Here is a 72,089-nt window from a genome sequence, read left to right on the forward strand (position 1 = left end):
ACTCAAGTGATAACAACACAGTCGGTTTTCTCTCCACAAGAACACTGCCCCCCCCCCCCCCAACTATTTTGATTGGAGTAGCTATTGGTTGATTATGAATTGGATTATTTTTCCACCTGAAAAGAAGTCATGGATTTTGCACGGAATATTTGTCTCTACTTACATCTAAATGTCGAAGAACAAAACTCTGGAAGCTGTGCTTTAAATCTCGGAGTTTCACATGTAAGTCCTATCCTTTAATAAACGTTACCATAATTTGGCCTATGATGAAAAATAATAAAATATGTTTATTGTCACACATATGTATACATGAACTGAATAAAAACATAAATAACAGTGCAAACCCCATGTAAAATGTTATTTAAAAGGTTTAAAACAAAGTAACAACAAAGTAATTTCAGTATTTCAATACAAGTAGGATTCAGTCAGGAATGTATAAATGACTACTGTGTGTTTGTTACCTTAGCAGCAGCAGATGGAGTGTGCGTGTCTGGAACAGATTGTAACTGTGTCCTCCTCAGTGTCTCTGTTGGTTTGTTCTTCTCTGTAACAGTAATGTAGACCTCATCAAACCCTGTAACTCAAGACACGCTCCATATATGGCCAGTGCACGCGACCTCGCCCAGGTATCTTCTCGCACTGGTATATCATAACGCGTGGAACAACCTGTGCACCGCTTGACCACAGGTCTGGCTCCAACTGTACATTAAGGTGAAATGGGAGAGGGGTCATTGCAACAACCAATTACATGATGTCACTCGATTCAACAAATAACACAAATGGCACCAGATAAAGCTACAAACGCATTAATCTACCCGTGGTGGGGAGTTGACTGGTTAATCTACCCGTGGTGGGGAGTTGACTGGTTAATCTACCCGTGGTGGGGAGTTGACTGGTTAATCTACCCGTGGTGGGGAGTTGACTGGTTAATCTACCCGTGGTGGGGAGTTGACGTGGTTGAGGAGCCCCTTGGCCTCCTACCGCCAGTGTTGATTTTGTCGACTAATACTATGATGAAAAATGTTGCCGACTACCTTTTTTCACTGACAAAAACTACATCAAAACTAAGCCATGATGACTAAAACTATGACTAAATATGCGACGCGTTGTGAGCTTGTAGATCGGCTATTTTCAGCAAGCGTAAAATCAGTCATTAGGACGGCATCAAGGCCCACCCAAATACATTTCAGTCGACTAGATCAACTGTAGATTTAGTCGACTACAATCTTATGATATATAGTCGACTAAAGCTAGACTAACACTAAATCATTCCAGGTGACTAAAATGTAACTAAAACTAAATGAAAACTATTCAAGAGACTGTGACTAAAACTAAAATCAGAATTTGCTGTCAAAACCAACACTGCTGGGGAGGGGAGGACAGTTAAAGGACCACTTCACCACTTTTCAACCTATCTTCATATAATAGGTCCTCACTAATAATCATGAAAAAAAGGGTGCAATTTTTTACTACTCGGTCTGTGTCTCATAGGAGGGCTGTGGGCAGTTCAGAAACTGTCTTCCAGTGACATCATCGATGGGGAATACAAGCTAATAGAAACTGCAGGCTTTCTATTCCTGAAAAGTTGCAATGCGAAAATGGAAGCCATCGTTCTCACGATAATGAAAATCGAAATATTTTTGTAAAAAAAATAGTGTTTAAAAAAAAAATCTGCCTAATGATGATGTCACTGGAAGACGGTTTCTAAACTGCCCGCAGCCGTCCTATGAGACACAGACTGAGTAGAAAAAAATCGTGCCATTTTTTCATGATTTTCAGTGAGGACCTATTATATGAGGATAGGTTGAATAGTGGTGAAGTGGTCCTTTAAGAGTTTAAAGTGCCTTGCTCAGGGACACTTCAACACACAGATCTGGGCCAGGAGACAAACCCTCTGATTACCAGGCGGCCTCTCTTTACCCACTAAAAGTCTAATGTGATGGTGATGCTAAAGAGCTAAATTTGTCACCGAGCGCATATAGGCGGGATGTCTTATCAATGTTATCATGGCTCTAGTCTCTGTCACTCAAGCAAAGCGCCAAGTGCAACGATGCACTCGACCTGGATATCCACCAGCCTGTATTCATGCCGCGACTTCTTTGGCCAAAGTCCCAGTATACTGTATGTATATGCACATGTATTCACTCTCCCATTACGGTCAGAGAGGATGTGTCATGGTGGCCATTGGGCAGGATTCACCTCACGGACCGCCCGGGGAGAGCAAAAGCGGTGTTGTTTTTGGCAGCACATTTTTATTTTAGTTTTAGTCACAATCTCTTGAATAGTTTTCATGTAGTTTTAGTCACATTTTAGCCACCTGGAATGTTTTAGTTTTAGTCGACTAAATATCGTGAGATTTTAGTCGACTAAATCTACAGTTGATTTAGTCGAACAAAATGTATTTGGGTGGGCCTTGATGCCGTCGTAATGACTGTTTTTTCACTTGCTGAAAATAGCCGATCTACAAGCCCACAACGTGTCGCAGCGCAACACGTTGGGGGTGTTATTTTCAGCTTGCAACTAATTGTAAAATGAACATTTTAGTCTAGTTTTTATTTGTTGATGAAATTGTCAGTATATTTAGTGTTAGTTTTAATCATCATATCTTAGTTTTCATTTAGTTTACATTTTTGTTTTCGTCAGTGGAAAAAGGTAGTTGATGAAAAGTTTTTATCTTAGTTTTTAGTCGACGAAATCGAGGAAAGCTCCCGTGCGATACGGGCCCGGAACCTGGTGTTGTTCAACATGCAGTCCAGCTACAACCTTTAACCTTTGGGTTTGACCTGCTTTATGCGGTGTTCAGTCCAGCTATAACCTTTAACCTTTGGGTTTGGCCTGCTTTATGCGGTGTTCAGTCCAGCTATAACCTTTAACCTTTGGGTTTGGCCTGCTTATGCGGTGTTCAATCCAGCTATAACCTTTAACCTTTGGGTTTGGCCTGCTTTATGCGGTGTTCAGTCCAGCTATAACCTTTAACCTTTGGGTTTGACCTGCTTTATGCGGTGTTCAGTCCAGCTATAACCTTTAACCTTTGGGTTTGACCTGCTTTATGCGGTGTTCAGTCCAGCTATAACCTTTAACCTTTGGGTTTGGCCTGCTTTATGCGGTGTTCAGTCCAGCTATAACCTTTAACCTTTGGGTTTGGCCTGCTTTATGCGGTGTTCAGTCCAGCTATAACCTTTAACCTTTGGGTTTGGCCTGCTTTATGTGTCTTGAGTCGGTGTTCAGGGGGAAACGGCTACCATGTCTTTGCTGTCGGGAAGAAACCTAACTCCTGAACTCCAAAATGTTCATTTTTCAGGAAATGAAAAGTATACATTTAATACCGCCTCATCAAAGGTGGTATTGTGACTTTATATATTGTCAATATGTGTTTGTGTGTGTGTGTGTGTGTGTGTGTGTGTGTGTGTGTGTGTGTGTGTGTGTGTGTGTGTGTGTGTGTGTGTGTGTGTGTGTGTGTGTGTGTGTGTGTGTGTGTGTGTGTGTGTGTACTTTAAGCGCATATTTAGACCATGGCTCATAGACTAGATCAGTGGCCTGGAGCCAGTTGCACCACCTCACCCTATAAATTCAAACTTAGCCTAGTTATAGATTAAATGGCTATGCATTGTATAGGCATACAGTAATGCATAAGTGTTGCACCACCTTAGTGTGAAGTGGTGCAACTGGCTCATGTGTTTTAGGGTGTCCGCTGTACCCTGAGACTGGGAGGTTTAGCGGGGTTCAATCCTTGGCCGAGTCACAGCAAAGACAATAATAATACTAGCCAGTGCCTCCCTTCGTGGCTTTCAGCATCAACAATTAGATTGGGGCTAAATCCCTGCAACATACCAGCTTCATCTCCAGGGGGATTTACTTGTATCAAGTTGCCTTCCACACTGTGGACACAGGAGATGTGTGGGTCACATGACTTGAATCAGGAAACGCTGGTTTCCAAATTTGCTACGTTTTACTTACTAGCAAAATGTCAGATATCACATATCAACCAACACATTAGATGATAGTTTCACTACTCAACCTCTCTTTTTCTTTCCCTGCAATTCCACACTGCATCGCACCCACAGCTGTAGCTAAACACTTGGACAGGAGCATCAGGATGAAAAGATGGCAGCCATGTTGTTACCAACGGGTCCTGATGGCTTGCGGCGGTTCACTCGCGAATCCCTGGCTGCCCTTGAGCAGCGGATTGCGGAGGAGCAGGCCAAGAAGGCCAAGGATCACCAGGAGGATCTGGGTGACGTGGAGCACTCTAAACCCAGGGCGGACCTGGAGGCTGGCAAGCAGCTCCCAAGAATCTATGGTGATATCCCCCAGGGACTGGTTGGGGTCCCACTGGAAGACATTGATGCTTTTTACTTCAAGAACAAGAGGGTGAGTGTGTATGTGTACAGAGAGAGAGAGAGAGAGGTGATGTTGCAGTGGTGAAGATATTGGTGTATATGTCCATATCATGCATGCATGTGTACTGCATACGTCTACCTAGATTCAAGATTCAAGATTCAATAATTTATTTGCCATGTCAACAAGTTGATAGGAATTTGTCTTGGTTCATACTCAACATATACAGACAACCATAGATACACAAACAAGAAGGACAAGTACAATACAAAAACAAAAACCAGCAGCATAGGAAATTACATCCAGTTTTTTTAAAGTGCTATATGCATGTACTATGAGTTCAGATGTCTAATGGCTACAGGGTAAGTGCTATCCCTGAAGCGACATGTAGAGCTCTGGATACTTCTATATCTCCTGCCTGATGGGAGGAGATTGAAGAGGTGATGTGCAGGATGGGAGTTGTCTGCAATGATTTTATTTGCCTTCCTAATTATTCTGGTGGAATAGAGTGAGGAAAGTGTAGGGAGGCTGCATCTTATGTTTTTTGATGCGCGACGTACTACTTTTTCCAGCTTTAATTTGTCTTGAGAGGTTGTGTGACCAAACCAGACAAGCATGGAGAAGGTAAGAACACTTTCAATAGTGGCCCTATAGAAGTGAGTCATGGCTGCTTGGCTGACTTTGAACTTCTTAAGCTGCCGCAGGAAATAGAGACGCTGGTGTGATTTGCTTATTATGAGACTGGTGTTAAGATCCCATGATAAGGATTCATGGATGGTGGTCCCTAGGAACCGGAAGGAGGAAACTCTTTCTACCTCTTCCCCATTGATGAAGAGGGGGGGGAGGGGACACGATTTATTTTTCCTAAAATCTATGAACATCTCTTTGGTTTTAGAGATGTTTAGAATCAAGTTGTAACTCTCACACCATCTCACCAGCTCCTCTACTGCTCTGCGGTAGTCGGTTTCAACCTCGTTGGTAATCAGACCCACTAAAGATGTGTCATCAGCAAACCTATACATCATAACTGTACTAAAGTGAGATTGTACCTACAGTATGTTATGGCACAACCATGGTTATGAATATGCAGTATGTGCAAGGACATGCTCATGTCTATCTGTGCACATTGGTGATGGTGCAGGTGAGGTGATGGTGAGGTGATGGTGCAGGTAATCTTTATAATCTTCTTTAACCAATTTTAAATCAGATTGTGCTGGCAGAGATAACCAATGATATTACAGGGTAAGCCTTATGATAGGTGAGTTATTTCAACTGGGAAATCCTTTTTCAGTGAACAAGTGTCATGGGAGACGATGAGTTGTGCGATGTACTGTACATGTTGCACAACACATATTGTGCGCAGAAGCAGAAATTAGGCATTAGTGGGTACTGAAATGAGATCAGCAAAGTTTTGATTCGCAGAGATCAGGTTTCCACGCATTAATGCGGTGCTTATGAAGAGAGAGACAAATGGATGTGGCAGTAATTCTCAGAGCCTCTTTGTTGTGGCATGTGATGCACTGCTGGTTGGGAGGATTATCCAAAGACAAATAAATATTTAAATACCGGTACATGCCACATCTGTTCGGCAAAAGGTTCAGCCTGCTTTGGAGTTGCCCCCATTATCTCGGCTGGCCCTGCGCTATGGTGTCATCCCACTGTCGTCACTATGTTGACATCGGTGCACTGCTTTCTTGGAGACAACATTGATTACATTTAAAGTCAACACAGATGGTAGACGGTGTGTAGAGACTCAAGACTGAAGCTTTTTTAATCCTGGTCTCTAAACTGCCTCCCCCTGGCCAGCCGGGACGCCTGATGGAGGGGAAAGGAACTGGTTGGAGTGTTTTGTTCCTTCCACGCGCTATACGTCCAACCAGGGAAACTCTCCCCTGTCAGGTGTAAAGGAGCAACTTGGACACTCATGCATGAAGGAAGCATGAGTTCAAGTCCGTTGCTCTCCCCAGGTTGGCGGAGGGTGTGTAGAGCCCAGGATCACATTAGATAATTGACACAGGGGTGAAAAATGGGTTACAAAATCGTGGGATAAAAATTATAATATATATATATATATATATATACTGTATATATGACTGAAGCTTTGATATCACTGCTTCCGTCATAAATGAAAGAGGTGAGTTCAGAGGTGCTTTCATGTGTGGACCCTGCCTTTCATTCAATTATAAACTTTTCACTCAAAGTGTATTATGAAAGAACACTGTGTGACCTTCCTTTGTGGCCTTCATTTAAACACAGTCCCCCAGGGCTCTATCTATACTTGATCTGCAAGCTAGCGAGATAATCTTTTCTTTGCCAAATGTTTGGCCCCTGGATATGGATGAGATGGTTCTAGTGATTTAAAAAAGGTGCCATAAACAAAGTAGTACTTACTTGCTCATCCCAGCATGGTACAGTAGTATGCATCTCAGTTGCTATACAGTACACAATATTATGATTATTATTGTGTGAGAGGGAGGATGACTGATTTAACCTGTTGTGCCTTGATCAAGTCCATGCACAACAGGTGCGCAGCCACACCCAGCTCTGAGTCCAGTTCTAGGTGGGACTGCTTAAATCAGTCATCCTCCCTCTCACATATTGTTATAAGAGGTAATGTCTTTATTGTCTTATACTAATGACTTCTCTTTCTGTGTGCCCTGCAGACGTTCATAGTACTTAACAAAGGGAAGGCCATCTTCCGATTCAGTGCCACGTCCGCACTTTATATATTTGCTCCGTTTCACGTCATCAGATTGATCGCCATAAAGGTTCTAGTCCATTCATATCCTTTTCTGGTTGGTTATCGCTGCACACATGTTGTGACTTTTCCCACCACTGCCTGTGCGTTGATGAAATGACTGGTCCTACTGCTATAGCATAAAATAGTGATGTAATCAGTTGTACAGGGAAGTGAGCCAGCTTGATTTTTAGGATGAGATAACACATTACTTGTTACTACATTAATTATTTGTTGATGGATATATTTACAAAATCAGGTGTAAGGGTGCAGTCACACCGAAGTCTAAAGGCCTATTCATAGTCTGGATTTTCGGTGGTGAGGTGACCACCGCTCCGGTGGTGAGGTGACCACCGCTACGGTGGTGAGGTGACCACCGCTACGGTGGTGAGCTGACCACCGCTCCGGTGGTGAGCTGACCACCGCTCCGGTGGTGAGGTGACCACCGCTCCGGTGGTGAGGTGACCACCGCTCCGGTGGTGAGTTGACCACCGCTCCGGTGGTGAGGTGACCACCGCTCCGGAGGTGAGCTGACCACCGGAGCTGAAATAACGTTGAGCGGTGGTGAGTAAAAACGGAGAGAAGGGCTGGAGCGGTGGCGGTGGTTTGCTCTTCACCGCGGCTCAGTGACATCATGTTGTAGTTCGGTGGTCACCACCGAAAATCACCACCGAAAATCCAGACTATGTATGAGCCTTTCTTCTACCTATGAGGGCGGATTCTGCCAATGCTTTTCAATGGGAAAGAAGCATTTCTTTTGCAGAAATCCTTCTAATGGGAACATTGAAAAGCATTGGCAGAATCCGCCCTCATAGGCAAACTCAAAGCTCTGTGTGAACGGCACCGCACCCTAATGCAATAGTTTCTCCATGCTGTTCTGTGAAACAGGCTGAAAAGAATAATGCTGACACAATGAGCTTTTGGTATTTTTTATTTTGTTTTCAAATTATAATAGTATTTCAAATATGCACTGCAGAATATGTGATGTGATTCTGAGAATAGTACGTTGGTGGGTTTTCACAACAGTTCACCTTCTTTTCATTTACTTAGAAGTTGACATTTTTGTGTATGCTCAGTATAGTGTAGTAAAGCATAGATTTAATTTAAATTTAAGCAATACACAAAATGTATTAAACTACACAAGCAACAAAAGTAACGCACTCTCATAATACACTACTTGCTTACTTTAGTCACATAAGCCAATTTCTGTTATTTACCTTTTCCATTGGATTTTTCTGTAGTCCTATTTTTTTTAAAACAGCTTTGTTATGTTCCGCTGTAGCATCAGAAACCAAATCCCCTGATAGTCATCTTTTAATCTCCAAATTGTCATAAGAGCAAAAGGAGATTTCACTGCACGTGACGTCTGTGCTGCAGCACTTCTAGTTTCATCAGACAAAAAATATCAGACCCGTCTGAAGTGAGTGGCACTGTACTGTACTGTACTATATTTATCTAAGCTTATGTAGTTTGATCAATTTCTATTATCCATTTAGTTGTGTAATTACTTTGGCAAATAAGGATATACTTTAGCCAGGGCTTGACATTAAGGCTTGCATGTGCTGTTGTCCGGGAAAACTAATATTTCCGCATTAAAATGTTACTTGTCCATTGGGACAAGTGACTCTTGGTTTCATGTTTTCTGAGCCAACAATATTGTCTGACATTATTATGGATAGGACTGATCTATTGTATGGCTGTGTATTTGGAATACATGAAATGTATATATAAGATCACAGCCATTCTAGGGCTATTAACTTGTAAACTGAGAATAATTATCTAATATTTAAACATGTATTCACCAAAACCAACTTACAGTTAGTTGATTTAAAATGTATTTGTGTGCTCGTGTTCCGGACAAGTGAGGCTTTGTGTCCGGACAAGTGAATGGGAAATGTACTTGTCCGAAGAACAAGTGCCTCAAAAAGTTAATGTCAAGCCCTGCTTTAGCCATTTGTGCATCTTGATTGAATGCAATTGGCTGTTTTTTTTGTACACTCTGCTTTGTTTCAAAGACAAATCCATAACACAAAGCATACAGAGACTGCTGTGGTGCAACGGTAGATAAATGACATTGATTGATTATGGTTATTGAATTGTTTTCATGATGCACTTTTCCTTAACACCTTTTCACATTGTTCAGCCTGTTCATAATGTTCACAATTCTGACCAACTGTTGCTTCATGGCGATGTCTGATCCACCACTATGGACCAAGTACCTGGAGTAAGTGTTAACCTTCCCTTAGTTTCCTACTCATAAACAAGCCTCTAAGGGCCGATTCATACTCCTATTTTACCGCTGTGTCGGCGCTGTAGTGCCGAAATGATTTCGGCTCGTCAGAAATTTTCAGTAGCACCGAAGAGCCGACTTTAGGACGGTACCTGCCCCCCGAACCTCAAATGACGACACATTGTAGGCTCTACAGCGCCAAACCGACTTTTATTCGGCTCTAAAATAGGAGTATGAATCGGCCCTAAGGCTTCATCTATCATTTGTTGCACAACAGAGTTGCTCACTTAACATATTTTAGCAATACATTTGTCAATAAACTGAGTTAGATTAATTTTAATGTTGAGTTTTACCAGGGTTTGTTGCCTTGTCAGTCATGACTCATGATTGGGGACTCATTTGACATGTAAGTATATATTTGAAGCACGTAAATATTGGCTGCACTTGGAATGCTAACGAGGAAGGCATGTGTTATAATGTTTACTGTTTTTCCTCAATCGCTTGGATGCGTTTCCTGAATCTCATTCCCAAAATCGCCCAAACATTCTCATGTGTGAAATTCTCATAGGCTATTCTTTCAACAATACAATGATGGAAGACTACTTAATGAAATACAATAATTGGCCAATTCTATCAATTTCTCTCTCTCTCTCTCCTCACCCCTCGTCTTGCAAAACTGCGGCATTGTTTTGTTTAAATTCCCATTTATAGCATTAATTAAGAGCCAAGTTAGTGAAAAGTTTGTATCTGTCCATTTGAGCACAAAACAGATTTTCAGTTTTTTGTAGTAGGCTACCATATCACTTGTCACTTAAACGTGAGGCACTGTTAAGAGAATGATGATGAAATGCATCCAAGAGATTAAGAAAAGCTGTTAAAAAAACAACAAAAAACGTCATGAATGCCCTCTGAAAGACTGCAATGGAAATGTATGTCAACCTTAAATGCTTTGAGCTTTGAGCATGCAGCATGCCATTTGTACTGAAACAGAATCCGTTTTGCACCTGACTAGTACAAAAAATAGGGTTGTCCCGATCGGATCGGGTGATCGGAAATCGGGGCCGATATTATGTATTTGTTGTTTTATGTTTTATATGTATTTCTTGTTTAATTGTATGCTTTGATGTAATTGTTATCTTAACTATTAAGATCGAGACCTCGTATAACACGAAGGGATTCTAAAGCCCAGCTACATAACACATATACATATAAAGGTAGACGTCCTTTCAGCCTCTGGAGCATAATGTGCTCAAGGAAGGAGATTCCTTGCAAGGCACGGCGGAAGCGTGAGCGTGCGTCACAAGAGCACATGTTCGGGTCTGATAAGTCCCGGAAAAGATGTGCTATGATTGGCCAGTAATCACTTGAGTGGCCAATCACAGTGTGATGTAGCGTGCCATCCACACTTCCGGCGTACTTCCTCCCCCAGTGTAAATTGTTCCACCCCTCCTTCGACATACATGGCTCCAACGAACTGCAGCGGCCAATGAGGCATCTATTTTTATTAATATCTATGCATAAACAGAGGAATCCCCCCTTGGCCAGGGGACATACTAGGCTTTTTGGTTCTCAGTCGGAGCCACTCTGCTTACACTCACTTCCCTGGCTTTGTTCCCACTAAACCTGATCCGTGTCACGGAAGTTGACAGAACCAATGATGATTAATCCAAGCATTTTAAAGGGGAATCTGCCTGAAGACCCCTTGGCCTTCAGGCAGAGGTCACTCTGCTACATACTGTATAGAGATTGTGAGTGACTTATAATGACGAACTGTTTCTGTTCTCTTATGCAATCTGATTAACATTGTTCTTCTCCATGAATATGTTTTCTTCAGAAATACATTCACTGGAATTTACACTTTTGAATCATTGATAAAAATGTTAGCAAGAGGATTCTGTCTAGAACCATTCACCTTCTTGAGAGACCCATGGAACTGGCTGGACTTCAGTGTCATTGTTATGGCGTGAGTATAATTTTTTCAAATGCATTGTCTATAGTTATTATTCCATTATTTATAACAGCTCAGTCGGTAGAGCTCTCGCCTTTGGACCACAAGTTCATGGGTTCGATCCCGGGCACCGCCAACTCAGCGAATGAGTAGCACGGCATGGTGCAGCAAGTCGTGCGGGAAGTACTGGGAGCTGATGGTAGGTGTGGCGCTCCACCTCAGCAATCCATCTCCCAGAGGTCTATAGAGCCCCCTTTCATGACGACGCCAGGCCCAGGAAATGAATCCCAATGCATTTTTCCCATAGACATTTCAAAACGTATTTATTTAAAGACCTTTTAAGCGTCGTACGAAGCCAACTCTTGACGACAGAGTACAGCATCTTGCAATGGGTCTGGTCAACAAGATTCGATACACCACCAAGATACCCATGTACCTGTCTAAATACTTCCTTAATGTAAACGAAGTCCACACCCACAACACCAGAGGGAGTGCAACAAACCATGTACAACCCAGATTCGGCACAAACAAGGGACTAAATTATTTTCGTTCCTATGCCACCAAAATGTGGAACGCCCTACCAACAGTCATTAAGACATGTGAATCCCTTGACTCCTTCAAAACCGCTCTCAAAGGGCACCTACGGATGGCTGCAATTCGAAACTGGCCTCTGTAAAATCTGAATCCCCCTCACCCCCCCCCCCCTCCATTTCCCATCACTGTATAGAGCACCGAAGTCTGACGTCACTTTCAGTAGAGGGCGTCAGTCCCCAGGTTCATGTATTTGTTTAGTTGCATTGAAATCCCCATTGAGGCGATTTGAGATCGCCTCATATAACAACTGTGTTTGAAAAATAAACATGTCACCCCGGCCGCTTCACTCATATGGATATGAAGAATCAACTGACTGAGAGAAAACGCTAATGTTACTGCTGCTGAATTAGTTAGATTTTCGCTAGAAGCAGACTGTATCATATATGAGTGACTGTTGCAAACGATACAGAGACACCTTCCCGACAATAACGCAGAGACAGCTTGTTTATTTTTGGACCATATTAAGATCACCCCATGTTATTCTCCATAGAGAAATTACTTCCGCGAACCAGGGGAATCGTCGGGATGAGCGAGTTACGTCAGGACTTCGGTGCTCTATGTGTATCTTTTCCCTTTTTGTTTCCTATATGATTCCTGTTCTGTTCTTTAGCTACATAGAAATGTCTATTCGTATGTCTCTAAATGTTTTGATGAATTGAACAATGTGGACCCTGTTGTAAACAAGTGTAATGCTTAATTGGGTCGTCCACTCACAGTTAACAGTCTTTGTATTGAGTTTGTGCTTGAAATGTACTGTAATTCTGCAAACTGTTAATAAATATTTCAATCAATCAATCAATGACAAATCATGACAACAAACACAATATTTTGGACCAAACAAATAATTACAAAAAAAGTGTTGTAACCTGCCGTTTTTTTCTACTTTCTAATTCTTTGTTTGGCCCGAAAAATTTTGTTTGTTGTCATGATTTGTCACGACAAGAGTTGGCTTTGTCTGCGGCGTAACCGTCTTTAAATAAATACTTTCTGAAAAGTATTTTCCGGGTCTATCGAGGGGGCGGGACAGCGACGCTCTATAGTATTGTAACGGGGATAAGGGTGTTAACGGCTGATACCGACGATAAGCCACTCCCGACCTTCTTTTTCTTCCGTCTTTCTTCTTCAATTCTATATATGCTTGTAAAAAGTTTAAACCTTACTTGAATGGATAAAGTCTCTCCAGGCCAGAAGATTTCTAGTAGCAACATGGACAGGTCAAGCCTATAGTGAAACCTCCCATCCCTGCTTCCAATATTCTAGTAACATCCATCATGTGATCATGGACACTGTTGATTGGAAGCACCATGACCTAGAAGCCCGTTCTGTAGGTCATAGATCTCTGTGCCGTGATTCAGTGTTCCGCATGCAGGTGGCGGATTAGACAGGTGACCTAGTTGTTCTGCGTTATATGGTCCGAGACCAATCACGCTGATAGAGGGCATCTGCTTTGTTTGTTTGTGAGGGAATTTATAGAGGGTATTCGAGTGACATCATCGTACCTGGAAGTTATGCGGGAATGCCCACTGAGTGGCAAAAAACTACTTTCTGGCCTTGACAGCCCATTCATCCAAACAGAAAAGTCCTGTCTGATTGCATTAAACAATGTTAATCTCACCAACATTGCAGCTGTACGAAAAGCTTGAATTATCCTCTTTCTATATGCAGTTATAGAAAGTTTTTGTTTCATAATAATCCACCATAGAAACGTTATGAGCTACTTTCTGTCAAGAAATGCCCTGCATTTGATTAAGTGTCAGAGTTTGGAAGTGCTTGTTTTCAATAACAACATTTTGCTGCCTCCTGCATTATGACATTTAGAAACAGGTGCAGGACGGTTGAGTGATTTCCAACGAGCGCTTCCAAACTCCAACACTCCATCCATGCTGCTCAATGTTTTGCCACTCAGTCTAGATGAGGGGGGCGTGTCCTGATGGGAAAATCATGCATGTGCATACCCTACTCTCTATTGGGCAGCAGCTTCATCACATTCTGCTGTTAGCCTCAGGGAAGTTTCACCCCCTAGTGGCTCAGCCAGTTCATGGGATGTTCAGTGTTCAGATAATGCTGCATTGCTGACGACGTATTCAAACAAATGCTGTTTGATGAAATGGCAATGGTGGACTGCATTTAAATATAGAGGACCACTTTACCTCTGGAGCCACTGCTGCCTGTGTGCTTGGCCCTTTTTTTGCAGCGTATCTTTGTTGTGTGTGTGTGTGTGTTTTTTTAAATAATAAGTCAGTGGGCGAAAGAAAAGCCTTCTAAATAAGCAGATTGGGTGAAAGCATATTTAAGTAGTTTTAATTCCAGCATATTGTTTTTATGATTTTATGATATGCAATTCCACATTTGTGTAAAGTGCCAGTCAGACTCATGTCAGCGTTTGGAGTGAGTGAGTGAGTCTGTCTGTCTGTCTGTCTGACTGACAGACTGAGCTAGCAAACGATCGAGCGAGTGAACACAGTCATTCTTATGACTGTGTTCATGTCTCACGCACGCACGCATGCACGCACGCGCACACACACACACACACACACACACACACACACACACACACACACACACACACACACACACACACACACACACACACACCACACACACACCCACACCCACACCCACACACACACACACACACACACACACACACACACACACACACTAATCGTTCTCTGTTTTTCCTCCCCAGCTATGTCACAGAATTTGTGGATCTTGGAAATGTCTCTGCATTAAGAACTTTCAGAGTCCTACGAGCACTGAAAACTATCTCAGTTATCCCAGGTAAGAAGAGAATGACACAACAAATGCATCCCATGTAACCGTAAAGGAGGGTCATCATAAGTGCTTATTGTCACGTAGAAAGAATAACTCCTCTTGCGTGTTTATGCTGTGTGTTACTGGTGGCGAGTACAGTAGTCGATACATTAGTCAATGTTTGGGGGAGAACTCTAGTGAGTTACGATTGGCTTATGTGTAGCCAGAGCATTATTGATTGAACAACTTTTGACTAGGCCCTAGCTTGTTTCCAACCGAACCTACATTTTCACTTTGTCTTCCCTCATATCTGAAATGTTGTTTATCGCTTTGTTGGGGAAATGCATTCAGTATCTTATATTTATACTTTACGGTATCTCTATTTGTGAAAAAAACAGGGATGTTTAATATTCAAAATAAATCTCTCAAATGATCATCCGATCAAAAACCAATTAGAATCAGGAATCAAGAAAGTACAAGCAGTGCAATTTTATTGGGACTTGTTCCGCAAAATGCTAACGTCATAATATTTTAAAGCAAACAAAGAAGTAATAATATACAATGATGATAAAATACTGAATGTAATGTAAAGGAGAGTCTTGTCCTAGACACTAGACAGGTATAAAAGCTTAACGTTTAGCAGCATTTTCGAGGTATAATGTGCAGGTATAATTTGCAGATACAATATTTAATCAATAGCAGCAGCGGTCAATCAAATGTACAGAGGAGTCGGGCATATGAGTCATTTGTCAGATCAATTATCTATTTTTTGTCCCCATGTTTTTTTTTGCCCATGTCCTCATTTAGTTATTTGACAGCTGCCGGTAAAAAGAAAAAAAATATCACACCCGTGTGAACTGAGTGGTGCAACTCCCCTCTCTCTCTCTCTCTCTCTCTCTCATTAGCAGGCAGCACTATCTCTCTCTCTGTTTCTGGCACAACAGTGCCCCTACTGGTACTAATAGTCATACTCGTGCAACAGTTCCGTCACATAGGCGGACACGGACATTGCTGTTCCTTGGAGTGGTTGCACCACTCAAAAACGTTTTACTAAGACTTGAGGCTGTAAGGCATCTCAGGCGCGTCACATTTCACATCACAAATACTTTGTTTCTAGCCTGATGTTTGTACTTCATAATGCCTTTTCCCCTGCTCAAGCACCTCTCATAAATCTTGTATCTCATAATAACACTCAGAAATCAATTTAATTGCTGTCTGCTGTATCATCTTTATCCAACTGAAGTGATGTACTGTAGATGTTAACACACTCCATTCATGTGAAGTGTAGTGGTTTTGCAGAGTACTGTAGCCTACTGTAGATGTTAACACACTCCATTCATGTGAAGTGTAGTGGTTTTGCAGAGTACTGTACTGTAGATGTTAACACACTCCATTCATGTGAAGTGTAGTGAATTAGTGATGTGCAGAGTTCTGGATAAATAATGCTAATGAGAAGAGACAAATAAAGGCACACTAAAGTGCCAGACACCCGCAAAATGTAATTCCTTCTTCTCTGACTCATTGATGTATGATGTGTCTTGTTGTCTTGTATCTTTGTCACCTTCCTCCAGGCCTGAAGACCATTGTGGGCGCACTGATCCAGTCTGTGAAGAAGCTGGCAGACGTGATGATCCTGACGGTCTTCTGTCTCAGCGTCTTCGCCCTCATCGGCCTGCAGCTCTTCATGGGCAACCTGAAGCAGAAGTGCATCCGCAACATCTCTCACTGTGTCAACTCCTCCTTCAACCCAAACGACACGTTCATCTGCAACAACAGAACCTGGGCCTCAACTGCAGACTTCCGCAACAATGAAGGTCAGCCATGTTCTTGTTTTGAAGTTTTTTTTGTGGCTATTACCGGGCGTGCAGGTGGTGTTCTAGAGAGGTAGAACAACTCAATTCCCTACCGCAGTACCTCTGACAGACATACTGGCTTCCTCATATGTCTGTCAGAAGCCGTTGAGGGTTGATTTCACCCAACACCGTTTTAGCTTTTTGTTTGTGAGTCTTTTCTTGTGTTTGTAGCTTACTTTAGTTTGTTTGTAGTGTTAAGCTTACTTTTCTGTCATTAGATGTTTTGTATTGTTGTGTTGTGTCTTGTATTTGACAGAAAAGTCTAAATACCGGTAAAGAAAAGAAAATCCATGCATACAGTACAGTGCATAGGCTGTGGATCTATATGGATGTGTGTTCATAGTTAATCTATCCAGCATCCATGTTGTTTATGCATTATTATTACATGATCAAATGTTGTAAAAACCTGTGGAGGGAGTGTTAACATTAGACCCTAATTGATTGTTATTTGTTTCTCTCCTTCTCAGACAATTTTTACAAAGTAGAAGGAGCAAAGGATGCCGTAATATGTGGTTTTGCGAGTGATGCAGGGTGAGTGATGGGCTTTCATTTGCTGCATGTGTTGAATCATGTTCTTTAAGTATAAGTATGTCTGTGTATATCATGTCACTGTATTATGACTTTTAAAGTTGTCAGGGAGTCGTCAGATCGTTAGGTATTTCACACTACAGGAGTCTTTTTTTTATTTAATCGGCTGTCATTATATCGGCTGTCATCAGCTCCTGTCACACACACAGCGAGTAAAACCTCTGCGATCAAAGCCTGATCGGGGGTTTTGTCGGCAAGCGCCAAAAATGCTTCCCGGTCGCATAATCGGAGTAAATAGGCATATCGTGCAGTGTGTACGAGCCCTTACACAATACAGCGTATAGAATCATTAGTGACTATATATAGAGTGACTAGACCCTGTGTGCACCATCTGTATAACGTGGATACAATAGCATGAACATGTGGTTGAGCAAAGAACTCTTAGCACAAACAAAGCCTAGCACAAATAGGTTTCATAGAACATTGCTTCAATAAATAGCAACAGATTAACAGGTTAACTTGCAGGTTAATATATTTCAGTAGATGTCTTGCATAGCGCTGGGGGAACGCAGTGCAGTCAGAGTGCGTGGGATAGCGTGAGAGAGAGAGAGAGATGACATGTGGTGTACTGTAGTTAATCACCCAGCCTCTGCCACAACCCTTTCCATGTGGAACATGGCGTGAGTGGCCGGCCAGCTGGACAGAGGGGGTTGATGGGGTCTGTTGCTGATTTTTCATTATTTCAAAAGCCCCACCACAATACCACGAGGTTAACTGGAGCAGAGATCACTTTGCATGGCTGTTCTGTTATTGTTAAGATGTGATTCTGTGCCACTGTGTTAACACTCTTCTGAACTTAAAAAACAAAAGAGCTTATATCCTCCTCACATATCCAGACCATTGACCTGATCTACTAACTAGTCTATTCACAAACTTTTCAGGGCGAGACCCTGACCCTGAAAATAGCAGATCCACAAGTTTTTTCCAACCCTCTCCCCTCTAACAGGCGAGAACATGCAGACTCCCAATTCCTTATTTTGGCTATCTAGTGCAGGATGTCATAGATTCAGCAGAGAGTTATATTTGCTTCTTGTGCTGTCCTGTCAGAGAGCTCAATCGCGATTAGGATGTAATCTTCGTAGAAACTTCCTCTTTCATCTCGCAAGAAATGCATCGGAATGCGTTACTATCGTATTAAATTTGGATGAATACGATAGTACGAATGCGTTGCATTTAGAGCTATGTTACTCTCAACTTCCGCCGCTCGCATGAATGCAGACCAGCCTCTCCTCTTTAGTGTAAATAAAAAGAACGTTTTTGCTACTCACCAAAACAAAGGCGGTTCGTGTAGTGGACGCACTCTGAGCCCCCCACCACACCTATAAACTGTACTTTTTGGCCAAAAGGGGATTTAGTTTCCACCAGAAAAAAAATACTTTTAGTTACTCCACTGCGCCTTCTACCGATATTGCCCAGAGAATTGCCCCATAGAGAATACTTTTCCTCTGGTGAAAAAAAATCCCTTTCTGGCCAAAAAGTACAGTTTATACGTGTGGTGGGGGGCTCAGAGTGCGTCCACTAAGGAAAGTAGGCTTTCTAATGACACGATCGGCCTTTGTTTTGGTGAGTAGCAAAAACGTTCTTTTTATTTACGCTAAAGAGGAGAGGCTGGTCTGCATTCATACGAGCGGCGGAAGTTGAGAGTAACATAGCTCTAAATGAAACACATTAGACCTATGGACCAGAGCTAGGATGACACCTAAAAAAAGTACAGCAGCATTCATTGTGCATCACAGAAGAACGACTATCAGATCCACAAGTGTTCCAGGACTGCTGTGCATGGTTTTTATGTTAGCTGTCTATTGTTTTCCCACATGGCACAGGACAGGAGGGTGTACTACTGTACACAGCCTCCAGGGCCTGGTTACTATAGAAACTCAAACTTCTAACATTGGCGTAACAGGCAGCTTGTTTTTAATGGTGCTGTATCTCATTGCATGACACAAACGTAATCAAGTACTGTACTTGTTTCTCAAACTGCTAATACAGTAGTCAGTCAGTCAGTCAGTCAGTCAGCCAGCCAGCCAATCAATCTCCTACATAGCTTTTCTGATCACATGTACACACTGCTTTAATTGAAAGTATTTAAAAACAAGTATGAAATGTCCACTACTTTGACAACATTGTAGTGGACATTGTTGAAAGACACAGTTCTTACAACTTGGACAGATTGTTGTCTGACTAACAAATGAAGTTGTGCTTGCGTGCGTGCGTGCGTGCGTGTGTCAGTGTGAACACATACATTACTCCTGGGTCATGACTCATGATTGGTAATGCAAACAAAGGTGGGTGGGGACCACCTTTTCAACCTACTGTATCTTCATATAATTGGTCATTATAAGATGGCGCCGTTTCAGGTAGGCAGGTTTGGTCATTTAAAAAACAATTTTCAATTCAAGAACAATAATTGCTTCTATTTCAGCATGCTAAAGTTCCAGGAAGAGAAAGGGTATAGTTTGGAATCCCCATCGATGGTGTCATACAAGCAGGCACCCAGGCTGGGTGGCTGGGTGGCAGGCAGACAGGCAGACAGGCAGACAGGCAGGCAGGCCAGCTTGATCTATAGCTGTTCCCACAGCAACATACCGTACTTTACAGTACTGTCTGTGCTCCCTGCCCAGCTGTTTCACTGCCATTACTAAATTATTCTGATCTCAGATTGATATGGCAGACCAGCTTGTCCCCATGTTGCCGGGACTGAAATATTTACTGTAATGCAAGTGCCTTGACATTAAAGATCAAATAGGCATAAAGCTGACATTTTTTGTACTGAAACTTGATATCCATCTGGCCTGGCATAATCCCTTTTGCTTCAATGCGTTTTAGAGCTGCAGCCTGGGATGAATTTTGTCAACTCTTCAGTCTATATAACGGTGATGATACAGAAGTGTATTGACTCCCTCTGCACTCCCCCCTGTGAGTGTGAACCCAGTCGCCAGGGGATGTTTTAACTAGTGTGGCGTGAGCGACACACGTGCATGTGCTCACGAGCCATCACCAATTTGAAATAACCTCTTACTGTAGACCTATTTATTAACCGACAATATGCTGTATATCAAAATGTATTCTATTTACTTGCATAATGTGCAGACTTTAGTCTTTAGTCATAATTACATAAGGGGTTACATTCATTTAGCTCCTATGCCAATAAAATGTGAATCCTTCAAAAGTGTGTGTGTGTGTGTGTGTGTGTGTGTGTGTGTGTGTGTGTGTGTGTGTGTGTGTGTGTGTGTGTGTGTGTGTGTGTGTGTGTGTGTGTGTGTGTGTGTGTGTGTGTGTGTGTGTGTGTGCGCGTGTGCACGTGTGCGTGTGCGCAAGATAACTTGAGAACAGATGGGCAGATTTACAGGAAACCTGTTGGTAATTTATTATCAATATACAGTATGCTGCCCTGACGACATGATTAACTTTTGAGTTGAAAGGTTCAAAAGTCAATGTCAGGTCAAGGTCCGACTGTTAGCAAAAATAATGTGTTAACATTGAACAAGTATCCAGATTTGTACGAAACTTGGTGATGATCAGTATAGGCTGCCTACAAGAGATGATTATAAACTTGTTGGTGATGATCAGTATAGGCTGCCTCGAAACGATGATTATAGAGAAAAATATGTTGCAGGAGCATTTTGTTGAACATCTCTTTGGTTTTCTCTTGTTGTTGTGGTTTACAGGAAGTGTCCAGATGGATTCGATTGCCTAAAAGAGGGGAGAAACCCAAACTACGGCTATACCAGTTTCGACAGCTTTGGCTGGGCATTCCTGGGACTCTTTCGCCTCATGACACAAGACTACTGGGAGAAACTGTTTCACCAGGTGTTGTTTTTAATTGACCTTTAATTCACGCTAGACATTTTGCTCTTACTTCAGAATCAGGGGAAGTGAAGTAATAGTAAAATGGCCGCCATGTGAATGAATATGTTCAATGGCGTGATTTCTTTCTACGTCCGAGCATATACATGGTAAGCCCCGCCTGCCTCTGATTGGCCTACCGACACTGCCCGTCTTGCCTGTCCTCCGAGATGCTGTAAAAATGTTTCAAGTTTACACATGTATACAAATAAACAGGCCAACGGCATAAACAATATTTGTTTGCCTATTCTACAAAAATAAAAGTTACTGTCGCACGTGCCAAGCTGTCATTCTCTTGTATTATATCGTACTTGTATTATTTATTTATTTCCCACCACGGAGTAACCTCGTAGCATCGGCCCCATCCCATGCTTACTTATCTGCAAAAAGAAAACCTTGCGGCAGACTATCCAGCATCTAACCTCGCCTCACCAGGCTTTCCACCACCTCGGAGGAAAGCCTGGTCTCTGTTTCAAAAGTCTGTATGATCCGGTCGGGAGCTCTTCTACAAAAATTTAAGTTACAAGTTACTGTCGCGTGTTGCCATTCTCTTGTACTTATTATTTCCCACCACGGAGTACCCTGGCATCTCGGAGGACAGGCAAGACGGGCAGTGTCTGTAGGCCACCATGTCTATGCTCAGACGTAGAAAGAAATCACGCATCTAGCATGCATCAATGTTGTATGCTAGATCGAAAGGTGTGAGTGAAGCCTTTGGCCTGACTCACACCTTCACAACAGATTGATGTATAGCTGATGCATGATACTTATTGACTGATGCAAGCTCGCAATGCATTTCCAATGGGAGTCACATGGTTTGACACAACATTGGTAAAAGCAAGTTAGATTTCTTTGATGAATTGAATTGAATTGAATTGAAACGTCACCCCCGTCAGACTCTGCGCGCCGTAGGGAAGACCTACATGGTGTTCTTCGTGCTGGTGATCTTCATGGGGTCGTTCTACCTGGTCAACCTGATCCTGGCCGTGGTGGCGATGGCCTACGAGGAGCAGAACCAGGCCACCATAGCCGAGGCCTGGCAGAAGGAGAGAGAGTTCCAGATGGCCATGGAGCATCTCCGACGAGAGCAAAGAGTAAGTCTGTACACATCCGCCATTCCAGCAATGTTAAAACCCATTCCGTGCTTTTCTCGAGATATATCTCGTGGAAAGTTATTATATTCCGTTTTGGCCTCCGTTGGCTTCCGCCGCTAGCAGAAACAGCCTAGAGGATAATTAAGCAATATTACACGAGAGGGTGTGGGTTAACGTGATTATTACCACGACAGGGATGTGGTCAGGAATGAGACGGAGTAGAGTTCTGCAAGCATCACTGAAGTGGCAATAATCACCACACGCTCAAGTGTAATATTGCAATTCTACCACAGTTACCCTTAAAACTAAGAAAATCGCTGAAAGATTTTTTTTTTTAATGACGGATGTAGTCACTACGACCACAAATGTCCCAAGAAACTAGCTAGCCTAGCCACCGAGTTTGCTAGCGCTCTGGGAGAACACAGCAGCTGAATTCTTTGTTTTGATTAGGTGTTGAACGGTGCTGGTTTAACCCACGGCTAGAAGGCTGTTTCAACCAATCAGATTGCTTCCTCGAAACGACCTGTGGTAGAATCTGCGGTACACGTTCACACTCACAGGGTTATTAGAGGTATACTCGAGCTGCCTATGCCATAGAAAGGATGTGGGTTCCAGTCTACTTTTTGTCCGTAAATCAGCAAATACAACATTCTAACATGATCTCGTGTTCCCGTGTGGAGCTTGCAGCAAAAAGACAGACACAGGACACAGACTCCATAATGTCTCCGGAGATGTCTCCGTTCTGCCTGAGAAGAGTCAGCATGCGACGGAGCAGCAGGAGGAGGCGTTCCCACCGGACGCTGTCGGAGGAGGCGGAGGAGGAGGAGGCGTTTGACCCGTTGGACGACCCAATGGTACGGACCGTACGGCATGGGCATTGAGCGTAGCCCACCCACCCCTCCCTCCCAGGACCAACGATGTCTCATGAAGCATTATGTTGTACACTTTAGCTATTGAAAAATAGATCTACAAGCTCATATCGCGGCACAGAGTGCCGTGCTATGATCTTGTAGGTCTGCTTTTTTTTTTTCTTCTTTCAGAGCAAAAGTTTTTAACTCAAATCTTTGCTTCTGGGGCTTGGGGGGGTCCCAGGAACAACATATTTTCAGATGGGCGTCCGCGGCCTAATACAGATAATTCTGGGGGTCCTTGACATGAAACATAGGTTTTCAGACAACATAGGTTTTCAGACATAGAAACATAGGTTTTTCAGACATAGAAACATAGGTTTTTCAGACATAGAAACATAGGTTTTTCAGACATAGAAACATAGGTTTTTCAGACATAGAAACATAGGTTTTTCAGAAAACTGTCAGGATTTAGAATACTTTTTCTTTTTTAATCGGCCTCAGGTCTAAATGGGTTAGATTCTGATTGTTTTCCTGATAAAGTGACCCACAGTGTGTTTCCTCTTGTGTCCCTCCTCCATCCAGCCTCCACTGTCTCCCATGCCGGTCCACCCTCTGCTGGCCACCCTCTCCTCCCACCCCCTCAGCAGCAGGAGAGGCAGCCAGGTCAGCATCTTCAGCTCCTTCTGGCCGCGCAACAACTCGGACGACGAGAACAGCGTCTGCGGGGGGGATGCCACTGGCGCCGCGAGGAGTCGCGCCGGCTCCATCGTCACCCCCTGGAATAGGAGGAGGTCGGGCAGCGTGAGGAGCCACTGCTCCCAGGTGTACGTCCCAGTGAGCCTCAACGTCAACGGCAGGCGCCACAGCCTGCTCCCGGACCTCAACGGGCTGAGCGCCGTGCGTCTGCATAGCTCCTCCGCACTTCCTGCGTGGAGCATGGAGAGGGTCAAGGAGGTCTCGGTGAGTGAAGGGTTGCCCTGATGTTGTCCAATAAGATGTGGATGTGCAGATTGGAACAGGAAGCGTGCACACACACGCAGAGAGTTTACAGATTGATTAGGATCCCCGTTAGCTGGTGCATAACAACAGCTAAATATATAAAAGAGAGACGAATATGCAGGACAAAAAAAAATATATATACATACTGTCACATAGTGTCCTTTCTGTAACGAAAAGTTGTTACTTCTGAGCGAATTAGTCTGTTGAACGAGGAGGAGCGTGCTTCATTATGCTTGTGCATCTTCATAGCTAACGCCACTCCAGTGGCGTGCACAGATAGATGCACGCAGGTGGTGCTAGAGCACCACCTGCCCTTGCCGTCTGTACTGTGTACAGTATGTGGGCCTTGGTGACATTTATCAATTCTTGATAAAAAAAGAAGCTTCTAATATATTATTTATGCCCCAAAATCTATAAATCTCACACTATGAAGGCAACCGGCTGGTCCCACGCGCTGCACAAGGTGCCCTTTTTTCACTTGAGCACCTGCCCCTCTAAATGTCTGTGCACGCCACTGTGCCACTCTAAAGACAGTCTAAGGCTTACACTGTCTTTAGAGTGCCGTTAGCTACAGAGATACAGCCTACTGTGTGTCCCGTGGGGAAGATGTCTCATGTCTCAAGCCCTGTTTGTATCCTCCTGTGTGTCCCCTTGGGGAAGATGCAGCCTACTGTGAGTCCCCTTGGGGAAGATGAATCCATCATGTCTCCAGCCCTGTTTGTACCTGTGTGTCCCAGGAGCTCGCCTGTCTGGAGAAGACTACATATCCCAAGCCTCAGCCGGGGCTGTCCTCCCCAGCGGTGGTGGCTGAGCCTCCAGCGCTGCGCAGGAAGCGAGGACTGAGCTCCGTCAGCTTCATGGATGAAGAGCATCAGCTGAGAGGTCAGAGCTTCCTTTACGGAGGGCCAGTTTGTTCCCTCCATACACTACAGTATATATAGTGGACAGAGCGCTCAACCCCAGTGTCAAAGTGTACTGTAGATGCTCCTGCTGGTCAAAATATATTTTGTTGTGGTGATTTTCTTTCTAATTAGTGGGACGCTATTTTAATGACGTCACGCACACGCCATGCACGCATTTCTATATTCAGCTATTTGTGTAGATTTTCGTCTTACACTAACATTAACCCCCAAGATTATATGTAATTGTCTGCTGACAGCCATCTGAAAATATGTTGTTCCAGACAGGGACCCCCCAGAAGCAAAGATTTGAGTTAAAAACGTTGAAAGAATATACAGTATATATTCAAATATTTGCACTACATTTTCACGATTTTTCAAAAGACCTACAAGCTATCTGCTATTTTTCAATAGCTGAAGTATAACATAATGCTTAAAGATGGAGTGCCACGATTCTTTTCCATCCTAAAACATGATCATCAGGTATTATTATAATATTAGGGGGAAGAACTTTTTCCAAAAAGTGTACAGTATTTGTTAAAATCATGCTTTTATGTGGACACGCCCACCAGTTCATTAAGTATGCCTGGTTTGCCTGGTGGGTGGTGATGGGCGGTGATCCACCTGAACTGAAGCCGCACCCACAGCTGTAGTTGTATGATAAAGAGGGAGGGGAGTAGCTGATAGTGTGATGTCACTATATTACTGTTTATTTCATTGGCCCGTTTGACTGTCAAGGGTTCAGCCTCCAGGAAGAAACCCTAAATACAAAGTTAATACACCATTGCAAATAAAAATGACTCCAGGGTGTCTAATGAAGTACTGTCACCTCATAGACAAAAAATTGACAGAAAAATGTGGCACTCCATCTTTAAAACACTAAAAGGGGTTCCCGCCCAAAATGGCTTAACCAAACCCACTCCCCCCCCCCCCCCCCCCCAACTGCGGTCTCCCTCTCCCTGCTGTTGCAGAGCTGGAGGAGTCCAGGCAGAAGTGCCATCCCGGGTGGTACCCGCTGGCCCGGAGGTACCTGGTGTGGGACTGCTGCCCCTGCTGGCTGGCGCTGAAGCAGTGGGTGAAGTGCCTGGTGATGGACCCGTTCCTGGACCTGGGCATCACCATCTGCATCGTGCTCAACACCCTGTTCATGGCCCTGGAACACTACCCCATGACCCCCGAGTTCAACGGGATGCTCTCCGTGGGAAATCTGGTAAACACACCTTTGACTTTTACTTCAAAAAATCGTTTTTTTGTGGCTTTCGCCTTTATTTTATATATTTTATGGAGCGACAGACAGTAGGCCGACAGGAAATGGGGGGAGAGATGGACATGCAGAAGACATGCAGTAAAGGCCGTCTGGATCGGGACTCGAACCCGCATATATTTCATGTCAAGGGACCCCAAAAATGATAATGTAATTGTTGGCCGCCAACCCCCATTTGAAAATATGTTGTTCGCGTTCGTGCTGAAAGAATATATATTCAAAGATTTGCGCCACATTTTCACGATTAAAAACCCCCCCAGATCTACAAGCTCGTAGCGCGGCACTATATGCTTCTGGGGTGGTCCCTGGAACAACATACTGTATTTTCAGATGGGGGTCGGTGGCCAAATACAGATACTTTTTGAGGGTACGCTTGAGAACGACTGACATAGAAACATGGGTTTTTCCGAAAACTGTAGAATCGTTCTCAGGTCTAAATGGGTTAATTACGTTCCACCAGTGGCGGGTTGCCAGGATACAGTGCTAACACGGCATGGCTCTCTCTGTGATACTGTCAAGTGTGATACTGTAAAGTGCTATTGGGCGATACGTAAATGGCCTGTGGAGTGGTACTGAAAGCCTGATTCGGTGGGCAGTAAAAGCACACTAACAGGAGAGCAGAACAACATGCTGTACAACATGCCACTCAGATAATGGATTTGTTTGTTTGTTTTACTCTGAGCACTAGACTGGAGGAGATAAACGCCTGAAATGTATAAAGACAACACAGAATGCCATGTATAGAAGAAGGGGGGGGGGACGTCTAGTTCATTTTCAATGAGAGCCAGGCGAGAGAAAAGGAAGAACATAGTTAATTGTTTTTCTTTGATGTGTCAATCCGTGTGCCGTGCTATAGGTGTTCACTACCATCTTTACCGCAGAGATGGTGCTGAAGCTCATCTCAATGGACCCATACCGCTACTTCCAACAGGGCTGGAACATCTTTGACGGCATCATCGTGTGTCTCAGTCTGATGGAGCTGGGTCTGTCCAACGTAGAGGGCCTGTCTGTCCTGCGTTCCTTCAGACTGGTAATGGGAACTGTTGTTCTGACTCGTTTGGATGTTTTTCTGCCCCGTACTTTGGAATAGGAACTTACCTTCAGGACCTATATATATATATATATATATATATATATATATTTCCACCTCGGAGGAAAGATGTGGGACAGTTTTATTGTGATTGTCAACAGCTCTGGTGAGAATGTCGGTCGGTGCGCAAAAATGCACTATAGCCTATGCAAGTTTGCAACCCTCCTCCTCCGCTGCGCTGTCGGGCGGCGGGGTGCACGTTGCTCATAGAGAGCAGTCTCATGTCATGTTAAAGCATATTATAATATTCAGCGCCGTTTTGGTCAAAACTTATCGGCTCTGTTTCGGACCGGATCCAAAACTTTCGGGTCCGGTTCCGGGCCGGGTGTGGCCAATTAGAATGTTCTCGGATCCGGATCGGGTCGGTTCTGATATCACCGGGTCCGTTTCGGACCGGGTCCAATTTTATGGACCCGTGCTGCCCTCTAGTTCCTACTCTCACCTATGGTCATGAAGTGTTCCTACTCTCACCTATGGTCATGAAGTGTTCCTACTCTCACCAATGGTCATGAAGTGTTCCTACTCTCACCTATGGTCATGAAGTGTTCCTACTCTCACCAATGGTCATGAAGTGTTCCTACTCTCACCAATGGTCATGAAGTGTTCCTACTCTCACCTATGGTCATGAAGTGTTCCTACTCTCACCAATGGTCATGAAGTGTTCCTACTCTCACCTATGGTCATGAAGTGTTCCTACTCTCACCAATGGTCATGAAGTGTTCCTACTCTCACCTATGGTCATGAAGTGTGGGTCATGACCGAAAGAATAAGGTTGCGAATACAAGTGGCCGAAATGAGTTTTCTTCTACAGGTGGCTGGCATCTCCCTTAGAGATAGAGCCGCTGCTTATTCGCCTGGAAAGGAGCCAGCTTAGGTGGTTCGGGCATCTGGTTAGGATGCCTCTCGAGTGTCTCTCTAGGAAGGTCCTCGATGCACGTTCCACTGGGAGAAGACCCCGGGGCAGACCAAAGCGCAGTTGGAGGGATTTCATCATCTCACTGGCCTTGGAACGCCTCGGGATCCCCTAGGAGGAAGTCACTAACAGCACGTTTTAGCAGCAGGCGACAGCCAGACGAATTTTCCGGAAGTGCATTATTTGTCTATGGGACCCGGCAACTATCGGCGATAGCAGGCGCACGGGCGATGATCGAAAAGTGAGCGGGGCAACGTTGTCCGAAAAGATAAACATTATTCATCTTTTTGGGCGATGGCGGGCGATTGGGCGATGTGTCGGCCGATGTTCGCCCGCTGTTAAAACGTACTGTGATGATGCACTGGAGAGGGACGTCTGGAGCTCTCTGGTGGAGCTGTTGCCCCCGCGACCCGACTACGGATAATCGGTTGAAGATGGAAGGATGGATGGAGACACGCATAGATTCCTGTTATCATTGCCTTGATTATATATTTTTTTCATAGCATTAGATGTTTTGTTGTCGTAACTATGTTTATTGTTTCCTGACACTCTTCTTGCCCTGCATGCATGGTCTTTTCATCTTCCCACATAGTTGAGAGTCTTCAAACTGGCCAAGTCGTGGCCCACGCTGAACACGCTCATCAAGATCATCGGTAACTCGGTGGGCGCCCTGGGAAACCTGACCCTGGTCCTGGCCATCATCGTCTTCATCTTCGCCGTGGTGGGCATGCAGCTGTTCGGGAAGAGCTACCAGGACTGCGTGTGCAAGATCTCCATGGACTGCCAGCTGCCCCGCTGGCACATGAAGGACTTCTTCCACTCGTTCCTCATCGTGTTCCGCGTGCTGTGTGGCGAGTGGATCGAGACCATGTGGGACTGCATGGAGGTGGCCGGACAGCCGCTCTGCATCACCGTCTTCATGCTGGTCATGGTGATCGGCAACCTGGTGGTGAGTGTTCACGTGTTCAATCACCTTTTTCTTTTCTGCTATCGGATTTAAAAAAAACAGACCAGGTATATAATAATATTGTGACGTGAGACTAGATATCATTTGGGACTTTGGATATTGTAATATCGAAAAAATGTCTTCTACATCCTGAAAAATCTCAGAAAATGCTATGTTTCTATGTCAGTCGTTCTTCGATTTTTCAAAAATAGCAGACCTAAAAGCATGCTCCCAGGCTCCCAGCAGATCGAACTCAGATCATACACAATCATGGATTACAGATGTGAAAATGGAACCTGTCTGATCAGTGACTAGGGCTTTGTAGCACTGGACTGTCCACAGCTGAGCACACAGTGATGTACAGTACATTATCTGGTAGATAAATGCTGTACTTTAAGACATTTAACACCTACAATATGTACTGAGAAAATCGTAATGCCTAACACAAGCACAGGTAAGCACACACGCATTGCTATTTCTGGGGACATCGAAAGTTTGGGGTGGCAATTGTATGAATGCGATTTTTATCTACTTTCTTTTTGTCATTTTTAAACCTAACCCTAAATATCCAATCTACAAGATCACAACACGTCGTGCTGTGACATGTTGTGAGCTCATAGATTGGCTATTTTTGGTATGCGTGAGACACTTCAACTACATACTGTATGAATCAGGCATAACTCCAACCCGAGCTCCTAAACCTAACCTCTAAATCCCTAAACCTAACCTCTAAATCCCTAAACCTAACCTCTAAATCCCTAACTCTAACCCTTCCTGAATCCTTTCCTAATTGTAAAGCCTGACTTCCCAAATCTTTTTTTTTCTATGTCTATTCCTCAATACTTCTATTTGGCTTGCAGAATTTGCTTCAAAACATTATCCAGGATGGACAACATTCAAGCCATCTGCTGTCTCTACAGAATTCACATTGGTGCATTCTACCGTATATGCAAATCTACTGTACGCATCCATTTGTTGCCGTGCAAACCTCAGTCATAACATGACTAATGTGGACATAATGTGGCTTCAAGCTCAATGTCTGACAGGGCTTAATGTTTTTATTCACTGCTAATGAGTTAAGCTTTATGGGTGAAATTGGAACCAAAGATCGTGCAAGGCTATGACATTCGATGTTGTATATTTATTGTATCAACAAGCGATGCCTGTGCTTGTCGCCGTTTATGTAAAGACAGTAATCCAAGTAACAGATCTGGATACACGCAACTGTTGTCACTTGGTGCCTCAGCAAAGGGTCGAGGGTACTGTATGTGGGTTGGTCCTCCCATATGGTGCTCTGTTGTCCAGCTGTGTCCTCGTCAAGGCTGACACGGAATGAGAACAAATATATAGAAACAAATAAATCCCAGAATTCCAGACAGACAGCGTTTATAGCAGTGCTTCATTCATGTCCCAGTATCCTTTTTATTTTGTCTGGTTGTGGGAACTGGGAAACAACCATTTTTAAAAGGAAACTGCCTATAAATAGCATATCTTTGTGTGTGTGTGTGTGTGTGTGTGTGTGTGTGTGTGTGTGTGTGTGTGTGTGTGTCTGAAATAGCTCATAGTTTTAAAAGTTACACAACATCACCTCAACCATTCCTTTTTTCTCTTTTGGCTTTTTGTTCAAGCTTTGTTTTCTGGCCCGTTGAATTCACAACTTCCTCTTAAACGACTAATTCATCTCTAATAACAATTTTGACAATTAAAGGCTCTGTCCAAACAGGAATCGGATCATGGGTGTGAATACATATATCATATTATAACGCTGACAAAGGCCACACAGGCCGAAACGTGTTCGTGTGAATAACTGAATACATATTGAAAATATGCAAGGATACCGTGATCTGAATGTAGTTTATCTCACATACAATCTTGTACAATTGTGGCATTCCTATAGGGCACAGGTCAGTTACATTTTCCCTCTGGCTGGCTTCTCTGTGCTATTAAATCATGGTATCCTACATTTAAGCTGATGCTCCGAACTGAACTGTACTGTATCTGTTTCATATCTTCTCAACCCTGAAATAGATTTCTGCCTCATAGCCAGTGGGCGGCTTTGACTTTTTACAGGGTTCCGAATCACAGTGGTGGTGTGATTGTGTACTTGATTGACGTCTTTGAAGTAGTTAGACAGGACAGCTACATGGGTGTTACTAAAGTACTGTGTTAAAAACAGAATATTGAAAACATGGCGGGCAAGTGAGCAACACAGCTGCCTGCAGATGTGTTGATGTGTGTGTGTGTGTGTGTGTGTGTGTGTGTGTGTGTGTGTGTGTGTGTGTGTGTGTGTGTGTGTGTGTGTGTGTGTGTGTGTGTGTGTGTGTGTGAAAAAACACCCGTTAATATAATTAGTTGCAGCTGCGTTGCTTAGACGGATTCAGCTCAATGCATTCCCGGATTGGATCAGTCATACCCGTTGTGGGTTTGTAGATCTCCTACTTATTATTTATTAAATTTTAATTTACATGATGTCCAAAATATATGTTTATTTTTATTTTTGAGTGGTGCAACCACTCCAAGGAACAGCAATGTCCGTGTTCACCTACCTATGTGTTGGTTCACCTATGTGTTTGTTAATGAGCACCAATATATGACTATGAGTACCAGTAGAGGCGCTGTTGTGCCAGAAACAGAGAGAGGGATAGTGCTGCACTGTTGCCTGCTAGTGAGAGAGAGAGAGAGGTGGGGGGGGGGGAATTGCACCATTCAGTTCACACAGGTGTGATTTTTTATTATTAATTAGAAAACGTTGCACTTTTTGAGAAATGGCCGGTCAACTCAAAACATCAGTTGTCTATCAAAAAAAATCACACCCGTGTGAAGTGAGGGGCGCTCTTATCATCTGTCAGCTATCAACATCATCATACAACATCATCTCATTCTGGGTAATCACCATTTGCATCCTCACTCATTCAATGTTTGTGTTGGGACAATGTTTGTGTTTACCTCAAAGCTGGACCTCAAAAATGTCAAATAAATAAATAAAAATCAAATCGGCTGTATAGCAGCAACAAAAAAAATGACAAGCAGTCAGCTCAGCCCCAATAGCTCTATTACCTCATTAGGGATGATCACATTTGTGTCAAGTTTTGTATAGTCGGAGACCTCCAGTCGCACATAAACCATGTGAAAGCTGTTTATCCTGCAGGGATTATCCAGGAAGCTTGAGGGCGAGAAGGTCAAAGGGCATTCATCAGTAATCATCTGCTCATGCTCCCCCAGTCTCCGACTGGCCTAGAGATGATCACTCCCTCGGACCCTCCCTCACCAACTGTGCACATGTCTCACACGCACGCACGCACGCATTCACACACGCATATAGAGTGCAATGATATGTCTGCTGCTTGATTCTGCTGCTACTCGGAGAGAGAGATTACTTGAGTTCTTGGTATATCAAGTGTAATGTACCAAGGTTCCACAAGCCATATGTGTCCATGTACCCCCCCCGGCTCTCCACAAAACATATGTCCCAGGAGGTCATCATGACTGTATCGGCCTCTCGGAGCTTGTCGAAAGCTTGTCTCGTAGTTTCATGGTTAGGTCATGGCTAGGTCAACTAGCCAATCTACATTGACACGTTGTGAGCTTGTAGACTGGCCATTTTAACTATTCAAAAATGTTTTGCAAAATAGTAAAAAAAAAAGGCAAAGAAGTTTAGGGATAAGGGGTTTAATTAGCGGCAACGAAAATGTAGCCCTCGGGCTCCAATGCTATAGTACAGAGGTTCCCAAGCACTGGCACTGGCACTAGCAGCACTGGCACTAGCACCACTGGTACTGGTGTAGGTCTGCTATTTTAGAAAAATCGTGAAAATGTGCCTCAAATTTGGAATATATTTATTCAGAACGAACGTTTTTAACTCAAATCTTTGCTTCTGGAGGGTCCCTGGAACAATCACGATCAGATGGGGATCGGAAGCCAATTACAGATCATTTCTGGGGTCCTTGACATGAAATATTGAGTGATATACGTTGGCCTAGAAACACAGGTGTTTCAGAAAACTGTCAGGATGTAGAAGACATTTTTTTCAGGCCTAAATGGGTTAATTGGTTTGAGAACCACTGATGTGTACCATGTGTACTGATGAGTACCATGTGTACTGATGTGTACCATGTGCCTTCAGAACCACTGATGAGTACCATGTGTACTGATGAGTACCATGTGTACTGATGTGTACCATGTGCCTTCAGAACCACTGATGTGTACCATGTGCCTTCAGAACCACTGATGAGTACCATGTGTACTGATGAGTACCATGTGTACTGATGTGTACCATGTGCCTTCAGAACCACTGATGAGTACCATGTGTACTGATGAGTACCATGTGTACTGATGTGTACCATGTGCCTTCAGAACCACTGATGAGTACCATGTGTACTGATGAGTACCATGTGTACTGATGTGTACCATGTGCCTTCTGTAACTGTTCCACAGGTGCTGAACCTCTTTCTGGCTCTGCTTCTTAGCTCCTTCTGCTCCGACAACCTGTCGGCGCCCGAGGAGGACGGAGACCTGAACAACATTCAGATCGCCGTCGCCCGCATCCACGCGGGCGCCGCCTGGCTCTCGGCGCACGTGGTGGACCTCCTGAACGGCAACATCAAACGCCAACAGAGGACGACGTCCGTGAAGGTCAGGCGGGGTGGGGTGGTGTGTTGGGGTGGGGGCAGGGCAGTCTATCAATTTAATTAAATTCAAAGGGCTTTATTGGCATGAGAAAACATTTTCATTGCCAAAGCAAAAAGTGTTACAATACAATCAAGACAAAATGTATACAATTGAAAGTCAGAATCTCCAATAAATCAATTTCTTTGCACCAAGATCGATGCAGATAGTGGAGGAATACCCACGATTAAATTCAAAGGAGCTTTATTTATTGGCATGAGAAAATAAACGTTTACATTGCCAAAGCAAGTGTCACAATACAATAAAAACAGTTGAAAATGGGTTGAAAAAGTATATACAGTTGGAGGAGGTACAGCATTTTGTAAACAGAGCTATATGTCACATTGCATCGTTATGTACATGTTCTAACAGGGTATGAAGCTTTTGTTTAACCCATTTTGACCTGAGATCAGATTCTAAAAAATGTATGTTTCTGTCAGTCGTTCTTCGATTTTTCAAAAATAGCGGACCTACAAGCTCGTAGCGCGCCACTCGGTGGCGCGCTATGAGCTTGTAGATTTGCCATTTTTCAATAGCTAAAGCATAGCATAATGCTAACACCAAAAGGGATTGCCTAAAATGGGTTAAAACAAATTGCATCAGTGTTGATTCCGTCGACTAATACTATGACGGAAAATGTCCGTCGACTATACCTTTTTTCACTGACGAAAACTAATTGGAAACTAAGCTATGATAACTATAAACCAAGACTAAATATATTGTCTAGAGTAAAATGTTAGGAAGGGACGGAGCGCACTCGCCTATTAGTTTGCATTACACAGCGTGCGCAGTGTGTTATTTCCGAACGCGCCCTTAGTTGCATGCTGAAAATAATATTTTCTGCAAGTGTAAAATCAGTCATTATGATGGCATCATAATGCCATCATAACGACTAAATCAACTGTAGATTTAGTGAATTTAGTGGACTAAATTCTTATGATATTTAGTCGACTAATACTAGACTAACACTAAAACATTCCAGGTGACTAAAATGTGACTTAAGACTAAATGAAAACTGAACTATTCAAGAGACTTAACTAAAATGAAACTTTGCTGTCAAAATCAAACACTGCAGTCCATCAAGATGGCCGCCGCCGGCAACCACGTGGAGAGCAACGGCGGTCTTTTCGGACGGAAGTCGTACGTCATAGCGGAGGAGGAGGAGGACAGCTATATGACCAACCCCAACCTGACCGTGGTCGTCCCCATCGCCCCCGGAGAGGATGACGTGGATCTGTTTGAGGAGGAGGAGGTGCTTTCTGACTCCTCGGAAGAGGAGGGAAACCTAGCGGTGAGCAGTCTTATATACGCCTACATTATGAATTAAATTAACTGGATAATAAATACTGAGGGTCTAATATTGTATTTTATTTTTTCATTTTTATCCCACAATTTTGCAACCCATTTTTTTCACCCAATTATCTAATGTAATCCTGGGCGCTACACTTCCTCTGCCAACCTGGGGGGGGGGGCAGCGGACTGACCTCATGCTTCCTTCTATGCATGAGGAGTCCAAGCTCCTGGGAGAGTTCCACCGGCCAGACGTAGCACGTGGAAGGAACACGTTATTCCGACCAGTTCCTTTCTCCTGTTTGTTTTTATTCTTTGTAATTATTTGTTTGGTCCAAAATATTGTGTTTGTTGTCATGATTTGTCACGACAACAAGAGTTGGCTTTGTAAGGCTCATAAGGTCTTATAAGGTTAAAAGGTCTTATAAGCTTATAAGGTCTTTAAATAAATTCGTTTTGAAATGTCTATGGGAAAAATGCATTGGGAACTATTTCCTGGGCCTGGCGTCGTCATGACTGCGACGCTCTATAGAGACTGCCTGCTTGCTCAGGGGATGAATTTAATGTAAAATCTGTGTCAGATCCTGTATCTACGTGAGACAGGACCTTTGACACCATCTAGATGTGTCAATAGAAGAGCAGGAGCCCCTTTTTCAAAAGGGGGTCATATTTTGAACCCTGGGGCTGTTTGCAACTCCTGTTATAATGTATGTAATTATATATTATAATGCATACAAATGCATCACATTTTATTTAGCTACAGTGCAATATCAATAGTCTTTTGTTGGCAATGTAGCCAAATGTAACCACATGTGAAAAGGTCTATATACAAAAATAAAATAGCCTTTCTTTCACATCTTGAGAATGAAAAGGTTAGGAAACCTTACACATTCTACTGAGAAATAGCCTATCTGCCCAGGTAATAATAATAATAATACAAAAAAACCTTCCCATGTATGAATTTCACACGTCTATACTGGCAGGCCATACATAATACATTTTAGGAAAGAAGCCATAGTGTTATGGTTGGGTGTGGAGTTAGCAAATGATTGTTGGATTTCCGGATATAAGCCGTTAATCTGCCAACCAGACAAGGAGCTTCCCAGTGACACAGATATAAATCTATGTACAGTAACTAAGAACCAAAATGCAAGTCCACACACACTACAAAAAAGTAGAACATCAATCGTATTTAGGAGACGGCTGTAATTTAGGAGACATGCAGTAATCCTGGTCTCTAAACTGCCTCCCCCTGGCCAGCCGGGGCGCCTGATAGAGGGGAAAGGAACTGGTCGGAATAACGTGTTCCTTCCACGCGCTACGTCCAACCAGGGAACAACCCCGGTGCTTGCCCGTTTTTCCTCCTGGAATTTTCACCAGTGAGGGGGATAACTTTGTAATATGCTATTGGCTGTTTGTATTCTTTTTGGAAAAATATGAAAATATACTCCTGTGGAAAGGCTATATTATTTTACTTATATTGACCCTATAAACAATTTAGTATTATTTAGTATATGTAAGGTTTTGCCCACTCAAATGGTACCTCGTCAGATAATCCCCACATATCCTACAACAACTTCTGTGAACAGACTTCACTGTAGTAGCTTTTCATAAATTATATTTGTACTTTATAGAAAGTTTATAGTTAGAGAAATTCAAAGTCCAGCCGTCTGTTGTCCAGCCTCCCACCCCTCACTGGGGAAACTTCTGGGAGGTAAACAGAAACGGGAGTTGAGTTGTCTTGTTACCCATGCACGAAGGAAGTATGAGTTCAAGTCCGTTGCTCTCCCCAGGTTGGCGGAGGGTGTGTAGAGCCCAAGATCACATTAGATAATTGACACAAGGGTGAAAAATGGGTTACAAAATCGTGGGATAAAAAAAAAAAAAAAAAAAAACACACACACACACACACACACACACACACACACACACACACAACAATGGTGCAATGTAAAGATTATAAGGTGATTACTACAAAGGTATCATTTTAGCAGCCAATATCTCTCTGAGACAGACTATTTGTTGTCAGTCGTAAACATGCATTGTGACAATTATTTTTACAATAAAAAAAGGTTCCCACAGGTGGACAGACATATTCACATACAACAATATACATTGTGTCAGTATAAACTCAGTTTTGAAATCTATAAAACAAAGAAAAGACAAGACAAAAGAAAGAGAGAAAAAAAAAGACTACACAATTTGACTGCATGCATTGTGAATTGTATTTATCTGTTTTCCCACACTAATCACCATTAACTCTCTCTCTCTCTTTCATTGTGTCAACTCTGTCTTCCTCTCCTAAGTCTCTCTCTCTTCATCTTTTTTTCTCTCTCTCGGTTCTTCTTTCTTGTCTGTCCAATCCATCCTCTTCTCTCTGAGTGTCTGGAGATGACAAAAGACCAGATCTTGAGCCAGGGCAGATTAGAGCCAGGCCCTGCAAATCAGATTAAACCAACTGAGCTGAGCAGGGCCAGGCCAAACCAAGCCAAGCCAAGCCAGGCCAGAGCTATTGCCTTTCCATTAAATGGGTACAAACCAGGGGGGCAGTCAGCCAGATATTTCGTGAAGCCTCATTTGAAATCGGTAGTTCATATAATGGCCTGTTGTGGCGCTGGACTGGACCCAAAAAGCCCCATAGCTCCATAGAGGCCCATGTATTTTGGCCCAACTTCACCTAGACTGTATTACCTTAATAAACATGGTCATGAATACTTTCTTCTTCCAGTCACTAGTTTAAAGTCTCATTTCTAATGTCATAATATTCTTTTTGGAAAATTATGGTCCCATTAATTAAAAAAATGACCATAAAGTCGCGTATGTTCTGAGGGGCGTGGCTACCGTTACAGTCTATGATCGGGATTCCCCTCCCACTCAAGAGTCTTCTCCTCCCACTCGAGTCAAAATAAAAACCAACGGAGAAGAAGGGAGGAAGTCCCGCCTCGTTGTCTGGGCAGCCAATGACCAGCTGGTCCAAAACGGAGCCAGCCAATGGCCAGCTGGTACCAAACGGATCTAGAAAGATGGCGACTTACATCAGGAATTAGCATATTATTACAGGCTTCATTTTACGTTCATGTTAGACCCGGGGAACGCTTTGTCCATATTTTTTACAGTCTATGGTACAAACTGATGAAGTCCATCCATGATATATCTAGTTTAATATTACAGTAAAATATGTGGAAAAAGTCTACTCCATTATTCCTACAAATTAATTAGTCTACATTTCATCTTTGCAAATTACCGCTATATCGGTATGAGAAACCATTCCAGATCATTATTTTCAGTTTAGGGAACGACACGGAATCGACCCGGTGACACGCTGTCAGGCTACATTGAGCCTAAGTGCCCGGACCGGCGCCACCACCACAGAATAAAGAACCTTGAACCTAAATTAAGTAGACCTATTAATAATCAGTAGACCTAAGTTTTAAGTAAAGTTGAGAGCATTCTCTAAAACCTTTTAAAGTCATTTGGTGGCTGAATCTGTTCTCGAGAACTGCCACCATTCATTTCAACAGAGAACCGTCTTATTTTGAAAGCCGTTGCACGCTAAAACGGAATTACAGGATGTGCAAAATCGCTATGTAACTAACGTGTCCCGCAAATGTTATTTAATTCACCTCAAAACATACATCACTAGAAAAAGTGCCCTTCTGGGCACAGGTCTCCACCAGGAGGGTAGGAATGTTTAGGAGTAATATAAACATGTTTTTTGTTTGTTTGTTCCAATCTTTGCCAATCAGGATGGAATATGGGAAATGGTGCAGATCCGTGTTGATCGCACGCATGCACAATCCACCTGTTGGTGGCGCTATAACAGGCCAATGTGAAATGGGTGGGCTATATTCCTCAGCCTAGTAGGAAAGTGCGTGAAAGATTTCACGTCAAATTGCACGCTGCGTTCATGATTTGAGGCTTTTTGTTCAAAACAGGCCAATCCTGCAAAATTTGAAAGCCAATGTTAGCCAATTAGGATGGAATATTAAATATCTGACACATCCGTCTTGAGCACATGACTATGGAGATACTGTGTAACGATTTGCGGGATTTTTGGACAAAATCCGGAGGAGTAATATCCAAAAATGTGTTTTACAAAAGTCGGCCTCCTGGTGGCGCTCTAAGATGTGAAAAAGTTTGGGGCAGAGGTTCATCGTTGGCATTCAGGGAGTGTGTGTGCAAAATTTGGCATCGACCGGGTTAACGGTGGCCGAGATTAGCTGCTCACGGACACACACACACACACACACACGGACGGACGGACGGACGGAGTGCAAAACATACTCTCCCCCAATGCCTTCGGCCTGGTGGAGACAATAAGTCATCATAAGTGGTTTAGTTATGAGCTGCAAATCAAGCTTGAGAAGAGAGATTTAGCAGTGGAAGACTTGGATAGCAGTTTAAATTCTTCATTAGATTTTTTGTTCCCACGGCAACCATTGAAGCTCAAATGATGCTGGCCAGACATGGCTTCTATGCTGAGCTGTGGTGGACTGGCATTATATATGGCTCCCCCTATCCCGCCCTCTTCCGTCGTCATCATGAACCCAATCCCTCTCCCCACCAGAATTAGAAAAGGGAAATGGAAATTAGAAAAAAAATAAGCTTTCTCCAGTCATCAGCTTAACAGGCATCAGCTGCTGCCACGCGTAAAGCAGGATGCATTTAATATGACTGTGTAGAGTTTTATAAACACACCAAACTGACACGTTGGTCTGCGTTCACGTATGACCCAGGAACAGAACAGTTTGGTTTAATAACTGCTCGGCAGACAGTGTGTTCGTCTCCTGGTCCATGCATGTTCATTTATACTGGATTAACGTCACATGACATGATGGTTGTTGTTTTTTATTTTATTGAAGTAGTCTTCTGTCTCAATAATCCCAGTAAATCGTGTTAAATATGCTACCATTATGACACATGAAAATCACATCAAAACTATAAGGCTCATGAGTATGTGGACGGACGCGCACGTGTGTGTGTGCAACTGTGCACGCGCTTGCGTATTTCATTCACACAGAGCATTTATCTTTCCTTTAATCTGTGACAAAGTGCTGTAGTGTACTTGGCTGGAGTTATTCATGTTTGTGACAAATGAGATCAAAAGTCATGAGAGAGTCTCATTGAGCTGGCTAAGTAGAGCTAATGAGCTGCCAAGGCCAAGGCCCGCCCCGCTCGATCCTGATTGGAGGAAGGCCCCCTCTATCCTGATTGGATGAATGCTTTCTCACCCACCACCAAAGCCGAAACTAGGTTTTTTTCTTTTTACCCCTGCAATTCACTGGGGAGAGGGAGGAACTAATTATATGGTCAGCACACTAAAGTTAAAAAAAAAAGTGATATTTGAATTAAGTGAAATCACTGAATATACGTTTTAGTGGTTAAACAGACTTTTATGCTATAAACCCATTTTTGGCGGAAACCCCTTTTGGTGTTTTAACTAAGCATTATGTTATACTTTAGCTATTGAAAAATAGCAGATCTACAAGCTCATAGCGCGCCACCGAGTGGCGCGCTACGAGCTTGTAGGCCTGCTATTTTCGAAAAATCGTAAAAATGCGGCACAAATCTTTGAATATATATTCTTTCAGAGCAAACTTTTTTTTTTTTTCCCGACGTCAGGCCTAAATGGGTTAACACATTCTTCTGGGGACCTCCTGGAACCTCCCCATGGACCCCACTTTGAGAACCAGTCCTCTGTTGCAGTGTACACGTGAAATGTGTAGATTTACTTTATAGCACATGTTAAGAAATGAGCAGATCGAAGACACAATGGAGTTTAGGTGCACGTCTGGGTGCGTAAAAGGGGTAATAACAGACAGTGTGACGTCCTTTTCCTCAGGAGAAGATCAGCCTGTCAGAGGGCAGCACGGTGATAACAGCACGGTGATAACAGACAGTGTGACGTCCTTTTCCTCAGGAGAAGATCAGCCTGTCAGAGGGCAGCACGGTGATAACAGCACGGTGATAACAGACAGTGTGACGTCCTTTTCCTCAGGAGAAGATCAGCCTGTCAGAGGGCAGCACGGTGATAACAGCACGGTGATAACAGACAGTGTGACGTCCTTTTCCTCAGGAGAAGATCAGCCTGTCAGAGGGCAGCACGGTGATAACAGCACGGTGATAACAGCATGGTAATAACAGACAGTGTGACGTCCTTTTCCTCAGGAGAAGATCAGCCTGTCAGAGGGCAGCACGGTGATAACAGCACGGTGATAACAGACAGTGTGACGTCCTTTTCCTCAGGAGAAGATCAGCCTGTCAGAGGGCAGCACGGTGATAACAGCACGGTGATAACAGCACGGTGATAACAGCATGGTAATAACAGACAGTGTGACGTCCTTTTCCTCAGGAGAAGATCAGCCTGTCAGAGGGCAGCACGGTGGACCTGAAGAAACCTGGGGAGGAGAGGGACGATTTCTCTGAGCTGACTGAAGAGGCGATGGAACCGGAGGAATGCTTTCCTGAATGTGTGTACATTTAAATTACAATACAATTTACAATTTAGGCATTTAGCAGACGCTCTTAATCCAGAGCGATTTACATTAAGCAAGAACAAAAAGCATGGCAATACATCACATACACATAAAAAAGTAGTTATCATGAAACATGCGTAAGCTAAGAACATAACAGTGGAATATATATATTAAGAAACTGTATGTATAAACTATACATATATAATTTACTAAACTATACCATATACATATATACTATAAAGTGCTATGACTACATAAAAAGCAATTCTAGTGCTGTCTACGTACCATGCTATAAGTGTATAAAATGCTATCTAAGTCTACATAAAGTGCTATCTAAGGGGCTAGGGCAAGTGCTACGGGCCATGATGGAGTCTGAAAAGGTGGGTTTTCAGACTACGGTGGTCAACTCTTAAAATAGTTATTTTGTTGAATTGCAGAGGAGGACCCCAAATTGATTTGGCCGCACTAATGTACAGTATTTTGCCCCCCAGGGACCCCCCAAAAGAGAAGATTTGTGTTTTAAAAAAATCTAAATTATTCAAAAACAGTTTTAGCAGATGTGCAAGCTCGCAGTGACGCAAGTGACGCGGTGTGAGCTTGTAACACTGAATCAGGTGAAAGGTCCAAAAAATGACAACATTTCCTGGGTTATAAATGGGTTAATGAACAGAACCATGAAAAATTTATGTTTTTCGTTCATCCCTGCAATCTAACAACAGGCCTGCTGGACCACTAGGCCAGCAGGCGCCCTGACTCGGTTGACTGTATATATATATATTTCCTCCCAGTCTGCAGGAAGCACTGTCGCTGCTGCGAGGTGGACACTTCGCGTGGTTTGGGCCAGGCGTGGTGGAGACTGAGGAAGACCTGCTATCAGATCGTGGAACACAGCTGGTTTGAGACCTTCATCATCTTTATGATCCTGCTCAGCAGTGGGGCTCTGGTATGGCCCCTTGACACCGCTCTGCTCAAGTAAAACACACTCCCTAAATAGTAAATGGTGCATTTATATAGCTCCTTTTATCCAAATTCACCCGTTCACACACACATTCATACACCAATAGCGGAAGAAACCATGCAAGGGACCAACCTGCACATCGGGAGCAATAGGGTTTGATAACCTTATATTATGAAAGTTTTACTTCATTCTACATTGCCATGTCTATACAGTACACCTACTGTACTGCATCATTCAACAACTTATTTCTAAACCTCTCAAATAACAGATTTCTTGATTTATACCTATAAATGTATAGCTTAAAAGAGCATAATATACAGTCATATTAAATAGCAGAGAAACATGAATCCTTTATACGATTAGTTTCATCGTCATCGCCATCACCTTTTACAATGATTATATCTAACATGCTCTTGTTTTCTTGGCTTCTCACCTTCCATGGTCTCTGCAGGCATTTGAAGATATCTACATTGAGAAGAGAAAGGTTATAAAGGTGGTGTTAGAGTATGCAGACAAGCTCTTCTCCTACATCTTTGTCCTCGAGATGTTCCTGAAGTGGATTGCATACGGCTTCAAGAAGTATTTCACTAACTATTGGTGCTGGCTGGACTTTCTTATCGTGGACGTAAGTGAACTTTGTAATGTTATGCCAAATTTACCGCTCACCAGACAGTGGCCTTGTGGTTAGAGTGTCCGCCCTGAAACTGGGAGGTCGGTGTTCGATCCCCGGCCGGGTCATACCAAAGAGTGTAAAAATGGGAACCAAAGCCTCCCTGCTTGGCACTCAGCATCAAAGGGTTGGATTGGCGGGGTCAAATAATCTACTAATCAAATGATTCCCAAGCGCGGCACGGCTGCAGCTCAGCGCTCCTTGGCTGCGGCTCACTGCTCCAAGAGATGGGTCAAATGCGGAGAACAAATTTCACTGTTTCACGTTTCAATTAACATGTGTGACAAATCGTATGACTTTGACGTATTAGCAGTGATTGCCTGACGAATATTCAAATGACTGCCAATATCTTGCTCTGACAGTAACATTTAACAAGTTAGACATTTTGACTGGGCCTTCCCTGGCCCTGTGTGCTTTACCATAAAACTACCATGTATACTGCATTTGGAGCCTTTTCTTTTCAATTCACATTTTGTATTTGAGAATTGGCATTTCAGAAGAATGTGTTTCTCCCCATTTCTTTCTCTTATTTTATTTTTACTGTGCTCAAAGCAAGTCGCACACTAATTACACTGCCTTACAGCCTTGATGAAAAGAGATAATATTCTGAAAACATTCCTGTAAAATGTAAAAAATATTTTTTTACTTTATTATTATTATTATGTTTTTATTGTTCACATAATTTCACATTTAGAATCCATTAGACACTACAGTACAAGAACAGAAACAGTTAGAGACGAGACTAAATTACTCACCTGACCTAGATGATCTACAATAATAGAATGGTAGACAACTAAGCCAAGTGACACAGATCTCTTCTTATTGTCCATTAGCCAAAGGCTGCTTCTGCTTTGAACTTGACCATTACATTTTTGTCAATGTAATGAACCTCACAGTTTTAATATATTTCTGTAACCCCCCAGGTGTCGTTGATAAGCCTAGTAGCAAACTCACTGGGATATTCAGACTTTGCTGCAATCAAGTCCCTCAGAACCCTCCGAGCTTTGAGACCTCTACGAGCCCTGTCCAGATTCGAGGGCATGCGGGTGAGTCATGCTCTTCTCGCTATCGATGTCTTACTTTTCAGGAAAGGGAGAGAAGGTTAGCCTGGCATGCCAGGCCATTTATGTTGTTATTTAGCAGTTCAGACTAGGGCTGCACGATATGGACAAAAATTCATATCACGATATATATGGCAGATATCTCGATATCGATACGATATAATATATATCACGATATATAGGGCAGATATCTCGATATCGATACGATATGATATATCGTGCAGCAACATATTTTCTTAATGGCCGTGGCTAGCGATTCAGGGCTGGAGTCAGGCTACAACAGGACAGAGGGACAAACGGAGTGATGGTTTATTTTCCAAGGGGCACAGGCTAAAACAGAGGGCTGGCTTTAGAAGTGGACGATATATCGATATCGCGATACCGTTGCCTTTTTGCGATACTGATATTGTGCATGTTCATACCTCGATACCGATACGATAACGATATATTGTGCAGCCCTAGTTCAGACCCAAACTGCTCAATTCTGCTGGCTAAACCTATGACCTTCCAGACCACTAATCCGTCTCTCTCTGCTCATGTGCCAGTAGATCACAAAGGCTGAGCAGGTAGATCACATGACATGTATAACATGTAAAGAAAATATATATATAAAAATCATCTGCCACTTGAATTTAGTTGACTTCAAACATGGCCTGACAGCTCAAATCCACAATGCAATACTTTGTGTTGCGCACAAACGTCAGTAGCATTACATAAGTTATACAAAACATAACGGTACCAATTACATTTTCCCCCTCTAATATTTTCCATTCCGAGTGTGTTTGTCTTATTACTGTATTAAACATTCCAAAGCCCCTTCAGGTACATTGTTTGTAAACTATTTTCAGCAATGGGGTAATCATTTTTTGGGTGGGTAGATCTTGTTGAGCTGGACATTTTTTCAAGTCCAAAAAGTGCGGTCACCCCTGTGGTCAACGCTCTCATCGGAGCCATCTATAATGTATTGTTTTATTCATCAGGTGGTGGTAAACGCTCTCATCGGAGCCATCCCCTCCATCATAACGTAGCATAATGTGTTGTTTTATTCATCAGGTGGTGGTCAACGCTCTCATCGGAGCCATCCCCTCCATCATAACGTAGTATAATGTGTTGTTTTATTCATCAGGTGGTGGTAAACGCTCTCATCGGAGCCATCCCCTCCATAGTATAATGTGTTGTTTTATTCATCAGGTGGTGGTCAACGCTCTCATCGGAGCCATCCCCTCCATAGTATAATGTGTTGTTTTATTCATCAGGTGGTGGTAAACGCTCTCATCGGAGCCATCCCCTCCATAGTATAATGTGTTGTTTTATTCATCAGGTGGTGGTCAACGCTCTCATCGGAGCCATCCCCTCCATCATGAACGTGCTGCTGGTGTGCCTCATCTTCTGGCTCATCTTCAGCATCATGGGGGTCAACCTGTTCGCCGGCAAGTTCGGCAAGTGCGTGAACCGCACGGGCTTCCTCCACAACGCCTCCGCGGTCAACAACAAGTCCGACTGCCTGAACGTGAACGACAGCGCGCACTTCTACTGGACCAAGGTCAAGGTCAACTTCGACAACGTGGGCCTCGGCTACCTCTCCCTGCTGCAAGTGGTGAGCGTCCTGTGCGGTCCACCGTATAGTCTCGCATAGCCCTGGTCCAGTGCTTACAGCAAGTCTCTCTCTTGACGCCCTGTGGAAGTCCCTTCCGCAGCCCTCTGGTGATATTCTTACTCCCGTGCGCGGGTTTTCAAATCCCAGCAAATAAACAAAACGACGTAACTACTCACCGAAACAAAGCCTGCTAGACCTTGGTAAAAGTCTATTCTCGTAGCTGGGCAGCATCTCAGGTCCCCAGTTTCTCTCTAAAATGCACTATTTTAATCATTACATAAAATGAATCCAACCAGATCGGCGCAGGCAAAACCCGGAAATGCCGTAGTAGAAGAAATGACTCAGGGTACATTGCGTTATTAAAATGGCACAAAGTGCATTTTAGAGAGAAACTGGGGACCTGAGACGCTTCCCAGCTACAAGAATAGACTTTTACCAAGGTATAGCAGGCTTTGTTTTGGTGAGTAGTTACGTCGTTTTGTTTATTTGCTGGGATTTGAAAACCCACGCACGGGAATGAGAATATCACCAGAGGGCTGCGGAAGGGACTTCCACAGGGCGTCAGAGAGAGATTCGCTGTAAGCCCTGGACCAGGGCTAAGTCTCGCATTGCCAGACTGTTATTAATTTTCAATTGCTTCCGTCATACAGTCTGCAGCAACGGAAGCTCTTATCATGAGTATAATATAAAGCAGAGGGGCGCCCGCTGGCCTAGTGGTCCAGGCGCATGCCACATCATATAGGCTCTGGCCTGTCAGCGTGTCGCGTGTTTGAGTCCCTTTCATGACGACCTTTGCTGCATGTCTCTCCCCTTCTCTCTCTCTCCCTCTTTCCTGTCTATTTTCACTTGATAAATACTTTTAAATACAGAATTGTACTTAAGTACAATACTTAAATATATGTACTGTATTTGGTTACTTTCCACCACTGAAAACCATCAGTGTATTCTATTAGCATATCTAGAATTAGCTTCTTTCTTTCTTTCTTTCTTTCTAAACTCTTGGAGCTAAATGCACACCGACTGAGGGTTTGACTGTGTACCTGCTAAATGTCAGCGTCCATCAACCACTTATTATCAAGCACTGCAGCTATTCTTGGCCAGCGCATTTTCCATGACCAGATCCTGGTGCTCTTGAAGGACACCACTCAAATTAACTGGTGTGGCAACCAAGCAACAGGATGCTTTTCGCTGTCCCCCCTGTCCCCCCTGTCCCCCCCCTGTCCCCTCCAGACCACACTCAATAAAAGCCTTTAAGTTGCCTCCAGAAATAGCCTGGCTCTCAAGATATTTGCAAAAAGCTGGTAATTGTGGGCCTGTGAGGCATACAAGTGAGAACTGATTGTCCTGACTTGGGTTTTGAGACGCCGTTCATATGGCTGTGAATTTGTGGCGCCCCCCAGGGGTAAAACTCTGAACCACGAGAGACAGGAATACAAACGGCTTCCTCCTGTGCATGCAGTGTATAATATAAGCTGTGCAATATTATTGATATATTGCTATAGATTATACTGTATATATTTACAATATTGTTCATAAATCATAATTCATATTGCTCACACTGCAGTGCTCAGCACACACTTGGTGTCACTCTATGTTATATCATATTTTCTTTTTACCTAGTATATACTATAGTTACATTATTCTTATCTTATTTTTGAGTGGTGCAACCACTCCTACAACCAGCAATGTCCGTGTACCTGTTTACCTACCTGTATAAGTGAGCACGAGTATGTTAGCCTGGTTAATAAACCAGACCGAATCAGCCGTTGGCAATAATAAATTGCCTGCCGGCGGATTACGGTCCGGATTACGGTCAATTGTACGCCCATTTCCTACACCAGAGAAATGGGGCGGCCAATCGGGACACGGTATGCAATATAGGGGCGGGCTTTGGTACAGTGACTTTCAATGCTTGAGACCTTTGACTGACAGTAGCTCTGACCAATTGCGTCAAAGAGAAAATGTTTCAACCCGCCCCCCTGGAAATGAAATCCAAGCTGAGCCTCCCCAGACTAATATCCCGCGGTCCGTGCGATATTAGTCTGGTTTATTAACCAGGCTACGAGTATGTGACTTATTAATACCAGTAGGGGGCGCCAGAAACAGAGAGAGGGGTAGTGCTGTGTCTCTAGGGGGGAATTGCACCACTCAGTTCACACGTGTGTGATTTTTCTTATTTAGGCTACTGCATTCTACGATGTATCTTCATATGAGAGTAGCCTATTTGAAGCTAAACTTTTAATGACATCTTTGTCATTCACATGCTGCCATGCAGTACTGAAACCAGGATGTTGTTGATTACCAATGCATTTCTGGCATAACGATCTCCAATGACATCTAATGTTACTTTGTCACAGGCAACATTCAAAGGATGGATGGAAATCATGTATGCAGCTGTTGACTCCAGAGGGGTGAGTATGACCACTCACTTCCAAGACTATAACAAGTTGTCCGGACAATGTAATGACATGGAAACTGCTTTCATTTTCAGGTGGAAGAACAACCGATCAGAGAAATCAACCTCTACATGTACCTGTACTTTGTCATCTTCATCATATTTGGCTCCTTCTTCACCCTCAATCTCTTCATCGGTGTCATCATCGACAATTTCAATCAGCAAAAAAGAATGATGAGTATATATTGCCCCCACACACACACACACAGAACAGATGTTTGCAAATTATTATTAAGGCATATTTTCGTCCAGTTTTCGGTGAAGAGGTTAGTAAAAACGGGGCCTGACGTCATGTTGTAGTTTTCAGTGGTCACGTCCTCTTCACCGAAGAGCGTTTCTTTTAACCCATTTTGGGCGGGAACCCCTTTTGGTGTTTTAAACATTATGTTATAATTTAGCTATTGAAAAATAGCAGATCTACAAGCTCATAGCGTGCCACCGAGCGGCGGCACAATCCTAACGAAAAAGCGTCAACCTACCTCTAGAACCCTGGATTGTATTGTATATTGTATCACCGCTTTGATTTCAGTCTGTGCTTCTCCAAATAAAGGGGAAGAGGGATATAATGTTTTGCCAGTTCGTTTTTGCCAGTTAATGTTTTGGCTGTCATACTGTGAATCAAACTTGCATATTGTCAGAGTAATTATGCTGACACACTCGCATAAAAATGCCTGAATTATGTTGGGTACTTCACCACTCCAAACAAGAGGCCTAAGACTTTATTTAACCACTTGCACATATTTCTGTAAAAGAAAAATGGCCAACCTTGGCCAACATCAAATAAGAAGAGGAAGAGGAAATGTGATTATTATTAAGTAATAATGTTAGATTTCTTTGCCTACTTACTTAGGTGGACAGGACATCTTTATGACCGAAGAACAGAAGAAGTATTATAATGCTATGAAGAAGTTGGGATCCAAAAAACCTCAAAAGCCTATACCACGGCCAGGGGTAAAAATGCCATTTGTTATTGCATAATCGTTTATTGATACATTTTTCTTTTGATTTCTTCCATGAATCATTTCTCACGTTATCGAAGTAACCTCCAATCGTGCACATTGCTATGTCAATTAGATCTGCATGCACCATCAGTTACCTTCCTAATCCAGTGGTTCCCAAAGTGGGGTCAGGGGACCCTCAGGGGCCCTTGAGGGAGTTCCAGGGGGTCCCCAGCTAAATGATAATGAATAACCAAATGTACAAATGGAAACACTGATGGTACTTAACAGTGATTTTACAATATAAATTGGTGTCCCAGAGATAGAAATGCCATTAAATGGGAGACCGTAGCCTAATTCAGGTCAAACTGGGGGTCCTTGAAATGAAAATGGTTGAAAATCCACTGCTAGAGCCGTATAAATCTTCTCTTATGGGGGGGGGGTCCTTGGCATATATTTTCAAATGGGGGTCCACGGGCTAATGAGTATCATTTTGGGGGTCCTTGACATGAAAAAGTTTGGGAACCACTGTCACCCCGTTTTAGTGTTAGCATTATGCTATGCTTTAGCTATTGAAAAATAGCAGATCTACAAGCTCATAGCGCGCCACCGAGTGGTGTGCTACGAGCTTGTAGGTCTGCTATTTTTGAAAAATCGAAGAGCGACTGACTTTTTTAGAATCTGATCTCAGGTCAGAATGGGTTCATCAGACCAGCGTGTGTCCGGCGGAAACCTCGTATGAATCTGATCTCAGGTCAGAATGGGTTAATGGATCAACTCACTCTCTTTGTGTCTCCAGAACGTTGTCCAGGCCTTCCTCTTCGACCTGGTGTCCAAGCAGGCCTTTGACATCATGATCATGATGCTCATCATCGTCAACATGGTGACCATGATGGTGGAGACGGACGAGCAGTCGGAGCAGAAGCAGGCCGTCCTCAACGTCCTCAATCTCATCTTCATCGTCATCTTCACCACCGAATGCCTCGTCAAGATCTTTGCCCTCCGCTGCTACTTTTTCACTGTTGGATGGAACATTTTTGACTTTGTGGTGATAATCCTCTCTATTGTGGGTAAGTAAATACACAACGCACGCACACGCACACACAGTCACGCACACACACGCACATGTACGTGTGTACGCACACTCACACACAGCTTCCTCCTGTGCATGCAATATTATTACTTTATTTCTGTTACATTATTACTTTATTTTTATTATATTTATTTACATTATACTGTACATCATGCCTTGTCTCATCACAGCTTCCAATAGCTAGCTATTAACTTCAGTAACATACTGTTTATGCTTATTTATTTTTATGCCAACAATGTTATAGATGTTAGATATTATTCAGATTTTATAATATCTCATTTTGAAATGAAAGGCTTCATATTGTATTATATATCACTGTAAAACAGTTAAATCTTTTGTATTCTCTCTGATTTCCACTTCTCATTTCAGGGATTGTTCTCGCTGACATCATCGAGAAATACTTCGTATCTCCAACTCTGTTTCGAGTCATCCGCCTGGCGAGGATAGGACGCGTCCTTCGACTCATACGCGGAGCCAAAGGAATAAGGACTTTACTGTTTGCCTTAATGATGTCCATGCCAGCACTGTTTAACATTGGCCTCCTGCTGTTCCTAGTCATGTTCATATATGCTATTTTTGGTATGGCGAACTTTGCCTATGTGAAGAAACAAGACGGAGTCGACGACATGTTTAACTTCGAGACGTTCGGCAACAGTATGATCTGCTTGTTCCAGATCAGCACGTCGGCGGGGTGGGACAATCTGCTGAGCCCAATCATGGCCACATCTCCAGAGTGCGACACACACTTTGTCAATACCGGCACAAACACCCGCGGGAACTGTGGCAACCCCTCCGTGGGCATAGCTTTCTTTGTCAGTTATATCATCATTTCCTTCCTGATCGTGGTGAACATGTACATAGCCATAATACTGGAGAACTTCAGCGTTGCCACGGAGGAGAGCTCAGAACCGTTGAGCGAGGATGACTTTGAGATGTTCTACGAGGTGTGGGAGAAGTTCGACACGGAGGCGAGCCAGTTCATCGAGTTCGCCATGCTCTCGAACTTCTCCGACACGCTGTCGGAGCCGCTGCGCATCGCCAAGCCCAACAAGATTAAGCTCATCGCCATGGACCTGCCCATGGTAAGTGGGGACAAGATCCACTGCCTGGACATCCTGTTTGCCTTCACCAAACGCGTGCTGGGAGAGTCCGGCGACATGGACGCCCTCAAGCAGCAGATGGAGGAGAAGTTCATGATGAACAACCCCTCCAACGTCTCCCACGAGCCCATCACGTCCACACTGCGTCGCAAGCTGGAGGAGGTGTCTGCCGTCGTCATCCAGAGGTGTTATCGGAAGCATCTGGTCTGCCGGCAGATGAAGCAGGCGTCCTACCTCTACAGACGAATGAACCAAGAGACCGCGGAGAGCGCTCCTGAAAAGGAAGGCCTTATAGCCTGCATGATGCAGGAGCACTATGGACCAGTGGAAAGAACCGAGGCCATCCTGATCTCCTCGCCACCTTCTTATGATAGTGTGACAAGGGCAGCAAGTGGCCTCTCTCATTTAGACAGATCTGTTTCCAGAGACTTTGAACCCGGAGAACAAGGCCATTCAATTGAAAGATACGAGGAGACTTTCCTCTGAGATGTCAGAGTTTTCTTTGGTGGGTCTTTTTGATTTTCTTCTTCAACAGAACTCATGGTCAAGGAGATGGATTTTTTTTTTATTGGTAAATGAAATATGCAAAAATATTTTTTAAAGCAATCCAGAGCCTCTATATCAACTGAACAACCCCATGGAGAGGTTTTGTTGGATACACAGAAAGGACCTCAGTGAAAGAAAAACATGATCTTCTTCAATCTGTCGCCCTCTTGAAATGCAAAATTGTTCATTTCCATATGGATCATACTGCAATTTTATTTTTGTTTGCATTATTAGCGTTATTGTTTACCTAGTAATGTGCATTAATTTACATTACTACATGAACTCTGGCGACAACTTCAATGGCTACAAGGCAGACTAATGTAATTGTTGCCGTAGGTTGCATAAGGTTTTCATGTAGACTACAACATGTTGAGCAAAAAGAGAACAAACTCTTGGCACGTAAAAGAATAAATGTAAAACACAACTGTGTGTTATATATAACAAACGGCTTCCTATTATTAATTATACTGCAGTTAAAGTGTTGCATATTCAATTAGTATATTTATTTAGCTAACTTGTCCCCTTCTGTTTTCTGCTGGCACTTTTACTGGTAATTCACTTGAGGAACTATGAATACAGTCATATACAGTCAAATACATATATATTTTTTCCTGGTTAGTAAAATATTCACATTTGTGATTGCATTTTTTGTAATATAGTATATTTGCACTAGGAAAATATAATTTTCAAGATTGTAAGAGAGCGCTAACATAATTTGGGTCATTATGTGCCTGATCTGCCCATTTATTACATAGATACTCTTTGTCCATTTAATTTGATTTAATGCATGTTCATTGAAATGGTGGGAATGCACTATATAAGGTCATTTTGTAATTGTATGTATAAAGAGGTTTGAGGGTGTACTTTATAGGCATAGATATGTAAAACTATTTTTTACCAAGCTTTTGTAATGCATTTATATTGACAAAACATTTCAATGACAAGAAAGCCACAAGTAATATGCCCAGAGTTATCAAATTATAAGCATATATTTCAAGTTCTATGAGATGTTGTTTGTATTATTATTACATTTAGGTCAGACATTTCATGAATTGTTTCATAAAATGGTAATAAAACCTTTTTCCATATTTGTGGGTTTTGATAACCGTATCGCAACTACAGTAGGGATGATGACTTATTTTAGCTCAACATACTGTCCTCAAGGCTTAAACAAGTAGTTTCTATCAGTGTTCATTATTTAACTACAGTATGTTCAACAACACATTGGAACTGAGAGTGAAATACTAATAGAAATTCAGCAATTGTTTAAAGAGTCAAAATTCTCACAATAGAAAAACCATGCAGTTATGACCTCATTACTTGGCAGATGCTAAATCCCTCGCTGAGTCCATGGGTATGAAAAAAAAGGCAAAAAAAAAAGCATGACATCTGTTCACAAATCTGTAGCTGAATGTCCTTGTTAGTCTGTTTCCCTGGCCCTATACAGCAGGGGGTCTGGGACCCCTAGTGGGTCCTCAGAGTTACTGCAGAGTTACTATAGGGGGGTGTTTGGGGAAATGGAATTTTCTAAAAAGAGGTTTTGGTGAAAGAATAACAGCCCACCCATCTGACCACTAGATGGGTGGGCCATGAATGCTTTTGAGTGGGCCCTCATCCAGGGCTGGGAATCACTGACCAATATGTCTGATAGCCTACTGTACTTTGTAAGCACATGCATACAAGCATTGTGCATAAAGATCCATAGTCATTAAATAGTAATGAAGGTGAAGGTAGGCCTAATGCAATGTGACACATAAAGAAATCACCCAATTGCCAAATGTCCTCCCTCTGGTCGTTAGGATGGTCAAATGAAATCCAACTCCCACCAGCTGCCGGGATAGAGGGATAATCTGTGTATTAAAAAAATAATATCAATTGTTTTAATTACATAGGCCTCCTACACACACACACACACACACACACACACACACACAAAATTATGTTTGTTAAATTGATGGTTTTAGTGTTTCTTCCAGGGGGATGAGAGCTGGAGGCAGCCTGGAGCTCAGCTGTTATGGAAATGTTCTCATGGCTGTGTACACTTGAACCCCTCTCCAAAATGAGGGATGTATGCATCCCTGCCTGCATGTTCTAATACGGTATACATACATGATATTAACATGCATCACCATATAGGCTACCTTCTAGGCCACATGAAGATAAAATATAAACTGGATTATATCATGTGTAACGACAAGTATATTGTCAACTAAACTGTTGTTAACTGTATATCATAATTATACACTCACCGTTTTTTTTAAATATGTAAATTGTTGAAACATCTGAAAACTCTGGAGACCGTGGAGGAGGGGGTTCTTTGGTTGAGTTCTTTGGTTGAGTTCAAGGCTCTGGACTGGTGGAGCTTACACTTCACCCTTTTTGCAAAAAAATATATGTTAATGACGTTTAGAAGCTTTAGAACACTTTCCCGGGGGTCTTTATGTGTGTAATATGTGGTTTTAGATATTTTAGATTGTAGCAGTGAGCCCGGTCTCTCTGATGTCATGATGTCATGATGTCTCACTTCCTTCCTGGACTACAATTCCCAAAATACTTTGGTGCACTGCTCCTCCTTGTGGATAGGGGAGGTCTGTCTTACTGAGTACACATGTAGTCCAGGAAGTAAGTGATCCCAGTGTCCATGACATCAGAGACACTGGGCTCACTGATACAATCTAAAATATCTAAAACCACATATTACACACATAAAGACCCCCAGGAAAGTGTTCTAAAGCTCCTAAATGTCATTAACATATATATTTTAGCAAAAAGGGTGAAGTGTCCCTTTAACCTCGCCTCACCAGGCTTTCCCGTTTCCACCACCAGGTGGAGCTCTCAGCTCAGCTGTTGCCCCCAGCGACGCATCTGCATGGCTGCAATTTATAAACTCCAGGAGAGATACCGTTCCATACTACCCTTCCTTCTTTATTGAATGCTGATTTCTGATGAACCACTGACCAGAGCTAAAGAGATATCTACATTCTACACTGACTCCAGGTAAGATTTGGGCTGTGTGTTGTAGGTTATTAGGCGGAAAGCAGCGGCAGAACTTTTGTTTCTTGGACTTCAGTTGTAGAATATAACTTGTCTTCTTCTGCCCATATCCACAGTAAAACTACTTCAAACGATCACAATGGTGGTGAACATTTCGAAACAGTTCAACTGTGAACGATTTGAGACCCGGTAAGTTTTTAAAACGACGATCAGGGCCGTGCATGATGATGATCTATCTAGCATTGAGGAGGGGGCGCCCGGGGCTGAGTTTTGGGTTAGTCTTTTAGTGGAGTTCCCTCGTGCCAGAAATGTTTAGGCCCTTATATTATACTATATTAGCATAGCATATCATCTAATGTTATGTAGCCCTTATTAAGAGCTACATTAGATTGACATGCTAATGTCTGTCTGTCTAGTGTCTGATTGATTGAAATTTGTATTCAGTTTTCTGAATGGGTAGGCCTACAGTTTAACGAAGGTAGGCTACAGGTCAAAACAAAATCTGCTAAAGAGTATAAAACCAGAACAAGCACTTAAGACTTGTTTACATATAGGGGTCCTCCATTTTCAATTCCCCAGAGTGAATCTAATCTATTCTAATCTACCATATCTAGAGTAGACCTTTCTATCTGTCAAACAGACCCTTACAGTTCTGCTCAAATTCACAGGTCTGTTACTGCCAGAGGACTTACAAGAGAGGGCTTCTGCAAGGTTGGTAGTATGAATACTGGACTACTCGCCCCGGTGCTTGCCCGTTTTTCCTCCCGGAATTTCCCCCAGTGAGGGGGATAACTTTGTAATATGCTATTGGCTGTTTGTATTCTTTTTGGAAAAATATAAAAAGTTACTCCTGTGGAAAGGCTATATTATTTGACTTATATTGAACCTATAAACAATTTAGTATTATTTAGTATATGTAAGGTTTTGCCCCCTCAAATGGTACCTCGTCAGATAATCCCCACATTTCCTACAACAACTTCTGTGAACAGACTTCACTGTAGTAGCTTTTCATAAATTATATTTGTACTTAGGCTGTTCTGCTGTCATGAAAGTTTATAGTTAGAGAAATTCAAAGTCCAGCCGTCTGCTGTCCAGCCTCTCCCACCCCTCACTGGGGAAAATTCTGGGAGGAAAACAGAAACGGGGCGAGTAGACTTGTTACCGGTAGTATCACTCACTAGATCAGGGGTGGGCAACTTTGATGATGGAGAGGGCCACTATATTTGCACACTAACTCCAGAGGGGCCACAGTGCATTATTACTGTCGTAGCAAAATAGCTGATCTGCACGCGTTTTGAGCTTGTAGATCGGCTATTTTTGCTAAATTTGAATTAAAACCTGAATATCTTTTCGCTATTTCCTGAAAAGTAACCTTTTTATTGAATTTTAAATGCATTTAGTTATAGTTATGTTACATTTATGAACTGTTAACATTGGACACAAAAAGACAATAACATAATACTAGTCATTAAGTACTAGTCATTTAATACTAGTCATAGTATTGAAGTCAGTCATGACTAGTCATAGTCATGATGTAATTAAAGCAGGTTTGAAATTGTCACAGCTGAAGTCAATACTATTTCAATCATTACTGACTCCTCTTACTACTACTATCAGTTTGCTGGTATTAACATGGGGGCCGCATGTGCCCCCCCCCCCCCCCCCCCCACCCCATAATTTGGTCCCGACCCCTAGTCTGTGAACCACTGGCCTAGAGTGAAAAGCTTACTGATTTTACTGTCAAAAACTTTCTAATAGACTTTACCCTACATTTCTCTTATATTTTATTTGTGATCGTGCGTGCATGCCTATTAACAGATTCTATGTGCTCTCTCAAAGGTGACATTTGAGTATTGTCTGAAATGGAAACGCCACAAGTCTTCCACATACACCCCCAAGCAGAAGTACTTCAGAAACACAGATGGACGAAGTAACTGGCAGACGAGGGATAACGGTGTCCCAGCCAAGGGGTCCACCAGGGACTTGCTTGACATCATCGACGATGAAGAAGCAGCGATGGCGGTGGTTGACACTGGAGATTGTGGAGAAGAGCTTCTACAAGTGGCCGACCAAGAATCGACCGAGACGTCAGACCTGCAGTGTCCCTCTGAACATTCATTTGATAATGACAGCACAATGTCTGGCCCTTCCTTCCCAAATATGACACAGGGCCTATGTTCTGGGTGCCACAACTTGTACCAAACGGCCAAAAAGAAAAAAAGGCCACTCAAAAACAAACTCTATAATGGTGAGCATTGTTTGTTGAGTGCTGGAAAACCTCAGCCAAATAGTGGTAACATTTTGTTGGGGCAGTGTTTCTCTAGTCTAATCCGACTGGTACCCAACCTTCACTTGACTGTTTTAAAAGTATTTTCTAAACAATAACATTTAGTGGGCTGTTGAATGTCTAAAGTGGATGGAACATTTTGCAGAAGTATTGGCTAAGTTCTGTTAACTGTATGAGTGACATGGTGTTGAATTGGGCTTTGATTTGTTCACCAGATCCTACTTCCTTGTCATGCGACCAGTGGGTCATGCAGAAACGGCGCAGCACGAGAAGACCGCACGGCATGAAATCGTAAATGTGCACTAGCAGCAATATGTTTAAAGGGAGTAGGTGACACCAGCAGCAGCTTTTTTTAAAGGGCAAATAACATGCATTTTAAAACTGCTTTTAATATTTAATAATCATATTGTCTATGTCCCTCAAAGTTATTTCTAATGGTTTGAGCCTCAATCACCACTCTGATATAACCAGGCCTTGTCATTTCTTTCTGGACTTTGAAAGCAGTTTTAGCTGCAGTACCACAATGTCCTGAGGTGGTGGGGGTGCTGATATGCAGATTATTTAATATTTGAGTCATTATAATACTGATGCTAGATAAAACCAGGCTTGTTTCCATTCCATGCCAGCTTGGAAAATCAACAATGGTGGACATTGTAAACAAGTGGAAATGCAAATTTGGAACTGAAGACTGATGAAGAGGAGGAATTATACAAAGTAGGGTGACATTGATGACATCACGATGAGGCAAAAATCAGTCGAGCTGTTCCTGAGAGCAATTTCCATTAAAACACCCATATGACATGAAAGCCTGATTGTTCAAAATTGGTTATTTGTGGGGATAGAAAACACATATGGGAGCCCCAGAAACACAAAAGAAATTGAAAAAGTTGAATTTTATGTTATAGGTCCTTTAACTTTGTTATCTTTCCAGGACTGTTTGGGACCACCACGTCATGGTGAGAATCAGTGAGAGCTTCTGTAAGAAACAGAACAAGGGAGAGTGGGACCAACCAACCTGCTCCAGACCTCACCGTTTCCTAAAGAGGTAAAGTGATGTCCATGTGTGGACCTGCAATGCACTGGTGTCACATGTTCTTTTTTGTGTTATCTTTATGGCTCACTTTTTAACTTCACACTTGTGTTGAAGTGAGGTGCGCTCTTATCATCATATCACATTACGTGCTCAGCCAATGACATCATCACAAAAGTCATTTCGGCCAATCACTTTTGGAGTCTTCACTTTTACTGCACTCACTTTTATCTTCAATATGTACTTTGCTCAGCCAATCAAATCATCGCTATGGGGTGATCAGCCAATCCCAAGCCAATGTTTGTGTTCACACAAACCCGGAAAAAATATCTGATTATATTCGATGTTGTTTACATTTCTGAGGGTTGCTAGCCCCTCCTATGCCCAGCTTTGTATTTGTGTGAATCATAGGGATGATTTGATTGGCTGAGCACGGAGTTGAGATGATTTGATTGGCTGAGCAAAGTACGTATTGAGCCGAGTGGAATAGTAGTTGACTCCCATTGTAACAATGGAATGCGGACGTGCTCGTTCTATCTCAATTGGATAGTTCCAATTTTTGGAACTATAGCCCATAGCACCCCGCTTTGCGGCGAGATCAAAGCGTGTCGCCACTCTCTTCAGACGGGTGTGATTTTTCATCTACCAGTGAGTGTTATGTGGTAAACAAAATAGTGACCCCCCTGAGAACCATTTTGTTATATTTATTTAAAAATGTATCTTATATTTATTGTATAAATGGGAGGCCATGACATTAAGGCCTAGTAGTAATTGTTAGAAATGTATACACTCCTATCCAGTCATTTTGGGCATAAACAATAAGTTGAAGGATAAGGGTTTCAGTTTGATAATGATGCAACGTGCATGTTCAAATCATGTGCCTACTTTACATACACTATTTCCGACCATTCCAAAGAATACATTTATTCTTTATTTTGGGGATTTTAGGGGTGATAAAAAGGCATTTCGACCTGTATTTGTGTTTACATGCGATTGATGGATATTTGATAATGGAGGAAAAGAACAACAACTGTATGTAATGGGGGATATTCCCACATAATCATGAGCATGTGTACAAGTGTGCGCTGTAAGAAAAGAAGAAAAACAATTGAGGAGATGCAGGCAGTGTAAAAATGTAACAATGTATTAACAAAGGGTAACTTAAATGTTGCTTACAAACAAAAGGGTGTGATTCAGTAATATCAGTAGTGTCGGTGTAACCTCGCGTCACCAGGCTTTCCACCTCGGAGGAAAGCTTGGTCTGTGTTCCAAAATCAACCTGCCATGGGTTGGCTGTCATGAAAGTTTATAGTTAGAGAAATTCAAAGTCCAGCCGTCTGCTGTCCAGCTTCTCCCACCCCTCACTGGGGAAAATTCTGGGAGGAAAACAGAAACGGGGCGAGTAGACTTGTTACCGGTAGTATCACTCACTAGATCAGGGGTGGGCAACTTTGATGATGGAGAGGGCCACTATATTTGCAAACTAACTCCAGAGGGGCCACAGTGCATTATTACTGTCGATATAGCCGATTTACAAGCTCAAAACGCGTCGCAACGCAACGCGTTTTGAGCTTGCAGATCAGCTATTTTTGCTATATTTGAATTAAAACCTGAATATCTTTTCGCTATTTTTGAATTGGAATCCTGAAAAGTAACCTTTTTATTGAATTTTAAATGCATTTAGTTATAGTTATGTTACATTTATGAACTGTTAACATTGGACACAAAAAGACAATAACATAATACTAGTCATTAAGTACTAGTCATTTAATACTAGTCATAGTATTGAAGTCAGTCATGACTAGTCATAGTCATGATGTAATTAAAGCAGGTTTGAAATTGTCACAGCTGTCAATACTATTTCAATCATTACTGACTCCTCTTACTACTACTATCAGTTTGCTGGTATTAACATGTGGGCCGCATTAAGTGAAGGTGGGGGCCACATGTTTTAACCTGCAACACATGTCGAGTGGTTCAACGTTGGAGAGCCTCACTGGGGACTCCAGGGAGCACTGATCGGGTGCTCCCAATGCACCTAATTGGGAAACTGGGAACCTCAAGTTGGCCGACACACCAGTACACAAGATAGACAGACAACACTAGCCAAAGCTGGAGAGTGGAATAACTGGGAAGGGACCCTAGGGTACCGCCATCCAAAATTCAGAAAAGGTAACCGAGGGTCCCAAAAGGGGAGCCTAAGACAACACATGCAGGCCCTGCAGGTCAGGCCAAAGGGGATGTGACCGTGTTCGTGGAACAGTACTGAATTCCAACTGTCACTCTTTCATTCTAGAAACCTTAAGAAGTGTATGGTGGCCATTAAAAGGGGAAGAAGGACTGCAGAGAAGAGCAGGCGAAAACGTCTCAAAGACGTCGCCCAAGACGGGAGCCTCACCAAGCAGCCACGCTTGGATGACACTGGAGATTGTGGAGAAGAGCTGCTACAAGTTTCGACTGAGCCTTCAGAGTTGCAGTGTCCCTCTGAACGTTCATTTGATAATGACAGCACAATGTCTGGCCCTTCCTTCCCAAATATGATGCAGGAGGGTCCACTGCTGGGCCTCTGTTCTGGGTGCCACAAGCTGTACCAAACTGCCAAGAAGAAGAAGAAAAGGCCACTCAAAAACAAACTCTTGGGTAATGCTGAGCACTGTTTTGTCCAGTATTATGTTAGAGTGCTGGTAAACCTCAGCCAAATAGTGGTAACATTTGGTTGAGGCAGTTTCCCTGGAGTCTAATCCGACACAACCTTCACTTGACTGTTGTAAAAATATTTTCTAAACTATAACATTTAGTGGGCTGTGGGCTGATAAATGTCTAAAGTGGATGGAACATTTTGCAGAAGTATTGGCTAAGTTCTGTTAACTGTATGAGTGACATGGTGTTGAATTGGGCTTTGATTTGTTCACCAGATCCTACTTCCTTGTCATGCGACCAGTGGGTCATGCAGAAACGGCGCAGCACGAGAAGACCGCACGGCATGAAATCGTAAATGTGCACTAGCAGCAATATGTTTGAAGGGATTGGTGACAACACCAGCAGCTTTGTTAACTTTGTTATCTTTCCAGGACTGTTTGGGACCACCACGACGTCATGGTGAGAATCAGTGAGAGCTTCTGTAAGAAACAGAACAAGGGAGAGTGGGACCAACCAACCTGCTCCAGACCTCACAGTTTCCTAAAGAGGTAAAGTGATGTCCACGTGTGGACCTGCAATGCACTGGTGTCACATTTTATTTTTTTATGTTTAATTGTGAGTGGAGAATCTTGATGGCTCACTGTTTAACACCTGTTTAGCACCATTTTTGTTACATTTATTTTATATTTACATTCATTGTATGAATGGGAGACCATGACATTTAAGAATACAAACCTGTGGAGATCCTCATTTTGGGCATAAACAATAAGTCTGATAATGATGTACCGGTAATGTGCATGTTCAAATCATTATCATTATTTCCGACCATTTTTTAAAGCATACATTTATTGAATTGAGGGAAAAAGCCAATTTGACCTGTATTTGTGTTTACATGCGATAGATGATAGATATTAGATATAATAGAAGAAAATTACTTTATAATGGGGGGGGATATTCTCACATATCATGAGCATGTGTACAAGTGTGCGCTGTAAGAAAAAGCTAAGCCAATTGTGTTGTTCGTGGAACAGTACTGAATACCAATCGTCACTTTCATTCTAGAAACTTTAAGTGTATGGTGGGCATTAAAAGGGGAAGGACTGCCCAAGACGGCCTCACCAAGCAGCCACGCGCGGATGACAGCGGCATCGCCAGCCTTGATCACACCCTTGACCTAAGCAACATCAGCTCATATAGCAACCCTGTGTGCAGTGAGGTGGCAGGGTCCAATGATAAGTGTTCTGAGGTGATCGCCACTTCTGTAAATGTCAACGGAACCGGCCAGCTGAAAATGTCCCCTCCAAAGCGGAGCGCAGCAAAGAAGAGGGCCTGTTTCAATGAGTTATTTGCTCAAATATTTCACAAGAGTTCAATTGTGCGAGAAAATAGTTTGTGAGATCACTCGGTATGCATTGTGCCTTCAGTTGAAATTGGTTAACTATTATTTCCTCAAATTATATTTTGTTTGTGTTCGTACAGCTAGGCACGACTGAATAAGAGTTTTAACACTGATACTTTAACACTACTGTTATGTACTGTCTTATAGCTGATGTGATCCTTTTGATGTATCAAAAAACATGTATTGACTCAAAGCATGCATACTGCTGACAGATACATGATACATACATACACTGTATACAGAACCAGCATCACATTTGATATTTCTTTGTATATAAATACAATACATAAAAGACAACTTGAATGTCACCTTTGCCAATGTATAGTTACAATTTGATCCAACGTCGTTTTGACGCCTTTTTTGCATGATTCAGTGGACTACGAAATTATATTTCATAAACGTCTAGATTCTGTCGTCATACAAAATAAGAAAATGTTAACTCAAACTGAAAGTACAGTTGTTTTTGTGTTCCTAGATTTGACTGTTATAGAGTACAAGACATGCACACTGAATTCTTGGAAGATTTTATTTTATTAAAATAAAATTGCCACCACTAATACTTTTATTTTGAAGGCACGGCATGTCATTTCTGGTATTGGCTGATCTTGTGGGTGTTTTTGACACAGGAAGTGAAAAGTGACCATTATAGGTGGAGGCTCCGTCTTTTGAGCTAATTTAGAACTTCCTGTCTGAGAGCTAGCTAATTTAAGACATCCGGTTGCCTTCAGAATAAAATAAGGTTATTTAATTAATAATTATTACATTACATTATTAGTATTATTATTACATTACAGTTATTGTAAAGACACACATTATGTTTCTGTGTAAAAATAAGTAATTAAATAACATCAAAAAGTTATCTAAATGGATAAATGCTATTCACTGGAGTGAATATTCTATTATATTCTAAAAACGACTTATAAATCCTAAAGCCTTGTTTATACTTCACTGTGCAACGGTCCTATGCTGGACAATAGCAGATATGCAAACTCACAGCACATCTCATTCAAGACACTGAACTTGCAGATCTGCCATTTTTGAACACACTATAAAGTTAACCATTTATCATGCTGCTCTACGTGGCACTGCATTCTGTGACATTAAACCAAATGGCATTTTCCACTCTATGACACTACTGTTCTACATTTTTGTCTAATAAAATAGGCTATTAATTTAATCAATCAAACTGCATTAACTAACAGAGATACTACTAACCAAGCTATCCATGTCAACATGCTCTATAGGAGTCTCAATAACAGGTATAAGTAACGTTTAATGTTTAGTAATTTTTAATGTAGCAGAAGAGGCCATTCATTGAACAGAGTTTTGCACAATTTTAACATCCCAGATCGATTGAAATATGAATCTACTGTGCTGTGCTACACCATGATATATTAAGACTGAGTACAATAACATTCCATTGTGAATAAAAACGTATTAACCACAGTGTAATGCTAAAGGTTTCATCACAGGGCTGTCTGCTTCATGTAATATCATTAAAAGTGTTGTTGGTGACAGTTATATGAGTTGGAAGCATTAAGACCCATTTTAACCGCCAATGGCTTCCTTTCTGACAAATAACGTTATTGTAAAAAATTAAAAAAAGATTCACGCGTTCATATGTAGCTTGGTACCCTGATAAACCCTGATAATAAACCCTGATAATGCGCCCAGAGAGGCAACACGATTCCAACAAGCCCACCCCCGTCCAAAACGGTTGAGGAATGACAGAATTACCATTGGGGTCCCTGGGGGGTCCCCGAACCTACAAAACCCTGATAACGCCCCCAGGGGGGCGACACGATTCCAACGAGCCCACCCCCGTCCAAAATGGTTGAGAAATGACAGAGTTACCATTTGGGGGTCCCGGGGGGTCCCCGAACCTCCAAAACCCTGAGAACGCCCCCAGGGGGGCGACACGATTCCAACGAGCCCACCCCCGTCCAAAACAGTTGAGAAATGACAGAGTTACCATTTGGGGGTCCCGGGGGGTCCCTGAACCTTGAGACCCACAAAGACGCCCCCAGGGGGGCGACACAATCACAACAAGCCCACCCCCGTGAAAAACGGTTGAGTAATGACAGAGTTACCATTTGGGGTCCCTGGGGGGGTCCCAGGGGGTCCCTGGGGGTCCCTGAACCTTGAGCCCCCCAAAGACGCCCCCCGTGAAGTTATATAAAGTTGTATTCAAAGTCGGGTGTATACACCGCTAGACCACTGAGGACGCTGCCAGGAAGAGGACTCATGTCTGTATTGACTATTTAAGCCGTGACGTAACCCGCTTCCGGATCTTACTCAAGGAAGCTCAACGTCATACATTTTCTTTGTCGTGGACACTTTACAGTTACATTAATAATAATTATACTCGAGTTGGAAGCATTAAGACCCATTTTAACCCTCAATGGCTTCCTTTCTGAAAAATAACGTTATTGTAAAAAATAAAAAATAAAAAGATTCACGCGTTCAGAATCATAATATGTAGCTATAGAAGCGGACGGGACCCGGATGTAACGTGTGAGGACTACACTTAGCTCTATGGGACTACAATATGACAAGAAAATCGCGGCAAAAGACTCGCGGGCGTGGCCTCACGTCACACCCGGAAGGAAGTGACGGCCCCCTCAAATACGGAAGAGACGCGTGGAGGGGGTTTTGCTCAGTGTTGTTTTGATTCTGCCACGTCACCATGTCGGTCGTCCTCGTGTCCGCAGCAAGCAGGTACGTTAAATGTTATTTAATACTTAACGTTGTTGTTGTTCAAACATCTGTGATCACTTTATATGTTAACTTGTTGTGATGTTTATATATTATGTTCGTGCCACTGAGTAAAACCGTGTTCCAGTAGCCCAATGGTTACCCTCGGCGCTTAGTAGACAACAGGGCCCGGGTTCGAATCCCCATCGAGGACTGAGAGTTAGCTTCATTCTTACCAAACTAGCACAATTGTTTTAGCTTTTCTCGTCGAGGTCCATTATTCATTCAGTATTTGAGGCAAAAAATGGTGGTCCCGTGGCTCAGATACTGAATGAATAAAGGACCTCGACTTGATGCAAACAAACAGTGTTGTGTTTGTTAAGAAGAAAAGAAACTCGGTCATCGACTGGGAAGTGAACCTGGGCCCGGATGTTCTAACCATTCGGCTACTGGATCATGGTTTTATAAAGTAGTAGTAACATATATGAACACAACACAGTAGGAACAGAGCATTCTGGGATGCACGCTAGTTCGTTAGCTAGCTAGCTAGCGTGCTGCCGTCGTGAACGTGCACAATGATAGTCAACGGACCAGCGCGTTCATGTGTTTGGGGCCAGGCTGCAATACCTTCATTCGGCCACTATGTCCATTTCGCCTCAGGGTTTCCTCTGGGTGCCTTCTCTATTCATAATATACTCTATGCTCACAATGGTGGTCAGTGGCTCAAATGGGTCTGAGAGGCTAAATGGCCTCAAATGGTGGTCCGTGGCTGAATAAATAATCGACTAGAGGTGAACAGAGTAGTGTTTAGATGGTTCTGTTATGACTGCATGCTGTAGTGTTTAGATGGTTCTGTTATGACTGAATGTTGTAGTATTTAGATGGTTCTGTTATGACTTCCCCTCTGCATGTTGTAGTGTTTAGATGGTTCTGTTATGACTTCTCCTCTGCATGCTGTAGTGTTTAGATGGTTCTGTTATGACTGCATGTCGTAGTATTTAGATGGTTCTGTTATGACTTCCCCTCTGCATGTTGTAGTGTTTAGATGGTTCTGTTATGACTTCTCCTCTGCATGCTGTAGTATTTAGATGGTTCTGTTATGACTTCCCCTCTGCATGCTGTAGTGTTTAGATGGTTCTGTTATGACTTCTCCTCTGCATGCTGTAGTATTTAGATGGTTCTGTTATGACTTCTCTGCATGTTGTAGTATTTAGATGGTTCTGTTATGACTTCTCCTCTGCTAGCCCTCCAAGCAGAACCCAAATGCTACTGAAGTTTCTGACATTTTGTTGACACAGATAGCATTGGTCCTGTAGCACTACTACCATGCCACCTGGGACGCACCCATTTTAAAACATAAACAACATGTTTAGCGGCTCCCCGCGCTCTTTGACGATATTTTTCAGTGTGAGGCTTTCTGAATATGTAAAGTATAAGTACCCATACATGCCGCTGCGAATATCTCCTGTGGCGCGGAAGCCGTTAAGTATTTTTATATTATGTTTGCCCGATTTGGAAGCTTGGATTCTTCTCTTCCTTCCTTGTTTATTGACACCTCATTGTACCGCCTATCTGGCTAGCTAGTGGCGCTATAGCTATGACACAGCAGATCAGAGGCAGGGACGTAGCCTCACAAGCCAACCGCACACCGGGAGGCGGTACAATAAACGGTAAACAAACAAGAAGAAATAAAGGTCAAACAAAGATTAAAAATACTTAACGGCTTCCGCGCCACAGGAGATATTCGCAGCGGGATGTATAGCTACTTAAAGTTACCGAATTCAGAATAACTCAAGGAAAATAATGCCGTCACTTGGCGCAGATCCTATTTTAGAGATAATTTCTACTTCCGTGTACTGGAATTTCCATACGAAAATATAGGTCTGACCAGGGACCCAACATAAAACTCATAAAAATTTCAGAAAAGCTTTATGTAGGGTCCCGAGAGGGGCTACTCCTCTGCATGCTGTAGTGTTTAGATGGTTCTGTTATGACTTCTCCTCTGCATGCTGTAGTGTTTAGATGGTTCTGCTATGACTTCTCCTCTGCATGTTGTAGTGTTTAGATGGTTCTGTTATGACTTCTCCTCTGCATGCTGTAGTGTTTAGATGGTTCTGTTATGACTTCTCCTCTGCATGCTGTAGTGTTTAGATGGTTCTGTTATGACTTCTCCTCTGCATGTTGTAGTGTTTAGATGGTTCTGTTATGACTTCTCCTCTGCATGTTGTAGTGTTTAGATGGTTCTGTTATGACTTCTCCTCTGCATGCTGTAGTGTTTAGATGGTTCTGTTATGACTTCTCCTCTGCATGTTGTAGTGTTTAGATGGTTCTGTTATGACTTCTCCTCTGCATGTTGTAGTGTTTAGATGGTTCTGTTATGACTTCTCCTCTGCATGTTGTAGTGTTTAGATGGTTCTGTTATGACTTCTCCTCTGCATGCTGTAGTATTTAGATGGTTCTGTTATGACTTCTCTGCATGTTGTAGTATTTAGATGGTTCTGTTATGACTTCTCCTCTGCATGTTGTAGTGTTTAGATGGTTCTGTTATGACTTCTCCTCTGCATGCTGTAGTGTTTAGATGGTTCTGTTATGACTTCTCCTCTGCATGTTGTAGTGTTTAGATGGTTCTGTTATGACTTCTCCTCTGCATGTTGTAGTGTTTAGATGGTTCTGTTATGACTTCTCCTCTGCATGTTGTAGTGTTTAGAATGGGGGTGGGCAACTTTGACGATAGAGACTATATTTCCACTATATTTCCACTCTCACTCCAGAGGGCCACGTTGCATATTACTGTTGTAGCAAAAATAGCTGATGTACAAGCTCAAAACGCGTCGCAGTGCAACGCGTTTGGGGCTTATTGATCAGCTATTTTTTTCCCCCAAGACGGTGGATTGTGGCCCATGCCTTCCTGCTGTTATTTGTCATGTTGGTGTTCTCTATATCTTTTCGTCCTGGGCATGACGTTAAACTGTTCCGTTCGAGAGGACCGGCGACCCTCGAATGTAAACAGCCACGAAAGGAAACTATGTGTGTGTGAGGTGTTCTCTATCATTTCATTCCAGTACTACTACTTTGGGTAGTGGCTGGACGTTTGTGTAGATATTGAAAAGGAGGGGGCGAGCAGGCTACCTTGTGGTAGGCCGTTCTTTTGGGCTTTCCATTTACTCCTCTGGTCATTTAACTGGACATAGAAGCGCCTGTTGTTGAGGAGGCTTTTCCTGACCATTGTGCGGTGTTGGACAGTGTCGTAGGCAGCAGAGAGATCTCTGAATGCTGCTCCAGTTATTTGTTTTCCCTCAAACCCATCCTCAATGTGTTGGGTGAGGTTGAGCTCTGTCCAGCACAGGAGCGGCCAGGACGGAAACCAGCTTGGTCTTTAGTCAGCTTGGTGTCTATGAGTGGCAACGAGGCGTTGGAGTAGCAGCTTCTCATATAGCCTTGTAGGTGATGCAGAGGGAAATGGGTCGGTAGCTCTTTGTGGATAATGGGTCTTTGCCAGGTTTAAGGATTGCAACCACTTTGGCCTTTTCCCAGACAGAAGAGATGGTTTTCTGTGCTATGCATGTGTTCAGCATCCCCACAAGCCAGGTCTTTGCGTTGGGTCCCAGGTGCTGTAACATTTCTGCCAGTAGGTCATCAATCCCTGCTGCTTTTCCGGGTTTCAACTTTCCCATTGCAGTTTCAAGTTCTTCTAGGTCGAAGGGTTTGGTTTGAGGGCTGGCTGATTGTGGTTGGTCTGATACCACTGTGCGATGGTATTCTCCTGTGGGTCGGTGGCGGTCTTGGTCACAACTGGTGGCCAACAGTTGTAACCAACACCGCCACCGACTCACATAGAATACCATCGCACAGTGGTATCAGACCAACCACAATCAGCCAGCCCTCAAACCAAACCCTTCGACTTAGAAGAACGTGAAACTGCAATGGGAAAGTTGAAACCCGGAAAAGCAGCAGGGATTGATGGCATACTGGCAGAAATGATACAGCACCTGGGACCTAACGCAAGGACCTGGCTTGTGGGGATGCTGAACACATGCATAGCACAGAAAACCATCCCTTCTGTTTGGAAAAAGGCCGAAGTGGTTGCAATCCCTAAACCTGGCAAAGACCCATTATCCCCGAAGAGCTACCGACCCATTTCCCTCCTGCATCACCTACAAGCTCTATGAGAGGCACTAACATTTCTGAACAGACTATATTTACATCCATATGTCTGGGTCCCCACCTACTCACTCAGGGTTGACGTGTCACACCTGCAGTGATGGGAGGGGCACCAAAATGTGGTGTTTTGATTGGTTGATGGGGGCACTCCCTTAGTATAAAAGTGTATGTTTTGTGTACACATGACCTGATGAAGATCAAATAGATCGAAACGTTGTCAGTATTTCAATATAGAACGTTTTTTTTATACCTGTGATGTGCGGGCTCCATCCAATACCTACACCAGTTGTGATGCAACAGAGTTTGCTGTGACTGTTGTGAATTATGGGTGGTGTGGTCTTTGCCAAGACGGTGGATTGTGGCTCATGCCTTCCTGCTGTTATTTGTCATGTTGGTGTTCTCTATATCTTTTCGTCCTGGGCATGACGTTAAACTGTTCCGTTCGAGAGTACCAGCGACCCTCGAATGTAAACAGCCACGAAAGGAAATGATGTGTGTGTGAGGTGTTCTCTATGGGTTGGGTTTCAGGTGGTTGTATTGTAGTAGCTTGACATTTCTTGGAGGGCACTTTCAAGGACAGACTCATTCTTCTGGAAGTCTGCTTGTTGGGTCGTAATGCAGAGGTTGTCGGCGTAGATGAAATGCTGGCATTAGGCATTGGGTAGTGGCTGGTCGTTTGTGTAGATATTGAAAAGGAGGGGGGCGAGCACGCTACCTTGTGGGAGGCCGTTCTTTTGGGCTTTCCATTTACTCCTCTGGTCATTTAACTGGACATAGAAGCGCCTGTTGTTGAGGAGGCTTTTCCTGACCATTGTGCGGTGTTGGACAGTGTCGTAGGCAGCAGAGAGATCTCTGAATGCTGCTCCAGTTATTTGTTTCCCCTCAAACCCATCCTCAATGTGTTGGGTGAGGTTGAGCTCTGTCCAGCACAGGAGCGGCTGGGACGGAAACCAGCTTGGTCTTTAGTCAGCTTGGTATCTATGAGTGGCAACGAGGCGTTGGAGTAGCAGCTTCTCATATAGCCTTGTAGGTGATGCAGAGGGAAATGGGTCGGTAGCTCTTTGTGGATAATGGGTCTTTGCCAGGTTTAAGGATTGCAACCACTTTGGCCTTTTCCCAGACAGAAGGGATGGTTTTCTGTGCTATGCATGTGTTCAGCATCCCCACAAGCCAGGTCTTTGCGTTGGGTCCCAGGTGCTGTAACATTTCTGCCAGTAGGTCATCAATCCCTGCTGCTTTTCCGGGTTTCAACTTTCCCATTGCAGTTTCAAGTTCTTCTAGGTCGAAGGGTTTGGTTTGAGGGCTGGCTGATTGTGGTTGGTCTGATACCACTGTGCGATGGTATTCTCCTGTGGGTCGGTGGCGGTCTTGGTCACAACTGGTGGCCAACAGTTGTAACCAACACCGCCACCGACTCACATAGAATACCATCGCACAGTGGTATCAGACCAACCCACAATCAGCCAGCCCTCAAACCAAACCCTTCGACTTAGAAGAACGTGAAACTGCAATGGGAAAGTTGAAACCCGGAAAAGCAGCAGGGATTGATGGCATACTGGCAGAAATGTTACAGCACCTGGGACCTAACGCAAGGACCTGGCTTGTGGGGATGCTGAACACATGCATAGCACAGAAAACCATCCCTTCTGTTTGGAAAAAGGCCGAAGTGGTTGCAATCCCTAAACCTGGCAAAGACCCATTATCCCCGAAGAGCTACCGACCCATTTCCCTCCTGCATCACCTACAAGCTCTATGAGAGGCACTAACATTTCTGAACAGACTATATTTACATCAATATGTCTGAGTCCCCACCTACTCACTCAGGGTTGACGTGTCACACCTGCAGTGATGGGAGGGGCACCAAAATGTGGTGTTTTGATTGGTTGATGGGGGCACTCCCTTAGTATAAAAGTGTATGTTTTGTGTACACATGACCTGATGAAGATCAAATAGATCGAAACGTTGTCAGTATTTCAATACAGAACGTTTTTTTTTTATACCTGTGATGTGCGGGCTCCATCCAATACCTACACCAGTTGTGATGCAACAGAGTTTGCTGTGACCGTTGTGAATTATGGGTGGTGTGGTCTTTGCCAAGACGGTGGATTGTGGCTCATGCCTTCCTGCTGTTATTTGTCATGTTGGTGTTCTCTATATCTTTTCGTCCTGGGCATGACGTTAAACTGTTCCGTTCGAGAGGACCGGCGACCCTCGAATGTAAACAGGAGTAGCAGCCTCTCTTGTAGGTGATGCAGAGGAGGGAAATGGGTCGGTAGCTCTTTGAGGATGATGGGTCTTTGCCAGGTTTGGGGATTGCAACCACTTTGGCCTTTCTCCAGACAGAAGGGATGGTTTTCTGTGCCATGCATGTATTCAGCATCCCCACGAGCCAGGTCTTTGCGTTAGGTTCCAGGTGCTGTATAATTTCTGCCAGTATGTCATCAATCCCTGCTGCTTTTCCGGGTTTCAACTTTCCCATTGCAGTTTCGAGTTCTTCTAGGTCGAAGGGTTTGGTTTGAGGGCTGGCTGATTGTGGTTGGTCTGATACCACTGTGCGATGGTATTCTCCTGTGGGTCGGCGGCGGTGTTGGTTACGACTGTTGGCCACCAGTTGTGATGCAACAGAGTTCGCTGTGACCGTTGTGAATTATGGGTGGCTCCCTGAGGTCCTTGATCGCCATTGGGTCCAACAGTGGTCATTGAAGCGTGCGCACACATGCACCTACACACGCACAGGCGCACATGCGTATGCACACCTGGACCTTTAAATGAACAACAACACAAAAACTAAGGCACTGGTGTCGGACTTCTGGTTTACCGGAACGGGGTTCAACTCCCTGCAGTGCCCTGCTCAATGTGTTGTATTTCATTCATTGGTCCATGGTCTCAGAGGTCATTGAGCGGCGCGCTATAGTGCGCGATTCTTCATCATTGTTGAGGATTTAAAAAAAAGGTGAAAAGCAAAAGGCTATAGTCCATGGTCACGGACCGCATACTGGTCAAGGTCATTTATACTGGTGAAGATCATTTACTAGTCTTATGAAGGTCATTTATACTGGTCAAGGTCATTTACTAGTCTCATGAAGGTAAT

General features: G+C 43.1%; 1 protein-coding gene across 1 annotated transcript; it reads left to right on the forward strand.

Annotated features, from left to right (window-relative positions):
• Nucleotides 1–4,103: 4,103 nt before the first annotated feature.
• On the forward strand, nucleotides 4,104–52,807 carry LOC310871112 (sodium channel protein type 4 subunit alpha-like). The gene is made up of 27 exons (XM_083782601.1): nucleotides 4,104–4,371; nucleotides 7,002–7,120; nucleotides 9,219–9,299; nucleotides 11,140–11,268; nucleotides 14,537–14,628; nucleotides 16,173–16,415; nucleotides 16,922–16,985; nucleotides 20,711–20,852; nucleotides 21,785–21,982; nucleotides 22,663–22,836; nucleotides 23,416–23,787; nucleotides 24,570–24,714; nucleotides 25,703–25,941; nucleotides 26,852–27,025; nucleotides 28,591–28,947; nucleotides 33,379–33,576; nucleotides 34,685–34,900; nucleotides 41,252–41,369; nucleotides 42,164–42,318; nucleotides 42,785–42,958; nucleotides 43,927–44,049; nucleotides 45,386–45,661; nucleotides 48,019–48,072; nucleotides 48,153–48,294; nucleotides 48,967–49,067; nucleotides 49,854–50,124; nucleotides 50,517–52,807. The coding sequence occupies exons 1-27, from the start codon at nucleotides 4,105–4,107 to the stop codon at nucleotides 51,731–51,733; spliced, it is 5,841 nt and encodes a 1,946-aa protein (XP_083638727.1). The 5' UTR covers nucleotide 4,104; the 3' UTR covers nucleotides 51,734–52,807.
• The last annotated feature ends 19,282 nt before the right edge of the window (nucleotides 52,808–72,089 follow it).

This window comes from Protomyctophum parallelum (genome assembly GCF_964188405.1).
Source record: "Protomyctophum parallelum genome assembly, chromosome: 14".
In the NCBI taxonomy this organism is placed as follows: Eukaryota; Metazoa; Chordata; class Actinopteri; order Myctophiformes; family Myctophidae; genus Protomyctophum; species Protomyctophum parallelum.

Bases quoted from the DNA above. Each gene is read 5' to 3' on its own strand.
- LOC310871112 (XM_083782601.1), top strand. From the start codon at position 4,105: ATGGCAGCCATGTTGTTACCAACGGGTCCTGATGGCTTGCGGCGGTTC. The intron at 42,959-43,926 runs GTAAGTGAACTT...GTAACCCCCCAG, and splicing joins TGGACTTTCTTATCGTGGAC to GTGTCGTTGATAAGCCTAGT. The intron at 48,295-48,966 runs GTATATATTGCC...CTACTTACTTAG, and splicing joins TCAGCAAAAAAGAATGATGA to GTGGACAGGACATCTTTATG.